Genomic DNA, 72,089 nt, shown 5'->3' with positions numbered 1-72,089 from the left:
AAAATCTTTCAGGCAGTAATCCCAAGCAAGAACCAAAATTTGTCCTCAGCCCTGGAAGAGCTGTGATTTACAAAATACCAGCTTCTTTGTAAGATGAGACCTTGATGCCAAAAAGAATTAGTGTTCCTTAAGTTTTGTAGCTCTCTAATTAAAGAGGAGTTTTAGACTTACCCCCCAGAGGTTTTAATATTGTTACTTTAATTTATAGCTGTTCTTTAATTTTAATAGTCAAATGAAAGTTTTAATTATAGTCAACCAGGTCTTCATATGGAAAGATAGCACTGCTGGCTCACCTTCAAGAGACCACGTGTTTTCAGTTATTTTCTGGGGGTGGAGGTGACCACACTGAATATTTACCCATCCTGATTCAAACAGTGTACATTTGCCCAAGATCTCTCTAGACAAAGCTAGGACTGAGACCACATCTACAGAAATACACAGAATTAAGCTGCCATGTCAAATCAAGAGGCTTGATTTTAGCTGCTTCATACACCAAGCAGCCTGCCGTAAGCTGTTACAAACAGAACACTTCATTATGTTAACAGATGGTCTGTGTACTAACAAGATATGAGGAGTATTGAAATATTAAAAACAAATCTAGGGCTTCCCTGGTGGCGTAGTGGTTAAGAATCTGCCTGCCAAGGCAGGGGACAAGGGTTCGAGCCCGGGAAGATCCCACATGCCGCGGAGAAACTAAGCCCGTGCGCCACAACTACTGCGCCTGTGCTCTAGAGCCCACGAGCCACAACTACTGAGCCCACACGCCACATCTACTGAAGCCCCCACACTCTCAAGCCCGTGCTAGCAACAAGAGAAGCCACCGCAATGAGAAGCCCGCGCTGCAACGAAGAGTAGCCCCCGCTCGCCGCAACTAGAGAAAGCCCGCGCGCAGCAACAAAGACCCAACACAGCCAAAAATAAAAAATAAATAAAAATAAATTTAAAAAAAAATCTAGGTTGAATACTTGGTACCCAATTAAAAGATGTTATCTTTTGTTGTTTTTGTTCACTTTCTTTCAATAAACTTTATATTGTTTGTCACAACTAAGAAACTAACAAGGCTACGTTACTGTTAACTAAACGCAAGACTTCATTCCAATTTCACCTGTTTTTCCATTCAATGTCCTCTTTCTGTTTGAGAATTCAATCCAGGATTCCACACTGCGTTTAATCATCATGTATTCTTAGTCTCCTCTGGGCTGACAGTTTCTGCATCTTTCCATATTTTTTCATGAACTTGACAATTTCCAGTAGTGTCAGCCAGGAATTTTATACAATGTCCCTTCATTTGGGTTTGCGTGATGTTTTTCTCATTAGACTGGGGTTATGGTATGCATTTTGGGAAAGTGCCAAAGTTCCCTTCTCTTCATAACATGTCGGAAGGTACCTGATATCTACATGACATCACTGGCGATGTTACCCTTCATCACTTGGTTAAGGTGCTGTCTGCCAGGTTTCTCCACTATAATATTGTTGTTTTTCCCTTCCCTGTCCATACTCTATTCTTTGGAAGGAGTCACTAAATCTAGCCCAGTGTGGGTGGGAGCTGGGGAGGGATTAATCTTGCCCTCTTGGATGGAGAGTATCTAGATACATCACTTGGAATTATTCTGTAAGGAAGATGTGTCTCTTCTCCCCTACGATGTTATCTCTTCATGCCCAAAGCATGGTGACCAGGCAAATTTTCATTCAGAGAAAACTTCTTTTGAAACTCAACAGTTCATTAGAGAGCCATTATAACGAAAGTCAATTATTGCCAGACACTGAATGCTCTGTTTTCAGGAAAATTTCACCTCGCCATCTAGGAGAAATGAGACATTTCACTGTCTAACAGTGAACTTGAGGTAGAATAAGAAACAAAAGAGTAGGGCAAAAAGGAGGGAAGAGGGTGGAAAGGAGAAGAAAAAGGGTCAGGTCAGCTGAAGTGCCCACCCACTGGTGTAATGAGTTATTCCCTGCCACATCTGCCCACTCAGCGGGAGGGAATTCCTCCCAGGTCACTAGCTGTTCAGGTCAACTTACCTAGAGACAGGTTTTTGTCTGGTTATTAGTCCACTAACCAATAGCCATTATGCCTTATGCATTTGATGCAAATGTATGCACCTCTGACTTGTAACAAAAACAGTTTTACTTGGGCATCAATCTAACACTATGGATAAACTCTACCTGAAATGATTAAGTGGTTTAAATAATTATAATCAACTACACGTATTACCATGGATGCACAATTTTAGCTTTGTTCACCAAGCCCTTTCATTGATTGGGAAAATGTTTTCTGATATATGACAGGTCAACATCTTGGTTCTCTTGTCTAGATTCCTTTTTTTTCCTCTTTCTCATTTTGTTGGTTTTGCTGTTCTCCCTTTCTTATGTATTTTTCCAGGGGATTTTACAGATTTCTTAATAGATTTTTCGCCAGAGCTTTACTATCCTGGGGAATCTCTCTGCAAATCCTGTTTTCTTTTACCCCTTTGTACCCCCATGGAAGACATGGGTCACTTGCCTTTAGAACTCTTCTGACTTTTGGCACCTGCAGAGTTACACACACACCCCCAGCCTCCAGCCCCTCCCCCGTGTGGGAAGTGGTTCTAGACGTCTCTTTTAAACTAGTAGATGCCGTGGTCAGAGGAAATCCTGTCATCTGGTGAGGGAAAGACTAGTGACTTGGCTGCATCCCACCTGGTGAACCATCTGGCTGAAAAGGAAACAAATCAGTCTCTGGGAGGATGCCTGGTTCTGTCCCTTTAAAGCATCCCTACGTGGCCCACGTTAGATGATCCAAGGAGCCACAACACCCAACGTTTATGGTCAGCAATGTGATAATTATGAAGACTTTGATTCTATTAGATCAGAATACATCTCCATCCTCCCAACATGGAAAGTGGCAAAGAAGTTGATTGACTATTCACAGTCAGGGCAAAGTAAGTAGAGAGAGAAACAAACAGGGAGATAGAGCAAGGTAGAGGATGCAGAGATAAGCTGCTGCCAATGGATTATATTTGCAATTGAAAACAATGTTTTAATTAATGAACAAGTTGTGGATCTAGATGCCAAAGTACAGGAAGTGCAGACCACATGATGAGCTGCACAATTCAGTAAGCAAATCCAGACTGTGAGAAAATTTACAAGTCAAATACCCAGGTACTTCAACCAAAAAAAATTGCAGGGAAAGGGAAGCGCCGGAGGGGGGACCTGCAGATGAAAGACACAAGTTTTAAAAAATGACTCAGACTCAATTTGCGTTAAGTTAGAGTATAGAACCTAGGGGTGCACACCTAAATGATAAAACCATAAGAAAATGAAAGCAAATTATTAGTATAAATGTAGAGAAGGGGTTCATTTGGGGGTGTTGAGACTGGAATGCAGCCCAGGTAGGTTCCTGGGGTAGGTGGCCAAGTTCTATTTCTTGACCTGAGTTTCCATTAGAAGAGTTGGATGTTTGCCTCATAATAACGCATTAAACTATATGTTTGTGGGTTTTTGTAGTTTCCTTTTTTCAATTTTACAATAAAAGGTTAAAATGTCTCTAATTAGTTACCAATAATTATAACTTGGGAGATTGCACATTTAAAAATCCCTATTTCTGCCTTCTCTTGAATAATTGGAAGACTTGGCAGCACTGGATCCGTGTTTCCTTATGGTAATTGGCTGGAGCTGAGAAGGGGCTGCTTCCTCTCTCGACAGAGCTTGACCTCTCCAGTCATTTATGTGACCTGTGCTGGGCACCTGTAAACACATGAATTTGTGACCCCTGGGGTGGGGAAAACTAGCTCTTTCCTACACATTTCACTGGCAAGATTCCTATACGTTGTGCATAAATTCAATAGAAAACCATTCAACTCACATTTCTCAAGCACGTACTCCACAGAGCTCCATGCTAGGATCTCTTCTGTCCCTCTCCAGCCCAGGAGCCTCCAATCTGGGGGAGGAAATCGAGATTTAGGTAATTACCCTACTCCAGAGAGGTGTAGATTCTAAGTCTTCATAGAAAGTACCAGCAGAATGCAGTGGGGATTGCAGGAAGGCAGAATCAATCTGAGCGAGGATCTAGGGAGACTTCTTGGAGGATGTGAAAGGACTTGGGCCTTGGAAGATCACTGGGATGAGGCTGGGGCATGTAGGGAAGAAAGAGTCTGATGGAAGGGAAAATCTGAACCCAGGGACATGGCTGGAGGTTGTAGAGCAATGTTTGGATTAGATTCCCAGTGCTGGTGAGTGATGGATGTGACTGGTGAGTCACAAGATACAGCTGACTTGTCAAGTTACTTGAACGATAATGATGCCATTGACCAAGTGGGGAGGACAAGTTTTGTAGACAGGATGACTTTAAGCAATGATCATGTGGCGATGTCTAGCCAGATGGAGCCCGAGAGAGAGTCAGATGGAATCCAAAGGAATCCTAGAGTCATCAGGTTAAAGAAACTTACTAGGTAAAGCCATGGGGAAAGGAAGAGCATAGACAAGGAAGAATGCAGATGAGGAAGAGTGTAAGGTCAAGGTTGGCTCCTTGCACAAACCAATAATTAAGGGATAGTAGAAGAAGTATAGCCAGAGAAAAAAATGAGTGAAGAGAAGCAGGAGAATTTAGGACCAGGGAAGACACTGGAATGACCACCCAAATAGTGACAGGTGGATGAGAGATGAAATTTTCCAGGAGGAGGGAGGACAGATCTTGTCTACTTGGCCATTTAGATTAAAAAAAAGGGAAAGGCTATTTGGACATCCATGAGAAGTAGCCATTTATTTTTCCTAACTAAGCAATGTCATTTATTCTCATGCCGATTTTCTTTAAACTTAAAAATAACTGTGTTGACAGGTTTGTTGCATCTTTACATTTCCTAAGTTGATATTTTTGATTCATTTCAATGAATCATCTTCTACATTCTATGTCAATAGAGGTGTAAAGCCCTCAAGAAGAGTTGAGAAGAGATGACCAGTAGCCATCATTTTCTTTTTTCTTTTTTTAATTGAAGTATAGTTGACTTACAATGTTGTATATGCCATCATTTTATAATATTTCCACCATAAAGATGGTACCTGTAACATAATCAACCTCGAGAGCATAGATTGTAGTAAAATGTAGTAAAATAATTAGGCAGTGATGAGTTACGAGTATCTATGACCTTTACTTTTAATATCATTTATTTTGTTGTAAGTTTATATCATTTAATTTTTAATAGTGGCTGTGTTTAGCAAGCAGCTCTCAAGTTTCTAAAAAATTTGTAACATCTGGAATGGCTCACAAAAAACTGGTAACAGTAGCTACCTCTGGAACATGGGCTGGAGGTTAGGAGAACTTTTTCATTCACTCTATTCTATACTGTGTGATTTATTTTAAATAAACAGATGTGTATTACTCTATACTAATTTTTAAAGTTTAAGAATACCATATTAAATACCAGTTGTGTAAAGAGAGGAGAGTTAAAAATATATATTTGCTTTCACGTATACATTGGAGGCTAAACAAGAAACTAGTAAAGAGAGCAAGGGGAATCTGTTGACGGGGAATATACTTCTCATATTGTTTTAATATTTGAACCAGATAAATGTGTTCTGTGTTCAAACAATTTTAATCATTAAAAATACTTTTAGCAGCGGGGGAGGGATGGATTGGGAGTTTGGGATTAGCAGATGCAAACTATTACATAGAGAATGGATAAACAACAAGGACGAACTGTATAGCACAGGGAACTGTATTCAATATCCTGTGATAAACCATAATGGAAAAGAATAAGAAACAGAATGTATACATATGTATAACTGACTCACTTTGCTGTACAGCGGAAATTAACACAACACTGTAAATCAACTATACTTCAATAAAATAAATTTTAAAAATAAAAATGACAAATAAAAATACTTTTAAAAGTATTGTAGACAGGATGAGTGTCTACTCAACTTCGATCCCCCATGTCCCCAAAATGGGAGAAAATTTGTACTATTTATGATTACATACTGGAGACTCTGCCTCTCTTGAGGATATGCTCCCACTGAAATCAGAGACTTTGTCCCGGTTTCCATGACAAACATGTGGCCAAGGCATCTTGAAAAAGAACCTGGGAGTGAGTCACCATCCAGGTAGGCAGCTGCATCAGCACCGGCCTCAAGACTCAGACAGGTAGGGCGCCACGGTTATAAGCAAACAGCAGTATTCAGGTGAAGACATTTTTTTCCAGGTAGAAAGTGGAAGAGGGCCAGACATTCTTGAAGCTCTATCCATCCATTATTCCTCTCATACTAGTGTTGGAAATGTGTGCTTGACTAATCAACAGGTGATGTTTGTTCGAGGCTTGCTGAAAGGCAGGCGCCTGACCCAATTCAAAGCCAAAATTCTGAAGCCACTTCCTGGTTCTCAAAGAGCAGAAACCTTCTTCCTGCGGTGCAGAAGCAGAAGTGACAGTGCTGAAGGCCGCGCCCAATGATTCCAGCGGTGCACAGTTTTATCACACCAACGTCTGTTGTCCATCAGGAACCCGAAAAGCATCTGCCTCTCCCGTCCCTCTACAAGCCTTTGCTGGAGCCACTAATGACGAGCAATTTCTCTGCCAATCATGGGAACTCCATGAGATTTGCGGTTGATCAAAATTAATGTTAAAGATCTAGTTTGAATTGAATGGGAATGCGATTTACACATATGCCTCTGTATTCTTTTGAAAAAGCACAGCCGTGACACGTGAGAGTGTTGATTGCAAACAAGCCCTAAGATGACTCTTAAAGATGAAATGACAGCACAGGCCTGCATCAGCCGTATCTTTTTTTTTTTTTAAGATTATTTTACTTTTTAAAATTAATTAATTAATTTATTTTTGGCCACTCCTGCGGCATGTGGGGTCTTAGTTCCCCGACCAGGGATCAAATCCACGTCCTCTGCATTGGAATCGCGGAGCCCGAGCCACTGGACCGCCAGGGAAGTCCAGCTGTATCTTTTTTTCTTTTTTTTTTTTAATTTTTATTTTAAGGAGTTCCCTGATGGTCTAGTGGTTAGGATTCGGTGCTTTCACTGCAGAGGCCCGGGTTCAATCCCTGGTCGGGGAACTGAGATTCCACAAGCCGCGCGGTGCAGCCCCCAAAAAATATCTTATTGGAGTATAGTTGATTTACATGCGTCAGCCGTATGTTGACAGGGCCTTTGAAAAGATTCCGTATAACATGGCATCTCTACAATGTTGAGTCTCGTCAAGCAGAACAAGCCCACAGGCCTACATAAATAAGTTGCTTTTATCTTCCATATTGTTGGCATATAAATTTCGAAATGGCATTCATTGGTTTAGACGTCTAAGGTGGAACACGTAAAAATCATGTTCACGTTAGAAGGAATGACAGAGTTAGAAATTCGCCTTTTTGCTGACATCATAGATAGCATTGATTCAGGCAAGCATCGCCCATAAATGCTGAAACCACGTGGTAAAAGTTTGATGAGATACCGGAGACCTGAGTCTCAAAGTATCTCCCCACAGGTTATTAATGACAAAGGGAAGACGCTAGTTTCACAGTAGAGAAAGCTGGTGGCAACCCTGGAAACAAGCGGTCCTCCTCACCATCAGCGATGGCACAACTGGACATCACGTGCCTCTTCTGTGAAAAACCGAGAAGGACATGACATCCCTCACCGGGCCCTCCTACCAAAATGATCTGATTCTACCCATGAAAAAAACAGGAGGCAAACCCAACTGAGAGAAAGTTGCCAAACCAGCTGGTCTGTATTCTTCCGAAATGTGACAGACAAAGAACAGCTGAAGGACGGTTTCAGATTAAAGAGGCACGAGAACTAAACATCTAAGCATCTCGTGAGCCTGTATTGGATCCCGGTGAGGAGGAAGAAAAAGGCTGTCAAAGACATTAATGGAGCAACTGGCAAAATTCAAATCCGGACTTTAGCTTCGATGATAAGAGCAGTACACTGGATGGTCCATTTCCTGAATTCAATCTTGGTACTGTGGTTCTGTAGGAGAACGTCCTTATTATAAAAGCCACCATCTATTGAACACCTTTAACGTACGAGGTGCACGTATTTCTTGCAACCCTCAGGAGAAGCCCGCACGTTGGGACCATTCCCCTTCCCCACTTTGCAGAGGAGAAAAGCGAGGGTCAGAGCAGTTATGAAGCATATGCGAGGCTGCACAGCTAACAGGGAGCTGACCAGGAACAAGAGACAAGTTCAGTGGTGATGGCGTGGAAAAGTGTATCTTGTGTCTATCAGCACCTGGGAGCCTGGACAAAGGAACGGAAAACAGAGGCTCTTGGAGGAGGTCAGGACTGGGGTGTACAGGGCGACTTGGGAAGGGCCTGGGGAGGTGAGGGTTTTAAATCAATGCCAAGTGATTGACTAGGAGTGGGAGCTAGAGTGAGAAAAGACAGGAGGCTGGGGGATGGATGTCTTGATAAATGTGCCTCTGACTCACACTGAGAAAACATCTTACGTCACAGACTGGTTAAACACACACACACACTCTCACATAAATAACTGAAACAAAGTTTGATTAAACAGTAACCTACCTTTACCACGCAGGAGAGCCTGGTCCTTCCCGTGCTGTTTCTCTTTAGTGATTTGTTTTGGCTTGTTCATTTTTTTTTTCTTTGCTTTGTTTTTCATGCTGGCAAGGATCAACTAAACTGATTTCCTGAAATTGGAAGGGGACGGGGCGGCCTGTGGTTTGAAAACCAGGCTCTAGGGTGTGGCCCAAGCTTGGGGGGGCGCTGGGTTGGGGGAGTCAAGGTTAGAATGGCAGTCAGCTCTCTAGTTTGGAGACCTCCCTTTCGGCTTTCTTTCCGCAGCTAAGCCTAAGCCCCTCACAGCTCTGTTTGCCTGATCCCGTGATCCAAAGCCTTAACCACGCCTGCACCCTAATGAAGCCCTAATTGGAAACACCTGTAGTACCAAGCATGGCAGCAGGGGCCCAAGTCACAACTGGCCTTGGTCAAGCCAAATATCTGAGAAATTCTAAACATACATAGACATCAACATACATAGGCGTCAGCTTCCAGGAGAAGAGGAAAGAAAATACATCATAGCTGTTTCAAGGGGATACGCTCAAAAGTGTTGCCTTCCTTGGGGCAGGCAGTCCTTAATGTCTGCGTTAGCGTCAATTGACCTCACCTCTTTCTAATCTGAAGAATTAATTCTTTGCTACTTGGGTTGAGGACCTAAACAGACGGACTTTTTCGTATCCATCTCTCCTGATGGGAAACTTCATAAACTATTTCAGAAAAGCAGGCCTGAGTAGATGAAAGTTCAAAACATTAGTTGCCAGAATGTTTGTTCTTGGTACATGTATGTATTCATGCATCTCTGTGATAACATGGGGCTTTTAAAGAGAAAGTCAGTGGAATCTTTGAGGAATACTTTAGGCATATCTGTATGGCTTCAAGAATTTATGTTTGGATATAAGAACTCACGGTGCTTTTGTCTTCCTAGCTCAAGTTAAACAATAATTTTTGAAATGACAACGTCACGGTTATATATTACAATCCTTTCTTCAAATAACCCAGTTTATATTCTTTTTCCTTTGTTGTTTTCTTTTTACTTTTCATGACTGGCCTCTCCAATTACTTCTACTACTATATTTACTTATTTTCCCAGATGGCATTTTGCATTTGCCTGGTGGGCATTTCCAATTACTGTACGAGAACAATTGTTTTCTCCTATGACCACCTGTGTTCCTCATCTCTGTCATCAGAGTAAACATACAACCAATCCCACACCTTTGATGTTCCTTCCATACCATTCCCCTTGGTCCCCACTCACTCACAGCTCCTAGAAGTTTCTTCTTAGGACTCCTTATATCATGGAGTAAGTTTCTGATGAATACGAAAAAACTGCAATTATCCTCTCTCCTCCCACAAACCCACTTCTTCAGTAAAATGTCTCTGCCCACAGAGCTGATCACCAGTTTACCACTTCAACCATTGTGGTGTAACTAGATCTATGGGTCATGATTTCTAGTGGGTTAGATGGTGGCCCCCCCAAGAGCTCTATCCACGTCAAATCCCTGGAACTTGTGAATATTGACTTATTTGGAAAAGGAGTTTTTGCAGATTTAAGGATCTTGTGATGAGACCATCCCGGATTGCCTGGGTGGGCCCTAAATCCAATGGCAAGTGTCCTTAGAAGAGAAAAGAAGAGGAGAAGACACGGAGAAACTCATACATGATTGAAGACTAGCTTTTAATGTACAAACTCTAGGATAAGGCACTGCAAACCTCAGAGATCCCACCAAAAAAAAAAAAAAGTCATTTTAACCATTTCAAATATATTAACCCCCTGTCCACACCAGTATAAAAATTGGAAGCAAATCAACATGAAAAGCGTTTCCAATATGGAGGTGTGACAGCCTGTCTTGTTGAAATGTAGACTGGGAAGTACCAATCAAAGTCTGATTTATTACTTTCTCGTACTCAGTTAATGTCACACTGATAATCTGCTTTGTCGATGACAAGTACGGGTAGCCACTTCTTTGCCCTACCCTCCATGTAGCTTCATTCCGAACAGGAAGAATCTACAAACTGTCTTAAGTGCGCTAAGGGATTTTACTTCTGATAGCTCCTAGTTGCCAAAGGGCAGTTAATAAACTCCTTAGCCAAGCAGGAGGGCCCTTTACAATCTGCTTGCTGTGGATCTCCCAGCCCAAAGTATTACCTGGCAAACATGGAGCTCGGTGAATTTTTTGGGTAAACGAACCGATCTATGATTCATGCTGTATATGGCTGTTCGCTCACACGGGTCTGCCTCTCCCATCAGGCCCGGCTCTGATTCAGATTCCTATCCCCAGCAGCTAGGAAAGAGCTGGGTACACAGGAGGTGCTCAATACATGTTTGCTGAATAAATAATGATTTTTTTCCACCCTCCATGCAAGCCATGACATTTGGTTGAAATAAATGGATGACAGTCGATATATATAATATTATGTATATATAAATAGTATATATATTTAATCTTATGAAATATTTTTGTTTCTAGATTGGGAAAACACTATCACAAAGTCTCTGTGTAGCCAAAGGGTATCCAAAGGGTATCAGCCACTTACAGAGCTCAGTATGGTAATGAGGAAAGGCATAATTTCCTGTGGCTTGACAATAATGGGACAGGAATAGCTCCAACTGCTTTGAATAGATCATGAACGTAACTTGTCCCTCTCTGTTGAGGCTCAAAGCTCTGGAGTCCTACTAAACAGAAGTGACCCAGCCGTCCGTCAGCCAGGTGCTAGGCTTACAGATAGCCTCACGTGGTCGCCATTTTGCTACATTCTCTGAGGATTTCAAAATTTGAATGACTGTTTTTGCCCCTGACAATCTTAGTCAAATTGGAGAAGGAAGGTTGACAGAGGAAGGGTAAGGATTTAGCAATAAGAAATGTTTCTCTGGACAGACGTAAAAAACAAACTATGGTTACCAAAGGAGAAAGCTGGGGGGAAGGGAGGGGATAAATTAGGAGTTTGGGATGAACAGATACACACTACTATATATAAAACAGATAACCAACAAGGACCTACTGTAGAGCACAGGGAACTCTACTCAATGTTTTGTAATAACCTATAAGGGAAAAAAATCTGAAAAAGAATAGATATATATGTATATATAACTGAATCGCTTTGCTGTACACCTGAAACTAACACAACATTGTAAATCAACTATACTTCAATAAAATAAAGTTCAAAAAAAAGAGAAGTGTTTCTCTGGAAATTCAGCATCTAAAAGATAAAATCCTAGAAAAAGATAGATTTTAAAATAATACCCAGTCAGTCCATTCCTAAGTCTTGGGCATTCCTCATAAAGGATTGTCAAAAGATAAGAGGCAGGAGTTATTATGCCCAATCTTTCTATGCTGATAAAATTTTTGATTGTGATGCAAAGAATCAGGTGGTTTCCAGCAAATGTCACTCACCGTTGAGCTTTCGAAGAGATTTGAATGGAGTCATTATAGAGACATTTGGAAAAAAGTCCACACCCAAGCAGAGCAGAGATCTTCACACTCATTTGAAAATACAAAGCCCTTAGGTTCGACATTCACCCTAAAAATGGAAAAGAATAACTTCTTAGCATTTTCCACTCAAGTTTAGATGAAAAGGGCATCTTGAGCCAAGGGAAGACATGCAAGGGCAGGGACTACATTTTATTTACGACTCTCTCTGTGGCAAACGACTCTCTCTCTGGCATGTACCGGGCAGGCAATAAACACCCGTGGAGTGAACGAATGACCCAGTGCTCTGGCTTATTAATATGTAGTTGACTATAAGCATTGATTCAAAATCAGCACATCAAGGATGGTGGCAAATTAGCATTCAAAGCTATTTAAATACATTTGTAAAAGAATTCTTAAATTTCACAAATGGAGATTCCACATTACCTGTGAATTTCCTTTCATTATATTTAGGTGGGTATTAGCAATAAGTATGGAGAAGAATGTCCCTGTATAGCCTCCTTGATTAAAAAATATATATATATTAAATATATATATTTTAAAAATTGTGCTATCGAGCATGATATTCACATACTCAAAAGTATGTTCAAAAACATGTTAAATGAGGTCCCCATCAATTAGGAGGGGAAGAGGGTCTGTTGAAGCCCTAATATTTGTCCACTACTAGGCAAGGCATACTATTGGATGTAGAAGAAAAAATACACAAATGTGAACACAGACTGCAGGGACCCTGCCCACAGAAGCCTCAGAAGCTAAGAGCTGGGCTGGTACCAGCACGAGAATATGATTAGAAAGATCAAAAACTATACAAGTATCCAAGAAAAAAATAAGCCAGGTAAATATCGGTCTTAGAAACGTATCTTCTTCTTAGCTTACTTCATGGCACATCTGTGTCTTAAATTTCTAATTTAGGCCCTTCTCCTTACATGCAAATAAAATATAGTTGAACTTCAAATTGATGTATTTCATTTTCTTAGATTGGTGTGTAAGCCACTCTCAAAGTGTGAAGCGCTTTCGATGCTATGAAACAATGTTTTCAGTTTGCATTATTGAACTAAAAAAAGGCTCAAGATTTTTTTTTTTGGCCATAACGTTGTTTCCAAAACGTGCTGTTCTTTCTAGTAAGCACAAAATTGGCCCCATATGTTTAGAAAGAATAGAAAATTCTTTCATTTTGGTGTCTTGAGGTGTTAAGATGCTTCTTTAGGGAAATAAAGAGATCCTCCCGGTGCATTTCAAGGAGATATTATCTAACTCACAGGACTGTGGGAGAGGTATCAGGGGTGGAAGAGACCCTGCACAGGGGAGAGTTTGTTAAGACTTCGCATGCCTCCCCCCACCTCCCCCGTATGCACAATCCTCGGAGATACAGCCCCAAAGCTATGCTGCTCTCCTGGAAGAATAAAGTAGCTTGAAAATTCCATCCATCGGAAGACTGAAAAGTGTGGCTGTGATGGTTGAGGAATTTGCGAGATTTAGAAATGAAAAGACTGTCCCAAACAAGCCTCTTTTACTTCCTCTCTTTTTGCTTTATTCTTCCTGCTCAATTCAAAGTTTGCGTAAGTCCCAGCCCAGACCGGACTGTATGACCTTTGGCTTGTACATAAGCTCCCTTGGCCTGTTTCCTCCTGGGGGTTTGCAGGGGGAGAGGGTCGAAGATGCGGTGGCTAGGGTCTCCTACAATTGGAAGGATCCCTCATTCTAACGGTGACCCTCAGGTCCCCTTCATGTTTGTGAAAAATTGTCCACTCTAAGCTCCTCAATAGCAGGGGTATAAATTCCCATACTGATTCATAAATACCCCAGCCATCTGGGAAGACCCTCTCTTGGGAAGAAAACAGAACTCTCTTCCCCCATCAAAAAAAAAAAAAAAAGCAGCCTCTCCTCCCCACTCCCACCCTGCACCCGTCTCCATGTGCAGCAGCTAAGTGTACAGTGGGATACATGCAGAAGCTTGTCAATTTCCCCATCCCACACACCAAGCAGCCAATCCTTACCAGATTTTTCATTTTACTTTTTTTTTTTCGGGGGGGGGGAAAGCTACGTTTGAGCTTTGTCCTCCCAGGAGAGAAAGGTCTTCTCTCCCATCACTTGATTTCATGATTCACCCTTTTCCCCTTAATGCTCATTTTTATTGAAAAACTGAGGAACACTTGAGTTGTGTGCATTCCTTACAATCTGATTTCATCTCGGCGTTGTTTGAAAAACGCACAGAGCAAACAGCTACGTGGGCTTGGTTTATCTTTGTGCCATGGACATTTTCATTTTGCCCACACCCTTCCTTACAGGCAGGAAGAGAAAATGCAGGGCTGGAGGGCCAGACTCCAGCTTGAGAAGGCTCCCAGACCTCTGCGTGCTCACCGCTCTTCTCGATGGATCCAGCAGGCTGAGGCCTCTCAGGTTTGGCAGTTGCCTGCACACATCCCTTCCCTTGCGATGCAGATAGTCTTCTAGGTGATTGTCTGGTTGATGGTCTAAACCACAGATAAATGGTTTCCTGCGCATTTCTCAAAATAAGTGTCGAGCCAAGGAAATGAAATCAACCGGCTTAATAATCATCAGCAATTCGCCCTCCACCCCCTCTCCTTAAAAATGGGTATTTTTGTAAGTCAGTTGTGTGGGGGGGGGGGCAGCGAGTTGTTTAACGTCTTGGACATTTGCATTGTAAATCTTAGCTAGCTTTGCTGAGCTATTAGATCAACTATCACTAAGTGCTGTCTCCACTTAAAATTAACTTATTCTTGAAAAATTTGCACCCTTCCTTATATAAGGCAAGAATCCATTAAAGACATTAAGACATCCCTTTTACTTTAAAAACTTGGTACCCTTATTTCCCTCTTTCTGCACATTAAACGCCCCCCCAAGCAAGGGCTTGGCTTTTACCCACCGGTTAAAATAATAATTTCAAATGATTGAGAAGTTATCAAGGACTCAACAAAGGTAAGGCCTGGAGGTGAGCCAATTAAATCCTATCAGATTTAAACAGCACAAATTCCATCCTTGTCCGGCTGGTGTCCTTTAAATCCAAAGACTTTTTTCATTATCCAAGTTGAGAATTAAGTCATATTCATTAACCATTAAGTGCACTTATAAAAGCAATTTTAAATATTGAATTTGAATTGGAACCAGCCGTTAGACAAAGAGGAAGCACATTATCTTCAATCCTTTTATAAAGCAGCTGTTAAAAATGTCATTTTTTCCTTATCTGACAGGACTGATAATTGTCTAAATAACTCAGGTTTGACACCTGAAACAGTGTGCTGTGAATTACCACCACCTTCATTTTCTTGATCAGATGCAATAAATTCAGTGTCGGCTTAACAAACCCTTCAACAGTTAAGCACTGCAAATATGTTTCTATCAAAGTTTTCGTTCAACGCTAGATACTAGGAATTCAATGAGCCTAAGAAAATGATCTCCTAATTACCTAGTGTAGACAAGGTAATTTCACATACCTGGATGAAACCCATTTGTGTCGTTTTACCCAAATGACCAGATGTTTGTCATCTATCGTCCCCAGGGCACCCACCTTTGACCCTTCTGCAAAGGTTTCATCTGAATAAGCCGCTCCTCTCAGAGACCATACCGTCACACCAGCCAGATTTTAAAACTTTTTATTTGCATATTAAAAAAATTGTGCATTCCAATAATTAAAGTCATTTGAACAACAACAACAAAAAAAAATGGCACTCTGATTAAACTGCATTTTACAGCCCACAGGACACCTTGGACCAGCTTGCTCTTTAACTCTAGATTTCACTGTCGTCCCACCCAGCCTCCTTCCTTCACCAACATGCAAGTTCTTTTCCTTCCCTGCCAGCCAGACAGGCGGATGGGAGGCAGGCGCGGCCTTCGTTGTCAGTAGTTCTCCATTCTTTGATGTGAAAAGGGACAGCACAGTCATTTAAACTTGATCCAACCTCTTTGCATCTTACAAAGTTAAACAGCTAAAAGAAGTAAAATAAGAAGGCAATGCTCGTGGAATGTACAGTGCGTACCGGCGGCGCGCGCCGCATTACGACTCGCCTGCTTGCTTCTCCTGTTCAATCGCTGCGACCGGAAAAGAAAAAGACAAAAAGAAAAAAGATGGAGGGGACTGGAGATGCGAATTCAGTATAGCCGAGCCTAGGATTTCAGTACTTTCGTTTAAAGACATCTCTCCTCCCTCATCAGACAAATTTCTACAAGCACAAATAGGCATTCCATCATGAAATATTTATGTGAAATACAACATTCGAACACAGAAAAGGATAAAGGTATTTGCATATTAATATGGTATATTAAACATTCAACTGTTAAATTATTAAAGCCCTGTGTTTCTTGGCTGCAAGGCAATTTTCAATTAACCTTTCCATGCCGCATGAATCAAAAAAACTGTCAGCTCCTCCCCCGCACTCCCTGCACCCACCCAATTCTTCTCCCAGCCCCTCCCATCCTCTCCCACCCACCCCGCCACTCCCGCTCGGCCTTTTCTAAAGAAGGGGGCTGGGAGGGAGGCTTACTTTCTTGTGAAGGCAGTGGATTTTTCTCTCTCGTTTCTGTTTTCTTCAGTTTCGACTTATCGAATTTCTCAATCTCAGCCATATCGGGTTTGTCAGACATGGCTGCAGAGGAAGCTGCAGGTACAAAGCCAAGAGGGAGATTGAGGGCGGGCCACCTACCCTCGTCTCTCCCGACTCAGAAATGCGCCTCTGCCCTGCTGTCTCCTGCCGGAAAACCCACTTTGCCCCCTTCCGTTTTCAATCCGGGCTAAAGATCATCCTCTTTCTACAGGAGAAAAAGAGAGCCCCTCTCCCCGCCTTTAGTATTTCAAAACGCGGGGGGTCAAATTGGGAAGATCGCCCACACTAGGGAGGCCGAATCTTTCGGAACAGTGAAATTAACCACTGTGGGTTCGTTACTTGCAGCGTTTCAACATTAGAGAAAAGTGAAACCATTTCAAGTTTAAGGAGAAGAAAATCGAGTTAGATTTCTTAAAATGAAGCCAAGGCTGCACAAAATGTTTCCGTTTTCTATACGTGGCCTCTCCCCCAAAGATGCGAGCCGTCCTGCTTTCTTCTCTGCTCACAAAGGCAGCAGCTGCTGCCGGGCGCCACCGACCACCGCCCTACCCGCTTCCTTCCTTTTGCTCAACAATGCAGCCAGCCGCACACATAGCTGCCCCCCACACCCTCTAGATCAACCCTGATCTGCATTTAGGAGCAATTCCGCAGCTCTGCACACATTCCCCTGCAAAAAGGGCGTTTTAAACATTTCATAATATAGCCCAGCCGCCTTAAACCTGAACAGATACAGCCCACGAAGCCATCGGAGGCGAGAGAAAAAATGTGATTGTGAAGCTCCGGGCTTGGGTGGGTGTGAGCTGGAACAAAGGATCTTTCTGTTCCTGATTCATCACCACCTGAGGCGATGCAGAATGGTTTTTTTTTTTTTTGGAGGGGGGAGAGGAAATAAAAAAAATTTTCCCTTCGAAGCTGCCATAGCAAAACGCGAAATTTTTAAGTAGTTAAAAAACAAACAAAAAAAATCACCGAGTTCCCGACCCCGTTACCCAGCATCTGGAAGGGCCTAGCATCCCCAAGCTCCCCAGGAGCAGCCTTTCCCGGGAGGACCACTCGCGCTCGGCTTCAGGGATGCGGGCGCGGGGCGGGAAGGGGAGCAAAGACCAGGAGGCAGGGGCCCCGGGGCTCACCGGAGCGAGTTGCGAGCCAGCAAAGTAAGGTCTGCTCAGTGGTCGCCGCCGAGTGCCGGGCGGGGCGCGGCGGGCGCCGCTATATGCGCGCTCCTATGCAAATGAGCTGACGTCACCGCCGGCGCGCTTAACTCCTTCGCGCCGCGTCTCCGGAACGGCATCCGGGACCTGCCCGGCGTTGGGGGTCCACCCCCCGCGTCCACCCACGCACCTAGCCGCAGCGAGGGCGGAAAAACAAAACGCGCAAAGCCCAGCCTGCAACACTTCCTTCATAATGCATCCCCCCAGCCCTTTATGTCTGTTCTGTCATCATGGATTTTTGCAGCAGCCGCGCAAAGCTGTTCTTGGGGACCGGAGCGTGATAACTAAGGGCCTGGGTGGTACCTAGGGGGACTGGCATTCCTTTACTGCGAAGCTGCCTTTGTCCGTTGCAGACATCCCCAGGCCAGGGTGCGGTGTCCCTCGCCCAAGGGCCTCGCCCACTGCAGCGGTGCGATTCCCGTGATTTCAGCTTTCAGGCCAGTGGAAGCCCTACGCCCCACCCCGGCCCTCTTTGTCTCCTCGCTGGCATTCTCCTAGACTTGGGTGGGAAGTAAAGCACCCTTAAGTGATTAAAAAAAAAAAAAAAAAAAGTTTTCTCACTGTAACATGCATATTTTTTTAAATGCTGTAAGTTTGGTTAGCACCCAAATCAAATAACCGGAATATTTGCGGGTTGGCGGTGAATTTATCGGGAGTTTATAGAGTACATCGCCTGCCTCTTAGGAAAATAAGTCAAGTTCAAGGTCTGCTATTGATTTGCTGCCGGACAAGGAGGAAGTTCTTTTACTTTCCTGTTCCTGATTTTCCTAAATTACAAAAGTGATTGCTAAGGAGGCTCAGGTGGAAGGCCAGAGACTGCAATCCCATTATCTCTAAAATCTGAAGATTCAATTTAAAGATCGAACTCCGTATTTTGAAGGGAGTCTTTTTGAGCAGGATTCCATTTTGAAGTGCGTTTCTGAGTTACATCCGGAAATATGGGAGCTCTAGGTAGAGAGGAGCAGTTTTCAAAATGGCACCTGACTCTGTGAATAGTAGGGACCCCTCCCCTTGCGGCTGAAATTAGTCACAAATACCATGGGGGGAGGGGAGGGGAGCTGCACATGGCCTGTGAAGGGAAAAAGAGCCAGGTCGTGCGAGTTTTCAGATAAAGCAGTACACACAAAACTCCTTCCCCCTCCCTGCGTCCTCAGAAAATGTTTCCAGAAACCCCTTGCTAATCTTGTTTATGGCCGAGGCTTTTGTCTCACTGGGGATTAGAGTCAATTGTTATATAGACCCATGAAAGCCACTGCAGGAGCACCTCCGACTTGCCCATTTCTGCGTCCACTAGACTTCCTTCTTCCTGGGGAGGGAGGGGGACACGGTGGGCAGGGGCAGGTGACCGTCTGGTTCCCCAGTTCACGCTCTGCTGGGCGGCTGTCATTCTGCTCCCGAATGAGGGCACTGGACTTTTTCATGCAGGCACAGTATGTCATCTCTCTGGTGACATGTCCCCCTGACCCTCCCCTAGTCGACTGGCCCGAGAGTCCACTTCATCGTGGCAACTCAGGACGGAGCGTACAGGGTGGATTTTTTGGCCCTTTTCAGCCGGCAGGTGCTTCGTGCTGACACCATTTCTGTCGGGTTCTGGGAGTCCATTTCCCCTCACCCAGCTGCTGTCAAAAATCACTCCTTTCCTCCCCGAGTCTCCGGATGACAAAGGTACGACACTAAGGCTCCCTGCTTCTCCCCAAGGCCTTCTCCTCAGGCCTTGCAGAGCAATGTCTCCGAAGGCAATGGAGAAGTAGAAATTTGTAAACCCTGGAGCATTTTTCTAGTTAGGTAACAAGCAGCCTTCCTTCTGCCTGTCTCTGTAGAAATGGATAGAGAGGAAGGGAAAGAGATGGAGGCAACTCCCTGAAAGGAAGAGTGGCTGCCATGTTAGGCTTGACTTGCTGACTTCCCGGGGGTTCTAGGAAGAATGGAACGGGCAGCGGGAGGCAGATGGAAGCATATGCGAACTCAAGGAATATTCCCGAGCGTTGTGTGACCCTGGCCTGTGAATTAATTTTTCTGTGTATTTTCTCATCTGTGAAATGGGATCATTCAGTATTTAACCTTCCAGGATTGCTGGGAGGCTGAAATGCTTCGGTGTGTGACAGTGTTGTTATTGTTTTGCTTTGTATTATTATTATTATTATTATTTAGGATGGAGGGTTGAGAAAAAAATCCTCAGTGTTTGGAATTAATTGCACATTTTAGATGTTTTTATATTAGCTCTTTCTCTTTTAAAGTACCAGTTTACTGAGATTTTCATGAGATCTTTTGCTAATTTTTCAGCCAATAAAATTTCAGTCAGGCATTGTAATAGGGGCTTTATGTTTGTTTTCGCCTTTCATGCCCAGGGCCTTTCCATGAGGAGAGGTTTACAGATGCGGAAACTGAGGCTTAGAGATCCAGCGTTGTGATAACTCGGCCAGTAGCCACTCTGTATTATTGACGCTGAGAAAATTCTTCACCCCTGGGGCCCCGGGTCTGCGCCTGAGACTCACCAGGAAGAGCGGGAGGCAGGCTGCCTTGTGTCTCACAATGCCTGGTACATAGTAGTTGCTCAGTTAGCAGTGAAGGATGGCATGGAACTGACTGGCTTCGGTGAGGAAGGTCCTTGCACCTGGCTCAGCCCCACTCTGCACCTGTGACTCCAGCCACCTTGCTTTCTTCTCTTCAGTCCTTCCAGTATTGATGCTTCAGACGTCAGGGATAATTCCTGCCTCCTGGAAGCTACCGTCTATAATGGGTTAGCATGTGCTGGGTCACCAGTAGAGGTGGGAGTTCTCAATCCGAAGAAAAGACAGAGGCTTGGAGGGACAAAAGAACGGCAGCGTGTGCCCGGGGCTCAGGACTCTCCAGCGAAAGCTGACTAGACAGCCCACCTGAGCCAGGCCCTGCCTTCCTCTCCTCGGGAGGCCACGGACCCCCTGAAAACCGTGCCAAGAGATCCTGCGCTGGAAGGTGGCCACGTCGAAGCCCGTGCCCAGTGGAACCAGGAAGCGGTGTCAGGGCACACTGTGTTTTAGGTTGCTTTCCAGGGCGGGCCGGGGACAGATTTGTAGCTATTTCCAAAGCTGGGGAAACAGCCCTTGAAATCCGAGTTCAGGAAAATTCATCCTATTATTTTTAACCTATTACATTTTACACAGAGCACTGACCAGAGAAGGGGAGGGGGAACGGGGACTAAGCAAGGCTCCCGACTCTTTGCTTTCTCGGGCCCAGGTCCCTTTGTCCACTTTTCAGGGCCTCCTGCCATCTGCCCCCACCTGCCTCAAGCCACTTTCCCCTGGGACCCCACAAGCTCCATCTGTTCATCTAAATCTCCTTAAAGACCCAGCCCGAGTCCCCCCTTGATGACAGGGAGGTGATATTTAGTGGCCTAGCTGTACGTCAGACCCTCTGTTAAAGCCCTTTGTGTACAACATCTGATTCAGTTCTCACCCTGTGCAGTGGCTACTAATACCCCCATTTTACTGCTGAAGAAACTGAGGCTCAGAGAATTGAAGCAACTTGCTCAACATCTAATTACCAAGTCTATGTGCTCACGGAGGCCCATTTCTACCAGGATTCCCAGCTCGGGGGGCTCCACGTTGTACACCATACAATGGAACAGAAAGCTCCCTCAGCTAGGGGGCTGAAAAGGAGGGGGCAGTACCAGGAGAGCAGGGAGGGTCAAAGAACAATCTCGACAATGTCAGACCCTGGGCTGCTAACTTTCCTGTGCACTTTGTTGATTTGATGGAATCTTAGAGCGAAGGGGGTGAGGAGTAGCTTCGTTTCCCCCCGGGGCTTGCATCCAATGAGAGAAACTGACACGAAATAATGAGGAGAGGCAGGAAGGGGCCAGATGGTGTAATAACAATAATAGCACCAAGAACCACCACAACAAAAGCAACAGCAGCAGCAATCGTGACCATAATAACAGCAAACATTTTCTGAGGGCTTACCATAAAGGGGGGAGCTGTCATCTCCCCAAATCCTTGCACGCATCTCTGACAGAGGCACCCTAAGGTCCCCCATTTTGCAGATGAGGGAGTCTTGGAGAATCAGGTAACTTACCCAAACCACATAATGAAAGCCTGAGGCAGTGTCTGAACCCAGACTGGCCGGCCTAGAAGCTGCCTCATTTAAACACTACACTTTTCTAGAATCCTACCCTAAGGCCTTTAGACTTTTGTTCTGTAGGCCACATCAGGGTAAAGTTATATTCCATCTCAAGAAACCATCCAAGGTTTCCATCATTAAAACTTTTAAGCGTAGATATCATAGTAATAGATCGTATCAGTTAAAAATTTGCCATGGGCTTTCCTGGTGGCGCAGTGGTTGAGAATCTGCCTGCCAATGCAGGGGACACGGGTTCGAGCCCTGGTCTGGGAAGATCCCACATGCCGCAGAGCAACTGGGCCCGTGAGCCACAACTACTGAGCCTGCGTGTCTGGAGCCTGTGCTCCGCAACAAGAGAGGCCACGACAGTGAGAGGCCCGCGCACTGCGATGAAGAGTGGCCCCCGCTCGCCGCAACCAGAGAAAGCCCTCGCACAGAAACGAAGACTCAACACAGCCAAAAATAAATAAATAAATTTAAAAACAAAAACAAAAAAAAAACATGTTTAAAAAATTTGCCTGCTCCGATTTTCAAATGATTTCATTACAGAAACCCAATCTGCTCGTTGCCTTTTCCTACATAGCCTGGCACGCTCGCAATAAAGGGGATTCTTTATCTTGAACACTGGCAGTTTCACACAGCTTTTCACTACTTTAATATTCTTCCCAGCAGTCGTTCATATTACAGTGGTGAAAACAAAATTAGTAGGTCAAACAATGTATCGGAAAGGGAGGCATTACATACGCCCAACAGCCTCCTGGGTTAAAAATGAAACTTTTTATTCCACTGTGAAGCAGAATTATCATTAGCAAGTAATAAGTGTTCATATATTGTAATGTGCTTCTTCGGTGGACGTCAAAGCTTTTTTGTAGCATATAGTTCCCAGGTCATCAGCAGACGGTGGTTAATGGCTTTACGGGGAGAAAAATGAAGCTCAGGTGGGCAATGGACAAGTGGCCCAAATTTGGGGGGGACACCTCACGTGGGCCCTGATCAGCCTTCTTGGCTGACCCTGACCATTTCCCCTCCCCGAGGCTGGTTTCTTGGGCCTGTGACCCGTGTTGTCACACAAGGCCCCACCCTCATAGAGGCCTTGTGCTTGGCTTAATGCTCTGCTGCTGCCGTCTTGAAATTCTTCATAATTCTCAACAAAAGCCCCCATGTTTTCATTTTGCCCTGTGTCCCCAAGTTATGAAGCCAGTCCTGCCCCTTTCATTCTCATTCCCTCTGTGCCCCCAGTGCCCCTGGCTCTTCCTAGGACCCAGGAATGGGTCCATCGACTCATCCGTCTCTTCCTCTGCCTAGCACGCCCTCTCTCGTCATTCCCACCCAGCTGCCCAAGTGTGGAAAGTTTGAGCGTGTGCACGGGACAGTTCAGCCTCTCCACCCTCTGCTAAGCTTCAATTTGAGCCTAGTTGTCCTTGGAGCTGGTGACCCGGGGCGGTCACCATCTTTTCCTAGGTGGGTGCACAGACCAGCTCTCTTCCTTTCCTTTCTGCCACGTTATTTTTTCCTGTCTGACGGATGTCTGCAGTGATCAGCTTACTTGCACATCAGAACTGACTGGCACGTACCGAGGCCAATGAAGGAGCAAGCCTTTACCAGCGTGTCCACCCACTTCCCCAATTCTCTCTGATGCCCACCCTCCCTGGAGCCTTCCCAGGGAAAGAATCCCATAGACATAATTTCCATCAAAGCAAGAAGAAGAGGAGGATGTCATCTTTTCACACAAAGGCCAAACATGGGGCAAATGAAAGCACCAGGAAAAAGAGAGTTGAGTTCTAGGTTTATACTGTGCAATTTATAGCCAGGAATGAATTGTCTGAGTTGGTCAAGACGATATGGACAACTGGGATTCACAGACACTACAATGACCAAATCTCACTTTAGCAAATAGATTTAACTAAAGATGTAAAAGCTGATCATATTCTTCACAAAGTTAAACATTGAATATCCATACGACCCAGCAATTCCACTCCTAGGTGTATGCCCAAAAGAATCGAAAGCATGTACTCAAATACTTGTACTCTTGTTCATAGCAGCACTGTTCCAATACCCAAAAAGTGAGAATGATCCAAATGTCCCTCAATGGACGAATGGATAAATGAAATGTGGTCTAACCATACGATGGAATATTATTTAGCCATCAAAAGGAATGAAGCACTGAAGCATGCTGCCACGTGGAAGGACCTTGAAAACCTGCTAAGTAAAGAAGTCAGATACGAAAGACCACATATTCTGGATTCGATTCATGTGAATCATCCAGAATAGGCAAATCCATAGAGACAGAAAGGAGATTAGAGGCTGCCAAGGAATTGGGGAGGGAGGAAAAGGGAGTGAGGCCTTAATAGGTCCAAGGTTTCTTTTACGGTGATGAAAATGTTTGGGAACTAGTTAGAGGTGGTGATTGCACCAGACTGTGAATGTACTAAATGCCACTGGATCGTTCACATTAAAATGGTTAACTTTATGTTATATGAATCTTAACTCAATTTTTTAAATGAAAAAAAAAAGGAAAAGAAAAGAAAAGAAAAGTGAATCAGAGTCCTGTTTCCTCACAACCCAGGGTCTGGTTATGAGGAAATGGGAGGCGAGTCAGGGTGGAGTGAGCTTTGGGGTTCTTAACTCTTTTTGTGCCAGGGCGATCTGAGGAAGCCTCTAGACCCTTTCTCAGAATCACATAAATGCAGAAAATAAAAAACCTGGGATCACGAATGAAAGCAATTCTATTTCCATACAGTTACCAAAAGAGTTGTAAACATTGTGATGCAGTAATATACATGCTTCCTTATGCATTAAATAACACAATCTACGAGGAGGTCTCATACCCAGCATAAATTCAAAATAGTGGTGAGTGTGTAGTGCAAAACGTGAACAGATATAAAAATATCTGTGATTTCTGTTGTTGATACAGTCACAGGAACTGCTAATAACAGAGGTTCCTTGCTGTTACAGACTGAACATTTGTCTGAATGAAGGCGAGTGTCTACGAGCCAGGAAGTGGGCCCTCACCAGACACTGAATCTGCCAGCACCTTGGACTCCCCAGCTTCCAAAATTGTGAGAAATAAATGTCTGTTGTTGAAGCCACCCAATCTACGGTACTTTGTTACAGCAGCCCGTGCTGACTAAGAGATGCGCCTACGTGCATACTTGAAGGAAATGCTTACACTCAGGTAGAGGTTAATGAAAATAAAGATGTAATTTTTGTCTAAGTACATGGATTCTCTCCAAAGACCACTTGGATGACTGTGGACCCCAGTCTGTCTAAAAGAGAGGTCTCTTGAACTACAGGAAGTCACCAACAGGGTTTCTAAGAGAGAATGGAAGAGATGGTATGCCTACCAATAAACCGGATAAACCACTGAAGAACTCTGCTTTGGAAATTTAATTTACTGTTTACTATTTCCCCCGCACACTCTCTGCCTGGCCTAAATTCCACAGTCGAGAGCAGCAGATTACCTAAAAAGGTTTAGGCACCAGCTCAGGGGAACCAGCAAATTGGACAACAGTTGGGAAAAAAATTAAATTAAATTAAAAAGACCAGCTTACAGCTTACAGGTGTCCCCTTACATTCCGGGCTTCAGTAATTCTTCTGTAATACATCTCACATGTATCTGGTGTTTCTCAACTTTATCAATGCATTTTCTCATTTTGGGTGTCATTTTATCCCTCAAGCATCCTTATGCAGATAAAGGGGCTAGGTGCTGGTATCAATCTTTCGCAGAGGATGAAACTCAGCACAGAGAGGTTTGGTGACCTGCCCAAGGGTATTCAGCTGGTTAGCAGAGCCATGACCACAAACCCAAACTCCTCACTTGCAACTGTGGGCCCCTAGTCCTTTAGGCATGATTTTAGGTGCTAGAGCTCAGATAACGCATACTTCAGGAGAAAGATTCTAGATCTAGGATGAGAAGGAGCCAAATTCAGTCATGGATGAAACTCAGTCATCTAAGGGCAGTATTTTAACTAACTGTGGGATGATTGATTGGTAATGGAATTGTTCCCAACGCTAAGCAAACGAAAGCACACCGGCTTTTGTTGCGGTGGTGTGTTTTGTTTGTTCGTTTTTGTCCTCCAAGAATCATTTCTCAGATTTGAACCTGCATGTGCATGCTTGGCTTCCAAAGACCTAAAATTCCTCATTCATGAAAATGGCTTGCCCGACATATTTACACACACGCTCTCCCCCCTTATTTTTACTACTTATGGTCCTTGGCACAAACAGTAAGCATACATTTGGACTTCAGTCTTTCTATTTTTCTATCTACATCCAGACAGGGACATAATATTAGTTTGGGCCAGGAGGAGGTATTTTAATGTCTGAATTTTCTATTTTGTACTCTATGGCTATGTTTGCAGAAATGCCTTACTTTTTTAGCTAGAATACTTGATCTGGTTTTGCATAAGAAAGAATGTGGCTGGCCTTGGTCCCCCGTTCCTGGGAGGGAGCCTCTAAACTTTTGGAATTTCCCAAGTTTTTGGAGTGTCTTTGTTATTCCTGATGGGCCCCTTGGACCACACCTGATTGTTTATGATAACAAGATGACTTTCAGAAAAGCTGCAAAAACACAATGAAGATTCATCAATTGGTAATATTTTGCCAAATTTGCTTTATCATTCTCTCTCACTCTTTATCTATCTATCTATCTATCTATCATCTATCTTGTAAACGCTTTGCAAATCTGACAGCTTTTACCTCCAAATAGTTGGTGCGCATTTACTAAGAGCAAGAACCTTTTCCAGCATAGCCACTGCACATTTATCCGTGCTAAGAAATTTCACATTGCTCCAACACTGCTACCTTAGCTACAGACCTAATTCACATTTTGCCTATTAGCCTGATAATATCCTTATAACAATTTCTCTTTTTCTGATTCAGGTTTCAGTCCAGGAGCGTGTATCACACTGAGTTGTCATGTCCCATTAGTGTATTTTCATTTAGAACTTCCTCAGCCTCTCTCGGTGTTCCATGACACGAATATTTTTGAAGACGACAAGCCAGTTGTTCTGTGGAATTTCCCTTGAATTAGGTTTGCCTGATGTTTCCTCGTGATTAGATTGGGGCTTTGCCTTTTTGGCAGGAATACTACACAAGGGATGCTGTGACCTTCTCGGTGTCTCGCATCAGGAGGCACGTGGTCTTGGTTTGTTCCATTGTTGGGGATGTTAACTTTGATCACTTGACTAAGGTGTTCTCTGGCAGGTTCCTCCACAGTGAAGCCATTATGCTTTGAGATGTGCTTTTGATTGTATCTCTGTTCCTTACATGGTGTGGCTCTTTCAGCGGTCTTTGAAAAGAACTCTTAGCTCAGTAATACCACAGAGTGGGTGGCTTACAAACAACAGATATTCCTCACAGTTCTGCAGGCTGGATGTTGAGATCAGAGTGCCAGCATGGTCGGGTGAAGGCCCTCTTCAGGGCCACAGACTTCTCACTGTATCCTCACATGGCAGAAGGGCTAGGGAGCTCTGTGGGGTCTCTTTTATAAGGGCACTAATCCCATTTGTGAAGGCCCCACCTCCTGATACCATCACATTGAGGGGTAGGATTTCAACACATGAATTTTGGAGAGGACGCAAACATTCAGACCACAGCACTCACTCATGGTGGGATTAATTGTAACCTCAAAGCAGGCGAATTACTCTCCCCACCATGCACAAACCCAGGTGAGATTCTGTACAGCATTGAAGGACATGGAGAAACCTGTCTCAAAGGGCAGACCAGAAAGTTGGAGGATTCCCTTCCACCAGTGCCCTATGCAGTGCTTAGAGTCTCACAGGGTCTTCAAGTAGCCTGGTATCTAATAGGTGTTTGTGAATCGTCTATTAGTTGAGGGGAATTTACTCTCCACCTGTCCTGCTGGGGGACGTGGGCTGAGCCCCTGGAGGGATTCGTGGCTGACAGTAGCAATAGTGAGGCTCATCCGTGGGGGGCTTGCCAGAGCCAGGCGCTTCTGCATTCCCCATACGACCTGGTTGGGTAGGTAGAGTGAACACCTGTTTTACAGAGGAAGAAACCAAGGCTCAGAGATGTAACACGCCCAAGGTTGCTCAGCGAGGGAGACCAACCATTTAATGTGACAGTTTAAGTTTTCTTTTTCAGCATTTGATTTGCATTTTCCACCCTCAAGCAGGGGTGGCGAGTAAGGAGAAGGTGAGATTTCAGATACCGCAAAAATTGTTAAATGGCCTTTGACTAGGTCAGTCGAAATCGGTTTTTTATTTTGGGGTGTGTTTGTTTTTTGTTTTTTTGCTTTGATGGGAAACACACTAACATTTGTAACACTAGATACTCTGTATTGCTCTGTTGGATCCTCTCAATAACCCCATGAACTTGGTCTAAGGATGGATGCTCATTTTACAGATGGAAAAACCGAGGCTGTAGAGTTTGGCAAGTGGCTCATCTGGTTCCAGAGTCTGGTCTCTAAGCCCCTCTCACTGAGCCTAAATTGATGTAGGGAGAGATTCCCCCCCCCAGATGCAAATCAAACAAGGAACCCTAGTCTGTCCCTTTCAGACTGACAAACTGAGAAGGTTGGATGATGCCTCAGGTTGGTGAGAAAGCAGGGGAAGGAGAGCGAAAGCAGCTCTCACAGGCCCTGGTGGGAAGTATAAATCCAACTTTTCAGAGGTACCAATGGCTCTCCCAGCATTTCCAGCATGATCCAGCGATTCTACTGTTAGAATTGTTTTCAACCGCCGTATTTGGACACACTCAAAGATAGATATCTACATCTGCATCCACATACATATATATATAATACATACCTAAGTATATATTAATTAGATCAGTTAAATGTAGGATAGAATACCCAAACAATGGAAAATGATGCAGCCATTAGAAAAAGATTGGGGCAGGTTTATTCATGATGCCATGGAGGGATGTCCAAAGTATACTCTTAAGCGGAAAAAAGAGAACCTCAGAAAGAGTGTACGATCTCCTCTGTGCAATAAAAAAGTGAGGGGTATCGAGACAATTTCCAGAGGGGAGTTTTAAGAACTATGAATAGAGGTTACCTCTGGGGAAGGGAAATGGACAGTCCTCTATTATTTACGTTTTTCCCCGAAGCATGTACTACTTTTATATTTTAAATATCATTTTATGTTTTACTTTCATCTTTTGTACATTTAAAAAAACATTACTTATGTTGACGGTGGCGAAGGCTATGTACGTGGGGGGCAGGGGGCATATGGGAAACCTCCATACCTTTCACCCAGTTATGCTGTGAACCTAAAACCACTCTCAAAAATAAAGTCTATTAAAAAATATAAAACAAAAAACTATATATTATTTGTATCCTTTCCTGCCAAAAAAACTTCATAAAACCAACACAAGGGGAGTTGAGCATGCATTTGAAAGAAATCAAATGTGACCTTGGACTTGGGGTTTCTTCAGTAAGAAAACACCTTTGAAAGGAAGTGAAACAGGCAGTCAGGACTGAGTAGGGGCCCTTCCTGCTTATCTGCACTTGAAGGAACTTGTGTTCTTAAAGGGGCAGGAGGACAGTTATTGTCAAGACTATGGTTCTTATAATCCGAAATCAAATTGGCTGTAGACAGGTCCCCAGCAGACCTCTGTTCTAGAAGGCAACTCAAGTACAGTTTAGTCAGCCAGCCCACCACAGGCCCAGTTCAGAGGCATCCTTCATGAGAGCAGCTGTGCCTTGGAGGCTTTCCTGTAAAATGGGAGCAAAACATTACATTTTGGTGAACTGAACTATATATTGAGGTTGGGAAGCTGCTCCTGGGATCATATAATGATGTATGTGTGTGTCTGAATATCCACGGATTGGATTTCTTTAAGTGGAGGCACCTGTGGCCAGATTGGACCACTATAAAAGCATACATTTGTACAGAGCCTTCATTTTTAGATGTTGCCGTTATTTTGCTAGCTCATTCTTGCCTCCTGACAGCCCAGTGAGGGTGTGATAGGGAAGCTGGCTTCCCATTTAGAAGGGAAGAAATGGGACATGTGGTAAATGACATGCCCAAGGTCTCTGGGTGTGTAGCAAGGCCAGAAGCGGGTCCCAAGCCAGAAGGTTGGCTTCTGGCCTGGCGCCCCTGCAGGGGAGGAGCCGTGGTTTCCTGGGGTTTCATCATCCATCCGTCCGTTTATGTGCAAGTAACTTTCCACTGACTTCTCCTGTGCCTACCTCGAGGGTTAAGTGCCCAAGGGGCACTGCGGTGGGAGTTCTGACCAGGGAGGGATCCACATGAGTAGTGGACGGGGGAAGCCTGGAAAAACAGGCGAGGCTGGTGGGGATGGGAGTGGCATCTTGCCACCTCTCGAATCCATGCCCGTAATCCCCAGGGACTCCCACTTGGCTACCTTGGGGGCTCCAGATCCTGGGAGACGAAAAAGAGTGGCACAGAGGAGGTGGGGCCTGGGAGATGGAATGCAGCATCTTCACAGCCCCTGTTCCTTCTCACATCTGCCAACTGCCGCTTTCCCACGTGAATTATAGGACAATCGCCTCCAAGGAAGCCGAGCAGAGAGGCTGCACACACCCGCCCTGCAATCGCCGTTATTACTGCCGTTATTGACATGATTCTGATGCCCTGGTGAAGACTGTGTAGCTGGGCCGTGCTCGTTCCCTGGAGAGTTCCCTGTGCAGGCTTAAAGGAAGGCTGTCTTCTCCCTCTTCCCACCGTTTCCCATCACACCCCAGCAGGGATGCTAGATTTAGCTGGTAGAAAAGCAGAACGGCGCAAGATTGGAATTTCAGATAAATAACAAATAGCTTTTGAGTATAAGTTATCCTATGCAATAGTTTAAATGATTAGTTATTTATCTGAAAGTCCAGTTTAACTGGGCATCCTAGAGTTGATCTGGCAATCGTACCTTGAGGGGGGAAACTTAGACCCGTTCACAGGTTGATGCCTACTTCAGTTGTCTGTCCATCCAGATGCACCCAAACACAGACAGACAGACAGACAGACACACACACACACACACACACACACACAGACAGAACAGCCCTTAGTAAGTTTCAGGCCTCTCAGTTCTCCCTCTAGGGCCTCCTGCCAGCCCTGCCCCGCTGGGTCCTGTGAAAGAGGAGAGAGGGGGAGGGGAAGGAGAGGGAGGAGAAGGGAGGGGGAGGGAGGGGGAGGGGAGAGAGAGCTTCAGCACCAGGAGAGGTAGCTGAGAGCTCAGACAGCCGAGCAGATGGGAGCCACCCACAGGATAAACAGGCCTGCGAGGCTTGGAGCCGATCCACCAATCACGCCCGTGTTCAGACCCAGAGAGCCTGTGTGTGAAGACAAACGAGCCAAAAGACTTCCCCGCGCTCCCTAAGGCCTGGATAGGCCTGGCTGGATCCGTGCGGTTAGCCGAGGCCCCTCCCCCGCAGAGGCTGGCTTCTGCCGGGGCTTCTGGTGGCCACACAAAGGCGGGATTCAGAACCAGCCGCCAGGGAGAGGCGGCTCCTGGGCACACAGAAAGTTTCAGTACTCTCGCCCCTCTGTGCCTTCCTGGTCTCACTGGGCAGAGAACGCCTGGAGTCCACCAAGGGCCAGGCAGTGTGCTAACGGGACAAGAGGACGCCTGCCCTTGCATTCTCTCTTTCTAATCAACTCGATCCATGTTTAATTTACATCAAATAAAATGCACTCATGTTAAGTTACCGTCCATGAATGTGGACGACCATGTATGCCAGTGTCACCATCATCTTGGTCGAGATACAAAACATTTCCATCACCCTAGACAGTTCCTTGTCTCTCAGCCATTTTAGAGACTTGGCCTTAAATGGCACCCTACTGGGTGAAGCTTTGACTTCCTGAAGCAGAGCGCAGTCCACGCACCCCTGCCCCGGAAAGTCTTCTGTTGTGACAGTTGTTCCCCTTGCTGCCATTTGTTTGTTCCCTGTCAGGCTGGCTGGGTCTCGTCGGTGGGCCTAGGTTTCATTTCTCTTTGTATCTCCGGCACACAGACACGTCAGCCCTGAAGGAATAATGCTTGCTGAACGCTTCCTGGGGCAGAGAAGTCCAACCCTGCAAGCAGGGAGTTAGTGTCATTAATGCGAGAGCTCTTCTTCCAAGACAGGTACTGATGGGGTCTGCTTCCCCTCTCTCCTGTGGCCTGGCTCAACACAGGCTTCTGATATTCTGTTCATGAGCCTACGGACAAAGATTGTCACCTGCCATATCGATAAACAAAGGAAGTTGCAGCCATCAAGCCCTCAGCCACTGCAGCCGCCCTGACTGTGCACCCTGAGGGGATTCAGGACGGAGAAAAGCAGGATATTGACCCTTGATAGCTACGGTACATATCAAAGGAATGATCTCAATGAGCCCAGATTCTTGCATCGTCCCATATAAAGAAAACTGCTAAATTCGTTACCCTGAGATGTCCGGTTTTCTTTAACAGTGATCTTTTAATGTTCTGACTACCTGGTATTTTTGCAAAAACTCCTATATATCCTGGCTACCCCCTTAACTTTTTGGAGCAGTCCCTCAGAGCTTTCTGAGAGGTTGTCTCCTGGGTTCAAGTCCTCAGTTTGTGTGCCGAATGAAACATAATTCTCAACTTTTAGGTTGTGCTTTTTCTTTTTTCAGTCGACAAGGCTATGTGGGAGGACCAGCCCACAAGTCCTTCTTTCCAGGCCTCCAGGGCAGGCGGAAGGCTTAACCCAACCTCATGACCATAGTGTCAGCTGACGGTACTTTCATTCCCATTGGCGATAGAGAAGTAATAATAAAGATAATATGATAACTTATACAGATGCTTCTGATCTTCAGTGTCATTCAGGATCATCATAGAAAATCTGGAGACTATGATGATGACTGACATTTATGGCCTGCTTATCAGGCATGCCAGGGACCAGTCTAAGCATTGCTCATTTAATCTTCAGAACAAGGTAATATGGTAGGAATGAGGTAAGAACTAGTATTGTTACCCCCCTTTACAGAGGGAACCAGGTTACCTAACTTGTCCAAAGTCCCATCGCTAATAAGTGGGAGTTGCGATTTGAACCCAGGCAGTCGGGCTTGAGGTGGGTCACTCCTCGGGCCCCTACCCAGTGTAAAAGAAGAATCTGGGAGAGAGTTGGAAGAGGATTTCTTTTTCTCTTTTTCTGTTTTTGTTTTATTCTAATTGCATAGTTTGTTTCCTCTGAAATTTACAATTATTGTTACATAATTATACGCAAGGAACACAATCAAAGAACTGATAATGCCTCTGAAAACTGGACTGGAATATTTGGGGGGAAAATCCAAACTGAGAAATGACTGAATGTATGGCCAGTTGACAGCTGCTCTTTTTAGGAAGTGAAATCAATTTTTGTCTTCTCAAAAATTTCTTCTTCCTGAAGAAATGTATCCTGTTTGCTGCATGCTCAGAAGCAAAGTTGGTGTAGGTGACGGCACCCCAAGACAGGCCTCATGTCCCCCAAACGAAAGGCCAGCTCATCAGGCATCAGAGGCTTTTCCTTTTCCCCCCATATCCGGATTGTAACCCAAACGCGTCATTTTGACTTATGTCGAAATTGTCCATTTCTCCCCATTTCCCGGCCTCTGCTCCAGGAGCCCCTCATCATTGTGCCCCTGGCGTGTCATCAAAACAACCTCCTCTAGGCTGTGCTCCTGCCCCGGCCCTCCCTGCTCCACACTGCCCCCTAGGGTTAGCACCCGGACCTGTGTCCACATCACCTCCTGCTTCTAAGCCTTCCAGCAAGCACTTCCTATCACCAGCAGCCTAGAGGGCAAGGGCCCCTGGTTGGCCTGCAGAGCACATCTGGAACGTGTACTATCTACCAGCACGCTTCTGCTGCCTCCAAGTCACCAAAGCTGTAGCCACAAGGGTTTATCACCCTTTATGTGCATTCCTCTCCATGCCTCTACTTCCAGACCACTGTGCACACCGTTCCTGCTGCTAAGAATGCATGAGCCTCACTTCCAACCTCACGACAACCTGAGGAGACAGCCATCATGGCACAGACGTTAAGATAGAAGGCTCTGGAGTCAGACTGCCCAGGGTCACAGAGGAGCCTGGCGCTTAGAAGGGCCCTGTGCTTGGTCTAACGTTCTGCTGCTGCCATCTTGAAATTCTTAGCCATTTTGAAGAAAGTCACTGGGCTCACAAATTACGTAATTGTCCTGACTCTGACACTGACAAGCTGTGTAACCATAAAATAAAGATAACGGCGAAGGGCTTAGAACAGGGTGCACGATACTGGGAGTGATCAATAAATAAGACGCTTTGTTATCCGCATGTCACACACACGAGGAAATAGGCTTAGTGAGTTCATCAGCGCCGCAAGGCTGTCACGTGATAGAAAGTGACACAATTCACTTTCACTTCTCTGCGACTTTGAACTTTCCTATGTAGCCCTGGCTCTTCTTAGCACGTGATCACATCTGCTCTCAGCGTATTAACTATGTGACAGTAGTCAAGGCCTGTCCATAACTCTTCTACTCTTTTTTCTAAAGCCTTGAAAGTTAGCTGAACACAGAACTGGTAATGCTCACATTTGATAAACGAGGACAGAGTAAATAAGTGACTGGCCTAAAAGCTCAAATCCAATTACCAGCTTTGCTGAAACAAAGATGGTGGCATCAGAGTCTGGGGCTCCTGGAACCCGTTCATCAGGCTGTCTTGAGCCAGAACCCTGCTTCCTCTGCAAACAGGCTAACAAACACACGATGGTCCCGGGGGGAAAGGCTACTTCTGGGGCCAATGGGAAGACAGGGAGTCTTGATCTTTCTTGCAGCTCCCAGATTGCACTGCGGGAAGTGGGGTGGGTAGCTCCAGATGCTACCAAGAGATGCTTTTAATTGTCCTGCAGCCGTGAGAGCTCAGCACCACGATTTCTGGCAATGGTGAGGTGCAGTACTGTTGCTAATGTCAGCATTCATTCCCACATTCATACGTTCTGAATCTAGTTGTTACACTCTGGTCTCGGGGAAGGTACCACGCTGGCAGAAAGTGACACAAAAGTGAGGAGAAAACTATCTTGCCTTTAGGGATTAGAGAAAAGGCGGACAGGGATGCCAAGAATTACAACCATATGGTAAACGCTAAAAGCCAGGTATTACGGGAACTCAGGGACGAAAGCAAAGGCCTACAAAGGGCAAGGAAAAAAAGACTCCCTCAGCAGGTGGAATGTGACCTGCGACTTGAGGGGTGAGGAGGCCTAATGGCCAGTCCACTGTACTCCTTTCCTACGGCTGCTGTAACAAATGACCACAAACTTAGCAGCTTAAACAACACAAATGTATCATCTTACAGCTCTGGAGATCAGAAGTCCCTCACAGGTCTCACGGGGCCAAAATCAAGGTGCTGGAGGGCTGTGTCTCTTTCTGGAGGCTCTAGGGAAGAAGCTGCTTTCTTGCCTTTTGCAGCCTCTAGAAGCCGTCCACATTCCTTGGCTTGTGGCCCCTTCTTCCATCTTCAAATACAGCAACATTGTATCTCTTTGACTCTTCCCCTGTAGCTACATTTCCTCTGGTTCTGCCTCCCTCTTCCCCTTGTAAGGACCCTTGGGATTACATGGGCCCCCACCTGGATAATTCAGGACTCTCTCCCTGTTTTCAGGTCAGCTGACTAGCAACCTTCGCTCCAGCTGCAACTAAATTCCCTTCTGCCATGTGACCTTCATATTCATAGGTCTCAGACAGTAGGATGCAAACATCTTTGGGGGCCATGATTCTGCCTACTGCCCCCATTTTATAGATTACTTACTGTGTGGCCTTGAGCAATTTGTTCTAGACTCTCTGAGCCTGAGGCTTCTAATCTGTAAAATGTAGAAATAACACCTGCTCTTCCCGTCTCACAATGTTGCCCTGAGAATTTAATGAGATAGTGTATGTGAAAGGGCTTTAAAAATAGTAAAGCCCTATGTTGGCATATATGTTCCTATGGGGGGATGGGACGCCAAGGATGTAACCTCTCGTGAGCATCTGCTACATTCTAGGCAGGTGCTACAAGATGGTTTATCCAAGATGGTACACATCTCTTCCCAGTTCCACATTCAGTGACGTCACACTGGTATCTTGAAATCAGCCATGGTGGGAGCATTTACACTACGGAAATAGGCAAACACTACAAATCGGGGTGCTTCCCATGCCCCTCCCTGCCCCGAACCAGTTGTTAAACATTCCCAGCACATCACAGCTTTATCCCATTTATTTAAGACAAACCATCTGACATGGTTATGATTGCCTTAGAGTACAGATGAGCAAGGTGAAGCCTGAAGCCAGTGATAAACCTGCGTAAGATCACGCTCATGGCGAGACGCGGGTGAGGCCAGCTTGTCACATGCTCCAAGGCTCCGGTCCCTCCACCACACCCCATGACCATGCTACACCTACCCCCCCAACTCTGCCTGCCCTTGAGAGGGCAGTTAGTCTAACTGTCCAAGAGGATCATGGGACTTAACAGCATGTTTAAAAATGTAACCATCGGGCTTCCCTGGTGGCGCAGTGGTTAAGAATCCACCTGCCAATGCAGGGAACATGGGTTCGAGCCCTGGTCCGGGAAGATCCCACATGCTGCGGAGCAACTAAGCCCGTGTGCCACAACTACTGAGCCTGCGCTCTAGAGAACCCGTGAGCCACAACTACTGAAGCCCATGCGCCTAGAGTCCGTGCTCTGCAACGAGAAGCCACCGCAGTGAGAAGCCCGCGCACCGCAACGAAGAGTAGCCCCCGCTCGCCGCAACTAGAGAAAGCCCGCCCAGCAACAAAGACCCAACGCAGCCAAAAATAAATAAATTTATTAAAAAAAAAATGTAACCATCAACCTAAGGTGGTAGGCTTCACCGTCCAATGCAAAGGTTCAAAGGGATGTGATGCAAAAAAAACTGCCAGATCACTCAAAAGTCGAAGTGCAACATGGCTTCCTCTTAGACAACCTGGAAGCGTTTGAAGGTCAGCAAATACAATCCCTTCATTCAGAGATGGATAAAGTAAATAGCAGGCTGGTATTTGTTGGGAGCAGTTAATGGAGGCGATTTGAGAGAGAAAAAAACTGACTTTGCTTTATGCTCCATTTAAATCAGGTTCCCATTTCTCTGACCCTGTGCTAACTGTTCCTTCCTAAGGTTGGGGTTTTATTTTAAACGTGCTCAAGGCAGTAGGAATCTAGTTCGTGGACGTGAGGATTTAATTAACACAGGAGCCAAGGCTCCCATCTAACAATGGCTCCCAGTCTTGGCTGAACACTAGAATCACCTGGGGATCTTTGAAAACTCCCAACTACCCACGTTGCATTCAGACCAGCTGATCAGAAGCTCTGGGGTGGGAAACTCCCAGCTGATCCCCATGTGCAGCCCAGGAGAGACCCGCTGCAGCCCAGTTTATTTTCCTCGCTCCCACTTTACATTTCTATTTCTGGGGTTTCCTGCTGTTTATAAAGTGTCTGTTTGAGAAAAGCTTAGCATCCAGTTACAGTTGGAGGCCCTGGCTGGGCAGCAGGTGAAAGGCCTCAGAACATTTTCTAGAACATGTTTCAGGGAATAAAGAAGCCCCACACTTAGAAAACCAGTTCTCCCAGCCTCGTGTGACTTCACCAGGAGCCAATAAAAAACTGGCACTTGAGTTTACCGATTCCCGTCTAGATTGATGAAACCTAGAAATTGCTGGACAAACCATGTACGGTTTTACGAGAGAGAGCCCATTCTCTGATGTGCACTGATCCAGACTTTTATCAGCTCTCTTAGTCTCAACACATTTGCTCTGAGGCTGTGGTAGTATTGGTTGGAGGAGGATTTGAGTCCTCAGGCAGGTGAGAAGCTAGGTCTCAGAGTAAACAGTAAGGATTCCACACCCTGAGATCCTTGTGAAGCGAAAACCAAAACTTTAGGCAGACCGCGGCTGCCACCTGTCGGCGGCGATTGGTGTTGACTCCTGTGGCAGAGCGAGTCGCACGCCCCCTGGTGGAGGTCAGTCCCAGCTGGACCCAGCTCACGCTGTCGCTCCGTATTCACCAGCAATGTTGCAGGCAGAAAGGACTTTTCCTTAAACGTATCAGACGGGGTAATGCGAATAGGGAGACACACGCATCTAGTAGTTTACATTATCTTTGGACCACGTTCACTTGCCACTGAAATGAGCCTTCCTTTTGTAATGTTTCATGTTCTGTGATCAGAAAATCGTGATCATGTGTCCAGATTAGGGCCTAACTTGAAACTTCTAGCCATTGGAGGCTGGGAAGGTATGCAAAGCCATCCTGATGAGTTGGAGGAGCAGGGAGACCAGAAAAAGCCAATCTGTCACAGTAGCTGTTTGCTCAAACTATATCCCTTCAACATTGTTCAAAGGGACGTCATTAGAAATGCATTCGTTTGGTTTTAAGATACTGCCGTCCGTTAACAAACCATGGAAATCTCTGGAAAGGTTAACGTGTGCATCATTTATATAACAAACATATTCATCAGATTACTTTCCAGAATTTCACTCCGCATGAATTAAACAACTGCTCTAAGACGCCCTGTGCTTGGCACTCAGGTGTGAGGAAACTGTGGTCCCGACCTTCAAGTACCTTACAGTCTTGTCGGGGAGGGAGATGAAGCGACTAAGTGACCAAGACAGAACAAGGAGGTGCCATGTTACCGGAGCAAATTGCCGTCGAACGTGGAGGCAGAGCTGGTTGAGTCTGAGTGCAGTTCTTGGGTGATGCTTGGACCAGTGCTTCTCAAAGTGCGGTTCCCAATCAGCAGCATCAGAAGCACCTGGGAACGTGTTAGAGAAGCGAATTCTTGGGCTTGCCCCAGACTGTGTTTTCACAACTCCTCCGGGTGATGCCTGCCAAAGCTTAAGAACCACTGCTTCAAAGAGAAGGTGACGTGGGCTGGAAAGAGGCCTCAAAAGACACATAGGACTTTTATAATTAAGGTAAGAGGACATTTATCATCCTCATCTCTTACGTTTGTATCACGATTTACACCCTATTATCTCAGCTGACCTTTACAACAACAGGACTGGAGACAGAGAAGGAAGCAGAGAAAGCTTAGGTTTCAAAGTAAATATCAATAAAATTGGGTATGTCATCACTCTGACATGTGACCTGGATCAAGTCCCTTATCCTTTCAGAAACTGCTTTCTCATCTGTAAACGGTTACAGGAATATTCTCTTTGGAGACTTTTGGCGAGGATTAGATATAATAGATACAATACAGAGAGTTGTTACTCACTAAAAAGGCTATTTCTATATATTGTTTTTATAAGCCCCTATTGCTGGTGAGAAAACCCAAGCTTGATGGTGGATGTGAACCTGCCCCTTAGGTTCCTGACTCACTTCTGGGCTGGTTTCCTTACCCCATAGTTTTCACGACAGTTGGGGCCTCTACAAAGGCCTTCTCACTATTTATAGATTTGTCAGCATTTCTGGGTTTATCGTATGTGGAACTATGGAGGGCTCCACTGCTTCAGTGAAAATGGCAGCCACTGAGGCAGGGCTGGAAGAGAAGTAATGGAATATCAAGAAGTATCGAGAAGGCTGAGTCGCACATAAAGTGAACGTATCACTTTCTCCACCAAACTAGCCACTTTTAGGCCATGTGCATCATTTATACAATAAACATATTTATCAGTTCACTTTCCAGAATTTTATTCCACATTTATTAAACAAATGCTCTAAACTGTGCTTGGCACTTGGGAGGATACAGGTGTGAGTACATTGTGGTATAAATGTGGAATAAACCCTCTCCTGTTTTTTCCAAGTTCAATGACAAAAGTGGGCAACTTTTTATAATCCAATGGATAGAGACTTGGACTCTAAGAATTTAGTAAGTTTTTTTCTTGATAGGTGTAGCATATAAACTGTGGGAGGGGGTGCTACTGGCATGTAGAGGGTAGAGGCCAGGAATGCTGCTAAACATCCTACAATGTACAGGAGACCCCTCCCCCAACAAAGAATAATCTAGTCCAAAATGCCAGCAGTGCCAAGGTTGAGAAGCCCTGCCCTAAAGGTTCCCACCATCACCCAAAGTCAACAAGTCAAAACTGAAAACCAGTTCTCCCCAAAGTGGCCAGATTCTACAACTGATTTCTCATTCTCCGCCCAAATCTGTCAGCCTAAAGCCTGGAAACCTTCCTGGGCTTCACTCCATAAATCCATTTAGTCTCCAAGGTGTGTGGATTTTTGCCTTAGAACCTGTTTCTGACTCATGTCTTCCCATACTCCTGAGTCTAGTCAAGTATTACTCTGCAGTATCATTTGTCCAGGATCATCTCTACTGGATTTGTACTCCTGGAGTTCAGGAATCCTGTACTTGCATCTTTAAGTTCTCCGTGTCCAGCACCATGCCCAGTGGGTGGAATATTTAGGGAGAAATATATAGGAATATATAAGGAGAAAGATTTCTGGATCAATAAAAACAAATTTCTAACAATTAAAGAAAAATGTATACATAAAAGTTAAATGCATCTTTGAATGTGTATGTTATGATGGCAAATTAAATGTGCTTTATAAAGGAATGATCAATATTCGGACATAAATTTTAAACTTTCTTTGGGAAGCTCCACTCAATCATCGTTGTTACGTGCTCCTTATCTCTTAATTTGCTTATATACGTGTCAAACAGGAAGTTCTAGAGATCATAGGTAATATGTGGGTTATTACAGCCTGTGAAGCAGTTTATTTTCTGCTCCTTCCCTCAAATGCCTCTGAACTGTGGCTTTTCCCACTCACCCCATCCTTCCTGTTCTTTCTCTTTTCCCCTCCACCACTGAACACAGCTAATACCTGTTCACCTTTAGCTACCTTTTAGCCTATGTGCTGAACCAGGAGAAGGAACTCCCTCTGAGGAAATCTTCAGGATTTTGTCTTTTTTGTGTTTTTTTTATGAGGTGACGCTTTTCAGTGGCCCTGCCATTATAAAATGGAGAGTAGGAAAAAACATTTAAACAGAAATAGAGAAATTGCTGTGTCATGCTCTCATTTTCCTCACAATTTCCTTGTTTTAAATTTTATTAACTAAATTTCTTAATATCTACTAAACAGTCAGTAATGACCATCTTTATGTATAGATACTTCTCCACATATACTCTATGTATACATTTTACATACATGTACACATTTCATATTGGTTTCCAATGTAAGCAATATTGCTAGAGTGTCCAACCTTGGTTAGATCTGGTTGGCTGATTCAAAGGTGGAAATTCTTCCAAGATTAGAGACTAACTGCTTTAGTCATTCCCACTGGATCTGACATCTTTGAAAGCACAATATTCCTTAATAAGTCCCTAGAGAGCTCGTTCAGCCACAGCAAAGTTTAGCCCAATCAATGGAAGTATCATGTCTGTTTTCAGTTTATGTCAAGTACTAAAATTATCCTTTACATGGCCAATGATGCTATACCAAAGAAGATTCTGTCATTTTTACAGTTTCATTATTTATTACTTCTCAATTATAATCTGCTTTGTTGTCACTTCTCTCTTTAGAAGCCATAATGTCCCCTGTGGAGACCCGGTAGGGCCAGTTCAAAGAGGCAGTCAGCTGGATATAAAGGCCTCAAGGCACGTGGCCTAGACTATTATTTCGGGGGCTTTTAAAACAGAACAATCCATGTCAGAATAGTGACTGTCGCCATGTACCTGGGAACATTTCCAGGGGCTCACTACGTTGGATGACTCTCTAGCAGGCCTTCAAATCCCTCTTGGAGATGGAAATGCCTATTAGGAATACTCTGATAGCCATCACATGATCTCTATACTGTTGCACTCAACTGACTTCTTCCATTTCGTGACATCTCCCCTTGCCTTCTTCTTCGTCTATGCCGCACTTGCTCTGAACCACAGCCCAACAGTCAGAGAAGAATGCAAATGATTCTTGCACAACCTCATGGACTCAGCGTCACGGCATCTAAGATGGTTGGCGCTATATAGGACCCAATTGACAACCAGCATGCTTGCTACTGGGAGTCGGAAAGGGGGAAATGGAGGGTTAAGAAGCTCCCCCCACCCCCCGCCACAGGCACTGCAGTGTGCTATGTGACAGTGTGACCTCCTGCTCATACCACATCTGTCCTGGCGTGCAGCTGGAGAAGTCTATCTGAACCTTCATTCATGCATTCATTCATTCACTTGAAAAGTATTTATTGAGAATTTTATTGTGTATCAAGCACGGTAATGAATACTGGGGACAGAACGATGGACCAAAAGCCACCTTCCCTCGTCCCTGGAAGCCACAGTCTAATGGAAGGCCCATGTGTTAATAGCACTCTATCCATTTCTCTATCATCTACACAATAAAACTAGTGATCAATGCTAAGATGATAGTATAAGTGAGATTTGGAGGTTAGGGAATAGCCTCTCTAAGTGATGTCTAACCTCTCCCTGTAGGATGAGGAGGAGTTAGGTAAGTGAAGCCTGGAGGAAGAGGTGCCTCAGGGCAATAGCATGTGTGGAGGCCCTGACGCAAGAGGGTTTGGTGCGTTCTCAGCATGAACCAAGGCTAGTGATGGAGATACTTAGAGAGGAGGCTGGTGGGGCAGGCGAATGGGAGGTTACAGAGAGCGTTGTGTGCCTTGTTTAGGAATTAAGATTTTAAAGTTAATTCAGTACTCACACCATTTACACGAATCACTGGCTATTACTGAATTGGAGGGACCAGAGTGGATACCAGGAAGCCAATGAGAGATGCTCGTAGCTTGGATAAGGCATGTTGATGATGGAGATGAAGACGGAGGATGGATGGGAGAGAAATTTAAGAGGTGAAGTCAAGACTGCTAGATGAATGGTTGGGTGTGTGAGTGAGATGGAGGGGTCGACAGTGAGCCTCGGGTTTCTGGCTTTGGCACCTGCATCTGAGCTTTTCCTGCAAATCCAGACATCGCTCTTGGTCATCTCTGAGCTTCTGGTGTCATCATTACTGAGATAACTAGAGACTTATCCCTAAAATAGTCCAGGTATAATGTCAAAGGAGAGGAAGACTGGGAAGATAAGACAGAGGGGTCTTTTTTCTCTACTAGAAGTGCATTTCTCACTAGAAATTAAAAGGCTCAAAAAATAAACAGCTTCCCAATGGCAATATTCTACTATCATAAGCGGGGTTTTTGTTTTTCTGTTGGAACCTCTAGTCTGTTCCCTTTGCACACTGAAGGGACATTTATAAAGACCATTTTCCATTTTGAGTCTTTGGCAGAGGAAGTCCTGAGATGCCTCCTGCAGGTTCAAAATACAGTTATCCCTTGCCTTGTTCCTCTAAGACTACAATGTGATTGCTGAGTAAGACATGGGGCTTTACCAATTTCCCCATTCCCTGAAAGCACTAAAGGGCAGAAAGGAAGAGAACACAATTGTGCAAACTTCTTTTGTACTCACGGGAAATAATGGATACTATTATGGTTTTAAGTTCAAGGATAATGACGGTGGAAACCTGGCCATATCAGTATAATAGCTCTATTAATAGCTGAGAGGGAAATTGCCTTTATTCTTCCAATATTCATAGATGACTTTCCCTTTCACAAGGGCGTTTTCAACTTTTGTGGAGTTCTGAGTGATTTCTGAAGAAGAAAAGCCATGGTTGTTGTTATGAGTTGAACTGTGTCCCCCCGCCCCCAATTTTATGTTGAAGTCCTTCGTAACTCCCAGTACCTCAGAATGTGACCTCGTGGGGCTTCCCTGGTGGCGCAGTGGTTGAGAATCTGCCTGCCAATGCAGGGGTCACGGGTTCGAGCCCTGGTCCGGGAAGATCCCACATGCCACGGAGTAACTAAGCCCATGCACCAGAACTACTGAGCCTGCGCTCTAGAGCCTGCGTGACACAACTACTGAGCCCACGTGCCGCAGCTACCAAAGCCCGCGTGCCTAGAGCCCGTGCTCTGCAACAAGAGAAGCCACCGCAGGCTTCCCTGGTGGCACAGTGGTTAAGAATCCGCCTGCCAATGCAAGAGACACGGGTTCGAGCCCTGGTCTGGGAAGATCCCACATGCCGTGGAGCAGCCAAGTCCATGCGCCACAGCTACTGAGCCTGCGCTCTCAAGCCCGCAAGCTACAACTACTGAAGCCCGTGAGCCACAATTGCTGAGCCCGCAAGCCACAACTACTGAAGCCCGCGCGCCTAGAGCCTGTGCTCCGCAACAAGAGAAGCGACTGCAATGAGAAGCCCGCGCACCGCAGTGAAGAGTAGCCCCCGCTCGCTGCAACTAGAGAAAGCCCGTGTGCAGCAACGAAGACCCAACGCAGCCAAAAATAAATAAATTAAAAAAAAAAGAATGTGACCTCGTTTGGCAATAGGGCTGTTGCAGATCACATTAGTTAAAATGAAGCCATGCTGGAGTAGGGGTGGACCCTTAATCCAACATGACTGACGTCCTTATAAGAAGAGGAGCGACACATAGAGGGAAGGCAGCCATGTAACAATGGAGGCAGAGATTGAAGTGATGCGTCTACAGCCAAGAAACGCCAAGGACTGCCAGCAAGTACCAGGAGCTAGAAGAGGCAAGGAAGGATCCTCCCCTACACGTTCCAGAGGGATCATGGCCCGGTAGACACCTTGATTTCAGACTTCTAGCCTCTGGAACTGTGAGACAATAAACTTGTTTTTAAGCCACCCAGTTTGTGGTACTTTGTTATGGTGACCCTAGGAAACTAATACAGTTGTAATGTTAGAAAATAACGTAGAGATCATGTAGTCCATTCTACAAATGAGGAATCATGCTCAGAAAGGTGGAATGATTTGCTATGACCAGACCTGGGCATTTTACAGAGGCCAACAATCAGAGATCAGTGCCAAAGAGGGATCTGGCAAATCTTGACCAGCTCCAACAAAAAAGCAGAGGACCAAAGTGAGCTGAAAGAGAGGACTTCAAGAGTGAAGAGTAGAAATGCCAGGCGCTTCAGACATGGTGGGGCGATGCTAGAAAAGCCACCCAAAAAAGGGCAAAGCAGAGAAATAAGGCTGTCAGTAGATCTACAGAGTTGTGCAACCATCACTATAATGAATTTTAGAACATTTGCCTCACTCCAACAAGAAATCCTGTTACCATTTGCAGCCACTTCCCATCTTTTTACAATCCCCCAGCCCCCAGGGAACCACTCACCTAATTTCTGTCTCTATGGATTTGCCTATTCTGGACATTGCCTATAAATGGCATCACACAATATGTGGTCTCCTGTGACTGGCTTCCCTCACTGAGCATCAGGTTCCCAAGGCACATCCATGTCATAGTGTGTGTCAGTACTTCCTTCCTTTTTAAGGCTGAATAATATTCCATTGTACGGCTATATCCCATTTTATTTATCCATTGATTAGCTGATAGATTTGGGCCATTTTGGAACACGTATAAGTTGTTCAAAAAGCATTTGTCCATTAAGTAGAAATTGTGAATTGAAGAAGATAGATGAGATAAAAGGTGAGCTATCCCAGGCCCGATACTTTTGTATTCTCACCACCAAAGATGATAATAGGGGAGGATGGAGCGTTGAAAAAGATAGAAGAGGTTTGGAATGTGTGAGGCCTATTCTATCTCAGTAGAAGGGGGTCTGAGGATCTAATTATAGCTAAAGTGTTAATGCTTGAACGCTTGGCTCCTATAACATGTAGCAATGAGCATCGTGTGGATGGTTTCCAGTACCATGGCAGGACCAGCTGGAGCATGGAGGCCTGGTAGACCTCCCAGAGAGTCCTTCACACACACAGATGTTGACTGCTGGAACACAGCTGCTCCTTCCCACGGCCCTCTCTTCCTTCCCCTCTTTCACCCCGAGGAAACATGCTCACCTGAGGCCCGGACTTGGAGAGGGGAGGGCAGGCCAGTCACCATTGGTCCAACGACTCCCCACAAGTGCGCTCTGACACAGTGACATCCGGTGCACACAGTAGGTGCTCACTCAATTTTTGTTGCATGAACAGTGTAGAATATTTGAGTAGGAACCAGCTGCATCCAAAGAATGGAGACTGCCCTCTGGGACGGAGTCTCCACGTGGCAGGCAATGGTACTGAGAGTACGGAGGAGGTTCTGTCTGGGTGTGGCTCCCCAGGGCGCAACTCAGCATCAGTCTGCAGACCACTCTGAGTACCACTGTACTAAACTTATTTCGTCTATAAAGATAGGTATACGTGAACACGAAGACGTAAGTACTTTAGAATTATTTGTAATACCAAAAGACTGGAAGCAATCTAAATGTTCAGCAATAAAGGATGGGGAAAATACCTTCTGGTACATTCGTATAAGTCAGTACCATGCAGCCGTTAAAAAGAAAAATATACACGCTGAGAAATTTTAAGTGAAAAGAGCAAAATGTAGAAGACTAGTATAGAGTCTGCTCCTTTATAGTAAAAGAGCAATTAAAGGCTTAGATATGCAAACTGAAAGCTTCTAGAAGTTGTGGCAGAGACTGCTAGCTGTCTCCCAAATCCCTTCTCTTGCTTCCATAGTTATATTTGAAATATACATATTTCCCAACATACCTTGCAGTTATGTGGCGTCAAATAGGTCCTCACTAATGGAAGGGGAGCAGATGTTTGCCGCTGTTGAGTCTAGGCCTTAAGACACTGGTCTGAGTATTCTTCCTTGTTACTTTTCCCCCTGCCCACAGTTGGAACCCACCCTTACCGGTGACCCTGCCTGGACCATGCAGCTGATGCCAATTCCCTGGGGGACAGCAGAGCAACAAGAGAAAGGAACATAGGATCTTGAATGGCCATGTAGAGCAGAGCTGCCCTGCCAACCCAAACTATTCTCATTGGAACTGTTATGGGTGTCTCAGTCCATCCAGGGTGCTATCGCAAAATACCAGAGATCGGGTGGCTTATAAACAACAAACATTTATTTCTCAAAATTCTGGAGGCAGGGAAGTCCAAGATCATGGCACTGGCAGATTCGGTGTCTGGTGAGAGCACACTTCCTAGGTAGCTATCTTTTTGCTGTACCGTCACATGGTGGAAGGGGCAAGGGAGGGTTCTTGGGCCACTTTTTTTTTTTTTTAAGTGTAAGCTTTTTTTTTTTTTTTTAAACTTTGGGTTTGTTTGTTTATTTATTTATTTATTTATTTATTTATTTATTTATTTATTTATGGCTGTGTTGGGTCTTCGTTTCTGTGCGAGGGCTTTCTCCAGTTGCGGCAAGCGGGGGCCACTCTTCATCGCGGTGCGCGGGCCTCTCACTATCGCGGCCTCTCTTGTTGCGGAGCACAGGCTCCAGACGCGCAGGCTCAGTAATTGTGGCTCACGGGCCCAGCCGCTCTGCGGCATGTGGGATCCTCCCAGACCAGGGCTCGAACCCGTGTCCTCTGCATTGGCAGGCAGATTCTCAACCACTGCGCCACCAGGGAAGCCCTCTTGGGCCACTTTTATAAGGGCACTAATCACATTCATGACGGATCTGCTCTCATGACCTAATCGCCTCCCAAAGGTCCAACCTCCTAACACCATCACCTTGGGGGTTAGGTTTCAACATGTGATTTTTGGGAGGACACAAACATTCAGGCCATAGCGTATGGGATAAAGAAATAAACTTCAGTATTGTTGGATCTCTTGGTTACAGCAACTGAGCCTTTACACTTATAATACAAAATAATACATAAGAACTTTTAACAGTGATTGTCTCTAGGAAGCGAAGTTGTGTTGGGAGGGAGACTGAAATTTAATCATACATCCCTTTGTAAAATTTGAATTTTTAAAAGCTTGTATATGGGTATTATCATATATTCATTTTAAAATAACAGAAAACAAAACAATGCTTTCTCTTTAACAAATCAGAGGTCTGGGAGACACCGCTTCGGCAAATATCCCTGGTGTTCTCCTTACTTGCTGCAAGTAATAATCCTTCCTTCTCCCGCAAACACATAACAAAACCAACCAACCAACCAACAAAATTACAGTTCTGATTTTTCCATAATGGTATCTTAAATGAGGAATGAGTGAGTTTCAAGAACAAATGTTTTTATTAACCATTGATTTCACTACCTTCACTTTATGAAGATATTTGCTAAGGAAAAGGTAAAATTGTTTGTGACTTTCATTAACTTGTCATTCTGTCAACCGGACACTGCCAAAGTATGTGAGCTTAACATAGACCTCTAATCACTACCACTGAAAAAATGTACATTTTTATTTTACCCAAACAATCAGAGAACACAGGAATGAGCTTCTACCAGACAACAAGTTAATGTGGCATCCACAGGAATGAGCTGTAACTGTACCCCACCATGAATGGTCCTGCTTTTAGATATTTGTCTTCATGCCTCAACAAATGCAAGCATAAATACCTTTCTATTAACATCATGGTCACAGAACAGGGTTCAACGTGACAAAGCTAAAATTGTCCTTGACTGATTTCCACTTTGTCCATGTTACACTAAGACACATCATTTCGTTCAGTTCCTTAGAAACTCATATTTAAAGATAACTCATGCTGCAAGATTAATTAAGAGACTGTACTTAAGGAAGTATGGTGCACTGGAGATTTTTCTTCTTTTCATTCTAAAGGGACTTTACTTTCTTATGCTCGAATAATTTCCAGTTATTTTCAGGTCAAGTTCATACTACACTGGATAGAAGATGCTATGGACAGACGCAGAGGAACCAAGGGGTAGCAGAGGTGGTAGGGAATGCCAACATTGTTACATTTGGCAGAACTGCATAAAGGGTACCGACAGGTAGGCATTCTGACATTACATCTTCTGCGTAGGAACTAAAGATAGAATTAATTTCTCTGTTAATAATTATCTTAATGTACAAACTTTATGAAAACTGTTCCCCCTTTGACTTCTACCAAAGCTTTTTCTTCCTAAGTATTCTCCGAAAACCCAGTGTTGATGGTATTTTATTTTATTTTTTAATCCCCCGGGCTTTTATTTATTTTTTAAATTATAGTTGATTTGCAATGTTGTGTTAATTTCTGCTGTACAGCAAAGTGACAGTTATATATACATTCTTTTTTAATATTCTTTTCCATTATGGTTTATCCCAGGACACTGAATATAGTTCTCTGTGCTCTACAGTGGGACCTTGTGGTCCATCTATTCTCTATGTAATAGTTTGCATCTACTAACCCCAAACTCCCAATTCACCCCCTTCCCCCTTGGCAACCAAGTCTGTTCTCTGTCCATGAGTCTGTCTCTGCTTCGTAGATAGGTTCCTTTGTGTCATATTTTAGATTCCACATATAAGTGATATCATATGGTATTTATCTTTCTCTTTCTGACTTACTTCACTTAGTATGATAATCTCCAGGTGCGTCCATGTTGCTGCAAATGGCGTTATTTCGTTCTTTTTTATGGCTGAGTAATACTCCATTGTATATATGTACCACATCTTCTTTATCCATTCATCTGGCGATGGACATTTAGGTAACTTATTTTATATTATAGATCTGTTTCCCTACTGTGTATTTATTATATGCTCATGATGTGAAATGAAGCATTTTAATCATTAATTTCATGATTTACAGCAATGGCAATTGACAGATACTCCAAATGCTTCTAATTTAGCTGCACACTTTTAAAAAATGGTTAAGAAGTAAAAAAAAAAAAAAACAAAAAACAAAAGCAAAACACTTTAAATACCATCCACCTTAGCCTTTAAATGGCATCTAAACCTTAGAAGTGAAATATTATAGCCAGTATTTATAAAAGTAATTGTAAAAGAAGGACTAATGCAAACACAGCATAATATAACCACATAGCCATGGATATATGATAAATCTACATAGCAACTTAACATCAGAAGTATCATAGTTGCAAAAGTTCTGAGATATTGAAATGAAGGTATAGTAGGCCAACTGCTAAGATGGCCACAATGGTCCCCTCTCCTGGTATTCACCATTTATGACCAAGATGGCAGGCTGAGTGAGGCTATCACAACCGCCCATCTCGGTCACGGACTACTTTTCCAGGACTGAGGTGATCACTCCCATGGAGCTGGCAGGGCCAGTGATTTAATTCTAACAAGCAGAATATGGCCAAAGTGATGGGTTATCACTTCCCTGATTAGACTACAAAGATGGCGACTTCCACTGTGTCAGCAATCTCTCTCTCTTGTTGGCTTTGATGAAGCAAGCTGCCACAGCAAGGGGTCCACGTGGCTGGGAACTGAGGGCAGCCTTGGGCCAACAGCCCAGGAAGAACTCAACCCTGAAAACCACCACATGAGTGTGAGCTCAGAAGTGGATGCTAGCCCTAGCAGATGCCTGTGGCCCTGGCTGACCCGGAGATCACAGCCTTTGAGAGGCCCTGAGCAGAGGACCAAGAGATAAGCCACGCCTGGACTCCTGATCCACAGAGACTATGAGATAACAAATTGTATCATTTTAAGCCATTAAGTTTGGGGGTAATTTGTTACACACCAAGTGATAGCTAAGACAGAAGGGTCATTGCTGTGCATTCTTAGTATGTTGGTGAACCCCGACTTAACAACAGTTAGTACTGCTTAATGGAATTGACATACAAATTGTTATACCGTGAATCATTCGCAGTTAAGACGACATTTTTCAGACTCTGCCAAAACAAGCCTTCCGCCTTGGGGTTGTCAGGCCACTGGAGGATGGAGCTCTTGCAGATCCTCTGCCGCAGCCTCAAATACTGCGAGTGCTGCAACACTGGCTCCAGCAGAATAAAGACAATCACATCCATATTCTCATCTATTAGCCTCTGCAAGGCCAAGTAGAATGCTGTTTTAAAGTTCCAGTTTTTGGCATACTTTTTGGTTAGAACAAATATTGTTTTCTTGCTTTGGTTGATGCTCTGCATGAGGTTGTCGATGATGGCGAGTCCCGGGTCCCAATCCCTTTCCTCTAAACAGAGGAGCACATTTTTGTCCTCACTCTCTTCCAGGTGGAAGCGCAGCTCATTAATCACCCAGTCTGTGACAGAGGCATCTTTGGTGTCATAAGAAACGTAAGCATCGTAGAAAGTCTGGGATGTGGAAAGAGACCTGTAGCCTTTTACCTTAGCTAAGCACACATGATAGAGAAACCAAGCATCCCAATAAAACCAGTGATGAGCCAGGGCAGCCAGCATAACTGAGATGGTGACAAAAAAGGTGAAGAAACAGAATACTGCCGCAATGGTATCTGAAACACAAGTTGTGAGCTCTAGACTCACAATGCTCTTGCCTTGTTGATCCCCAGGACTGGCGCAAATGACATCTGTCAATCTGGGAATTGTGACGTTCAGATTTTCATCCATCCATTCTCGAAAATCTCCAATGTCACAGGTACAGTCAAAAGGGTTTCTACCTAGTTCCAAAATGGCTAACTTGGTGGCGGTCTTAGTTGCAAACGTGGATTTGTTGATCATCTTGAGCTGGTTGGCACTTAAATCGAGGTGTGTCAGACTGCTGGCTTCGGAAAGAAAGCCGGACGGCAGGTGGGAAATCCTATTTTGACCCAGTAGCAGTGTCTCAAGAGAAGATGTGAATTTCGATAGGCTATCAGTTAAAAAGGACAGCTCGTTTCCACTTAAGTCAAGCAAGCAGAGATGAGGAAACTGCTGTAGTAATGACCAGTTAAAGAAATTTAACCTATTATCGTTTATATATAGTTCGGTGAGACTCCGGGGCAAGTTAAGGAAGGCTTCATTGGGGATATGCTGAAGGTTATTAGAGGCTAAATGAAGCCGTGTCAGATTGCTGAGATATTTAAAAATTTGCCAGTACCTGACATCTTGAGCATTCCACAAAAGGTCAAGGCGGTTTCCACTGAAAACTAATTCTTCCAGGGACATGCTTTTCAGGTATGGTTCTGTTAAAGTAAAAATACTATTGTAGCTCAAGTTTAAAACTTTCAGCTGAGTTAAATTTTGAATAAATCCTAGACGGTGTGTTACCCCTGCTATTCGGAAGTAGTGCGCATTGTGGCTCAGATCTAGAACTTCTAACAATGGCAATTCGCTGAAAGCGGCATCGTCATCAAAGTCTAGTCTATTGTTTGTCAAATCCAAATACTTGATACCACGCAAAAGTGAAAATTCAGTTCCATTTAACGCTTGACCGTTGCCATTTGAAGACAGATTTAAACAGGAAATGTTCCTAAAACCTTCAAATTGCTTTATCCCAATAAAGAAAATACTGTTCAAGCTTAAATCTAAGGCTTTGCCGTAACTGGAACATTGTGGCTTTATCAAAGGGTTGGTGTTATGATAAAAATTCGAATGTGGGTCAAACTCAGTATCTGCTGAGCGTGGCTTAAGGATATGCCTTTGGAAAGAGGGGCCATTTGCGTCATGTTTCTCGGTATCACTGACCAAGGGTGATATTCTGTTTTCGGACAAGTAAATGATTTTCAGGTTGGAGAACGACTGGAAAACGGTAAAATCAATTTGCTTAATAAAATTAACGCCCAAGTTGATAGCCATTAAATTTGAGAGGTTCCTCAGGGGCTGGAAATCTTCGTTTCTGAGTTCCTGGAACACATAACCTCTTAAATGCAATATCTGGAGAGATGTAAGCTTAGAAAATTTTTGAGAAATATTAATGTACTGTGGATATTTTTTCAGCTCGTAGTTGTAAGATAAGTCAAGTATTTCTAAGGAGGGCAGTTTTGCCAAAAATTCCCCAGAGGCTATTTCGTCCATTAAATAGTTGAATTCGAGATGCAGCACCTTCAGATGACGCATGTTGTCAAACCAGGTTGCAGGAACCTTCCGGAGCGAAGTGCTAGAGAGGTTTAGGTAGTGAAGTTGGGTCAGGTTTCGAAAAGCAAGAGGATGTATCTGAATTGAAGCACCTCCATCGCAAGGTTTGCAGGGAAATGGCGCGTTAAAACATCTCGGGCAGTTCCCACTTAAATCTAGTACTTTTAAATTTCTCAGTCCCCTGAAGTCTTCTTGACTGATGTTTCTGATCTTGGTGTTGCTAAGATAGAGCTCTGTGAGGGAGCTTGGCAGTTTGGGTGGCACGTGGAAAAGGGGATTAAAAGATAATGACAGCACCTTCAACTTGGTAAGGTTTTCAAATGTTCCATCTTCTATGGCAAAGGTTTCATTACAAGCAAAATAACAGTTCCAGCCCAAATAGAGACTTTCCAGATTCCTAAGTCCAGAAGTGTTCTTTTTCATTAACACAGTTATTCTATTTTGAATTAGACTAAGTTCTTTCAAAGATCTTGGCAAACCAGCCGGTATTTCTTGTAACTGGTTGTCTTCAAGCAGTAACTCCCTTAGCTTTTTTAGGTTGAGAAATGCCCCGTCTGTAATAGTCATACCGTTCTTTACAGCAGGATTTTCATTCTGGGGCTGTAGCTTGACGTTATGGTTTAGATTGATCTTAGTCAGATTTTGCAGCCCTTGAAATGATTCATTTGTTATGCGTCTGATGAAATTATCAGACAGGTCTAGTTCTGTCACACTTTTGTCCACTGTTTGGGGTACCTCGTGTAATTGACGATTGTTACATTCTGCAATAACAGAGCCATTTTGTTTTGTCTCATCGCAAGGATAGCTTCTAGAATAATTTGCTTCAGCGAAGAACTCACAGGAATCAGAGATTAGCAGGAAAAGGCAGGTCAGAAGCAAAAAGTGAAGAGTCATGTTTTCCTAAGGAAAATCAAAGTGGAGTCACAATATGAGAGTGGCAATATTTGCCGGGCATTTCATGATGAAATTCACAGTGCTTCAACCATACTTGGCCTGAGTTTCGAAGTGGGAGTTCTCTTAACCGTTAAATACACTGCATTAAATTAGGTTCCAAACGATTTTAGTTTTTGACCGTGTTCACCTTCGTGGTGCTCAAAGAAGCGAAAGATGAAGCTATCTGAGATGTGATGACAAGAAAACCTGAAAAGCTTTTGCAGAAGCACTCATCAAGATGCCTCACCACCATAACGGGCCTGATGCTGGACCCTGCCTATGGTTCACGCCAGATCTATAGCACAGCAAGCTATATATCTGTCGCTTCGACCTATTAGCATAGCTCGATGAAACTTTGGCCAGTCCCAAGGAGAGTCCTGATCCAGAGATGACTCTTACCTTTTACCTACACAGCATATATTTTATTGGTATTTCCCACAATTTTTCTATACCTCTATGATGGGATGTATCAAATTCTCTTATGTCCTAGCATGAAAGTGGACATTTTCTGTCGATAATAATAGCAAACAAAGTGTCACACGTTTTACGCCAAACATAAACATTTTCTCACCCATGTTTATGTTCCCAGCAACAAACGAGATAGGTTCTATTATTATCCGTATTTTGTAAGTGAAGAAACAAACTCAGAGCCTTAACTAACTTTCAGAAGGATAACACACTGTAGAGGGGAGACGAGTCCATCTGATTCCAACATGGCATTTTTAATCACTAACCGTCATGCTACACAATCTCATTTTGAAATCTTTATGCCAGAACAGTTCCTCAAATGTAGACAGCACTCAAAAAATGTTTTCTAAGGAGGCTACTATTTATATGTCCCTTATCATACAAACACTGGCACGAATAGCCATTCTTTTGCTTTCGTAAACTTTTGTGGGGAAGACATGACGTTTTATATTTTTATGCATCCTTTGTAACATTTAGTAGAGTGCCTCACTCTCTGCGACTCTTTCGGGGGGCTGAGTATATTATTTTGGTAATCATACGAAGCAATGAACAGATTAATGTGATTGGTATGATCAAGGGTTATAGTCAAAAAAACTCTCAAAATCTTATTTCACCGGGTGTGGAGACCAATCTTTATTAAACTATTTTTCACTAAAGCCCAACTCACGTCCTTATTGTGAGTTAAACCAAGTACGTGCTTTCTTTTTAAATTCTCCTGGAATTTAGGGTTAGTGAACTAACAGTCACTGCCATACCCTTCCTATATTAGAACAGATTTTTACATGGATGTTGAGTATTCTGAGGATCGATAATTATTGCCATTTGTAACAGCTAAGGAAAAGCCAGCTCCTTATGAGATGAAAATTAAAGTGGAACAGAACTTCCAGGCATTTTCAGTCTCTTGTAGTTATTTCCAACTACAGCACCATCAAGGTGCCGCTGCTTAATGTTTAACTTTTACTAAAAGAAAGCCCTGCTTTACCTGGTGTGCTAGGCGGAACTTTAAGATGATCCCTATGACTTTTGCCCCTTGGAATGACTCCTGTAATCACGTTACATTATGTGACAAAAAGGAGATTATCTAGATGCCCCTAATCTAATCATATATGCCTTTAAAAGCGGAGAGTTTTCTCTGGCTAGTAGCAGAAGGAAGAGTCAGAGAGATGGGAAGCAGGAGAAGAATTGGACACATCACTGCAGACTTGAAGATGGAGGGGGTGGGCCCCTGACAAGGAATGCAGGCAGCGTGTAGAAGCTGACAGTGGCTCCCTGTCGACAGTTAGCAAGGAAATGGGGGCCCTGATCTTACAACCACAAAGAACTAAAGCTGACTGACAGCCCAGATGAGTTTGGAAATGGATCCTCAGCCAGAGCCTTGAGACAAGAGTCCAGCTGGCCAACACCTTGATTTTAGCCTTATGAGACCTAAAGCAGAGAACCCAGGCAAGCCCACCCAGACTCTAACCCACAGAAATTTAAGCTAATAAATGTGTACTGTTTGAAGTGTTTAAATTTGGGGGTTATTTGTTACGCAGCAATAGAAGACTAATACATCTAGGTGGACTTCCCTGGTGGTGCAGTGGTTAAGAATCCGCCTGCCAATGCAGGGGACGTGGCTTCAATCCCTGGTCCGGGAAGATCCCACATGCCGTGGAGCAATTGAGCCTGGGCGCCACAACTACTGAAGCCCGCGCACCTAGAGCCCGTGCTTCACAACAAGAGAAGCCACCGCAATGAGAAGCCCGCGCACCACAACAAAAAGTAGCCCCTGCTCGCTGCAACTAGAGAAAGCCTGCGCGCAGCAACGAAGACCCAACGCAGCCAAAAATAAATTAATTAATTTTAAAAAAACACTTAAAAAAAAAAAAAAAAGAAAACTAATACATCTAGAAAATGTGTGTTAAAAGATGATTCACAGCTTGAAAATATGCAGCTTTTGCAGAGGCCACCCCAGGTCTCAAAGTTCAACATCTCCACTGGGAGACACAGGTGTGCCAAGGAAGTAACGAAGCTCGGGGATGCGAGGAACTTTGGCAAGTAACCCAGGCAATATTATGTTTGCTCAGCACCTAAGCAGATCTAAGCCTATGTGATTTCCAAGTGTGAACATTTTGGAAGTTACTTCCTGACTCTTCCTTGTCCTCTCCTAGCTAGTGGGTGGCCTTGGGGGGGGGGTCTATTTGATGACACGCACAGCTTATTAGTTAGCTCTACAGTCTAGTGGGTTAAACAGACGTGAGTGAAACACAACATTACGAGATTTCAACGGTGACACAAAGAAGTAAGTGACACTAGAAGAGCCTAAAAAGAGGAGGATTTGACCTCTTCATGGAGGCTGCGAAAGGTTTCCCTGAGGAAATGGAACTTGAACTGTGATTTTAAGGTTGATTTGGCATGTATAAAACAGAAAGAGGTCAAAAGAATGTCCCAGCATATGCAAAGGCCCTGCGTGTATTCCTTTGATTTTCCCGTGCTGTGCCTTCAGAGGAGCCCTGAACAGGAGTCAAGAGGGGCATGGTGGGGGCCTGAGACAAAGCACACCAGGTTTCAAGTCCTCAAAGGCGACTGAAACCTGCAGAGAACTGCTTGCAACAGTAGGACTCAGAATAAGAAGCAGGGCCAAGAGGATTGGAATGGCACGTGAGAGATGACGAATAGAGAAGTTGCAGAGGTCCTCAGTAGCTCCATGTCACTACGGTCAACAGACATTTTTCAGTCCTCGTCTGAACGAGCACGTGAATGTAAGGGACTGAAAGAAAGTCAGGGATGTTAAGAAAAGATGAGAGTGGATTTTGATCTTGATCTGAGGAGCAACGCAAGCCTTTGAAGGTGGTACCATGCTCATTATTCTACAGTCATCACTGGCAAGAGGGCACAGACCTTCAGGAGCAAGATGATGGTAGCGTGAACCAAGTTGGTGGCAATGGAGATAAAGAGAAATGGATTCAAGAGATACTTAGGAGGTAACACTGAGAGACATGGCAATAGATTATAATGGGGAGGTTGGATTATGAGGGAGAGGGAAGAATTCGTGGTGACTTCCAGGTTTCTGGTCTGTGCAACTGGATGAATGAGAGAGAGTGCCATTCACTGAGGGAAAAAGATCATTTGGGGCTGGGGAAGCGGGGAGTGAATAGTATTAATTAAATCTGACATGTTGACCTTGAGCTGAGTTTGTGATCTTCCAGTGGAGACATCCAGTAGGCAGTTACATATGTGCATCTTAGACTCAGAGGAGAGTTCTGGTACAGGGATGAATTTGGGAGTCATGACAAGTACAGCCATGAGTGTGAATGAGATCATCCAGGGCAGTGTAAGCCATAAAGGATCTTCCACGTTTCAGCTCTACAACAACAATTTTAGCATCTGTTTTTCTAGTACTTTTATGATTTAATTTTCTTCTATTGAAATATCTTATCCCACTGCAATTGTCTTGGCATAAAATGTGAGGTGGGGACCCACATTATTTTTTCCTAAATGGAGACCTGGTTGCCCCGCCATCATTTATTGAATAATCTTTTGCTCACCGATCTGATTGCTCCCTTTATCATATGCTAGCTTTCCTATGTATTTTGATCTATTTCTAGACTCTTACTCAATTTTGTCAATCTCTTCATCATTCACATGCTGGTACCACGTGTCTTAATAATTACAGTTTTTAGGTATGCTAGCATCTGATAGGGCAAGTCCTGTTCATCACTCTTCTTTTGTGAATGGATCACTCCTATCTTACCTTCTAACAGGTTCTCACGGGTGTACACTAAGACTGTAGATTTCTATATATTAATTTTATACCAAATCGCTATACTAAATCCTCTGATTATTTGGAATAGTTGCCTCTCCATGTGATTTTCTTGGCTAAGCAATTAAACCATCTACAAATAATGATGATCTTCTTATCACCCTTTATGCAATCTATTTTTATTGTCTAACTGCATTGCCTAGTTACTCCAGAATCATGAAAAAATAATAGAGCAGAGGTCAAAAAAAAAAAAGCAAAGACTGACCAGTTAAACCACACACAGATGAAAATTCTGCCTCACAAAAAGCACAGTAAACAATGCCAAAAGTGAAATAAAGGAGGAGAAAGTATTTGCAGTTCATATCACAGATAAGGGGGTGATATATTTGATATGTAAAGACTTTTTAAGCATAATTGAAAAGACAAATTATTCAATAAAAAATGAACAAAAACATATTAACAGACAGTTCACAGAAAGGAAACACAAATGGCTCTTAAACATAGGAAAATAGGGCTTCCCTGGTGGCGCAGTGGTTGAGAGTCCGCCTGCCAATGCAGGGGACACGGGTTCGAGCCCTGGTCTGGGAAGATCCCACATGCCGCGGAGCTGCTTGGCCCGTGAGCCACAACTGCTGAGCCTGTGCGTCTGGAGCCTGTGCTCCGCAACGAGAGGCCGCGATAGTGAGAGGCCCGCACACCGCGATGAAGAGTGGCCCCCACTTGCCGCAGCTAGAGAAAGCCCTCGCACAGAAACGAAGACCCAACACAGCCAGAAATAAATAAATAAAAATTAAAAAAAAAACCAAAACCCTTCTCCTCAATCTCAACTTGAAGACTTCCTAGAACACCTGTTCTCACGGCTGGCCACTTTAAAAAAAAAAAAAAAAAAAAACATAGGAAAATATACTCAACTTCACTCAAAAAATTACACTGAGATACAATTTTTCACTGATTCTACTGTGTAGGTGAGGCTGTGGAGAACAGGTGTTCCCATATCTTACCTGTAGGGGTCTAAATTAGGGCCACCTCTAAGATGGAGAGAAATCTGTAATATCTGCCAAAATTGGAGAGATAGACTCAACAATTTCAATTCTAGAAGCAGATTGTAAGAGAGACCCTCACATATACAAATGCCTATATACAAGGATGTTCCATGCAGGGCTGTTAGCAATAGCAAAAGACTGGAAATAATCTAAATGCCTACGAGTAGTGGTCTGGTTAAATAAACCAGGATGTTATATTCATACAATGGAATACTATGCAGCAATTAAAAAGGAAAAGGTAGCTCTATATTCATTTATTCATTCATTCAAAAATATTTATTAAGCATGTACTTTATTTTGGGGACTGTTTTCAAGCTGGGAATATAGCAATGAACAAAACAGATGAAAATACCTGCCCATTTGGAGCTTACATTACAAGATGTTAGATGGTGGAAAGTACTAGGGAGCAAAATAAGGATGGGAAAGGGGATGGTCATGTAGACTGTCCCTCAGTTGGGATGTGTCTGACGTCTCTGTCATGATTAGACTGGGGTAATGGGTTTGGGGGAGGACAACCTGAGAGGTCAAGTGCCACTCGAGTCACAGCTCACCTAGGGCACGTACACGACTTTCGCTGTTGATGTGGACCTTGATCGCCTGGCTGAGGTAGTGCTTGTCAGCTTCCTATTATACTTTTGAATTATAGCTTAATAAAAAAATTTTAAAATTAATTTTTAAAAAGTCCCCTGGGGAACAGATGGCCAGGTGGTGGCAGACTCTTCCCTTAGCGTGGTAAACAGAGTCCAAACGCGACTCTCACACAACACTGAGCAATAGAGGAGAAAAGCCTCTAGGAGGCGCTGGAGACCAGAAGAAGAGCCTTCTGACACTTCAGGATGAATATGGCCTCCCAGAGAACCTGAGGCAACTTAAAATAAAGCTTGGAGCATGGAAATGAGCAGAACGTTGCAGAAAGGATTTCTGAGTGAAAAGCTTGAGGTTCCTAACTCCACCCTCCCGGAAATGTGTCCTGAGGTAAGAACAAGAGTTGACAAGTTCCAAATAAGTTCAGTTTGAAGAGAAGTACATAGATGGGAAGAGTGGGAGGCGGGGAGCAGGCAGTTGGCCAAGATGTTGAAGAGAAAACCCTGATTGTTCAAGCCTCTCCACCCGCCTCAGGGCCTCACAGACGCAAAAGCAAAACGGACTGCAAAGGCTCACCACCCACAGAGTGAACCCTAGCTCAACATTCAACGGGCTCTGAGGTGGGAGAGCAGAGCCCAAAGCCCTGGAAAGCAAGAGCCACGCCTTCCCAGCCAAGTTCCTCCTCTTGGCCACACCCATGCCTCTGGCTTCCAAAAGTCTTGGCTCCAAAAGGACACCAAAGGGAACCAGGTCCCAGAGAACTAAGAAGGATACTGGAGAGAATTTACCCCCATCAAGGTGTAACCAATGAATAAAAACCATCCAGCCTGGCAGAAGAAAAATGGCAACTCTGCAAATAAAATAGAGAAATGGCAACTATGTGGAAGAGAAAAAAGAGAAATGGCAACTCTGTAAATAGAGGGAAAAGGGGCAATTATGCAAATAAGATAGAAAGTAAAACTATGCAAATAAAAGAGAGAGAGACAGAGAGAGAGAGAGAGAGAGAGGAAGGGAGGAAGGGAGGGAGGGAGGAAGGGAGGAAGGGAGGGAGGGAAGAAGGGAGGAAGGGAGGAAGGGAGGAAGGGAGGAAGGGAGGAAGGAAGAAAAGAGATTTCTGTTGCTTGAGGCTGACAGCTGAAGGCGCCCATTAAAGTGAGAGCAAAGGGCTAGGAGCCTACAAGGTGAGAAAGGGCATGAGAGGAGACCACAGCAGACAAGGAATGTGTATGAAGTTGAGGAAGATGGAAAGCAGGTAGATGAGTGGTAGGTGGCACGGCAGAGCAGAGAAGGCTAAAGCCAACCAGAGCGAGGTCAATTCACAGCATACAAGCCCGGAAAGACTCCGGAGCTGGCGGGCAACAGTCAGGGCAGCGGTATGCCAGGCAGGGCTGCACAGGGGATGGGTTGAAAGTCTGCATGAGAAGTTAGACCCCTCCTGATTCCCTCCCTGAGACTTACTACCTCGAAAGGTTGAATCCAGAGCCTTCGGTTCAGGAATTCAGGCACAGGTGAAGGCAGGGGCAAACTGTCAAAAAGCAAACAGGAGGGTTAAAGCACAGTGTGTATCTGGAGCGCAGAAGCCCATCCTCTTCCCTCCTCCGGCTCTGGGGCCTCTGACATCCACCTGGTTTATAAACGCCCCACTCCAGCACCCCAGGCAGCAGACTGGAGCATCTCATTGGGAAAATGGATAGGCACAGCAGCAGGGCCACGAGTGTAAAATTTAAGTGGACCCCCAAAAATGTAGTCATCAAGATGAATATAGTTTTAAAAAAGTAAAGTCCCTGATGGACTATATATCAGTATTAAATAACGACAGAATCGGACCCTGCACTTGCAAAGCAGTGTTTCACCTGCCTCACCCCATCCCGGCTCTGGTTCCAAGAAAACTTGATTTACCGAAATAGGCAACCAGCCTGAGGACCAGAGTTTGCCTATTTGATTTTTTTAAAATACAACATTAAAATATTATGTATGTTGATTGCTGAGCTTTTGGGGACCCTCTCTCCCAGAAATTCTCCATCAAAGCCAGTGCCTCACTCTCCTCACCCTAGCCCTGGCCCGGCACCACAACAAAGCTCTCCAATCACACTGGCACACGCTAACCAGAAGCTGGCTCCCATCCTAGGCTGGGACCTATCGTTGGGAAGGCCAGTCCTTGCAGCTGAAGCTTTTCATCAGCTGTTTGGTGTCCCACTCTTGAGTATGAAATAACCGTCAGCGCCAGTCACCTGGAATTCACCCAGCATCAAAGAAAGATGGACACAAGCAAAAAGAAAAGAAAAATCACAGACACAGCAATTGATAGAATCAGGTCTTCTGGCACCCAGGACAGTGGTTGATGGTTTATTTTCTTAATGCAGATCCTGTCTTGTACAGATGCTCAATCCCCCCCTCTGCAATTCTGAAATCCTTAAAAATCTGAGCACCAGAAGATTTTCGGGTTTTATCGTAACTTACTTGGCAGCAAAACCTGATCCAAACTGACCTAAGGCTAGTATGATCTTTATTTATCCACTTAGCAGGAGCCCTGTGGTTTCACGGCAGAAGTAACCATTGTGCGTAATCATCAGGGCTGCCGTTGGCCCGTCGGAAGTGTTTTGTAATAAATCCTGTACGTACCATCTTCTCTTGCTAAAATACAAATTCTGAACTTTGACACAATTCTGGCCTACAGGTTTCAGGTAAGGGATTGTGAATTGATATTTAAATCTCCTTCACTGGAAGCACATTAGCGATTCCTGAATTGTCCTCGGCATATGTTAAATCAGAAAAGAGAACGTGATTGTCAATGGGACCAAGTTATGACTTTCATGGGCCTGAGATACTTTGGCCCTCATGGGCCCCCATAAAAAAAAATAGTAAAAGTTATATTTTATGACCACGTTGGTATAAAGACAAATATAATCCAGGCTGGAATATATTCATTCTTTTGCTGATTTTAAAAGAAATTAAAATCTTTGCTTGAAGCATCATGGGCCCAAGGTCCTGTGTCTTCTGTGCCCAAAGTGAGGTTGGCCCTGGTTGTCAATGATGGCATCTTGGGGCTCAGATCAGGTCCCCAGAAACTAGACAAGATAAGTAGGAGATACTTACTGAAAAGCAAGGTAAATATTAGATTGGGAGAGGCTGAAGAGAAGGCCGAGGGTTGAGTGGAAGTGGCAGGAAAGAGGACCAGAAAAGGAGAGTGTTGCAGGTTGAATCATGTCCCCCCAAAATGACATGTTGACGTTTTAGCCTCTACACGTGAACGTGATCTTATTTGGAAATAGGGTGTTTGCAGATGGAATCAAGTTAAGATGAGGTCATACCAGACTAGGATGGGCCCTAATTCAATGACTGATGTCCTTATAAGAAGAGGGAAGTTTGGACACAGACACACTTCGGAAAGAAGACCATGGGAAGATAGAGGCGGAGATGGGAAGGACGCAGTTACAAGCCAAGTAACGTCAAGGCTTGCCGGCCACCCCCAGAAGCTGGGAGAAAGGCATGGCCCAGATTTTCCCTCTCAGCCTCCAAGAAGGAACCCACCTTGTTGATAACACCTGGATTTCAGACTTCTGGTCTCCAGAATTGGGAGAGGATAAATTTCTGTTGTTTTGAGTCACCAGATTGGTGGTACTCTGCAACAGCAGCCCCAGGAAACAGATAGGAAAAGCAGAGAGCAGGGGAATAAGAGCTGACCGGTGGAACCCACTGCTGAGACAAGTTCAAGCTGCCAGAAAAAGCCCTTTGGTCAGGCCAGAGAGCTCAGTGCATAGCACACCCTGCTGAGGATGACTGAGTCTACACGGTCTCAATCTTTCACTGGGTGTTGCCTTGGAACACCCAGGAAAAAAAAACCAAGACCCATTTCTTTAAAGAAAGCATATGAATCACACACAAAAAAGAAATTTGCTTCACTTCCTGCACCCTGCCGAGTATAGCATTGCACGCTACTGAGGAAGTAATTTCACAACCGTTTTTCTGGTTTCCACGGCAAATCAGGTCTTTGGTTGGGTCCATGCTATACGATAAGCCAATCCTCTCCTTCGGGCTCTGAGGGAACCAAACGGCACAACGAAAACAACCTATCTCAGTCCCCACCCAAATCTTCCTTTTCACCTTGGGCCCCAGTGGACACCAAAAACATAACTGTGAAAGGCCAGTGCAGTTGGAGGACAGCTCAGTAAAGCCTGCCTTAGCTGAGTGCACCCTGGGAGTCAGAGTGAGCCCAGGAGCCACGCTCAGAACCCAGCCCATGGGGCGAGAGCTGTAGGCAGGGCAGAGACCGGAAGTGCAGGGTGCAAAGGCAGCGAACCCCACCAGGCAAGGCTAAAATAAACCCTGCAGGTTTTACCATAACACAATCTAGGGTGAAGGTGGTCTGTGAGGCACCTAAAGCTGCCTTCCTGGAACAGACAGCTTTTTATCTTTCCACACCCCTTTCCGAGGCTGCAAGCAGCGATGTTGCAAAGATGCCCCCTCCCTCCTCCCTCTCTGAAAGCTTCCTTTGTTAAGAGGTGATTTGCCTCAGACCATCTCCCCATTTGCACCCCTTTCTCAGAATAGATCCTGCTCATGACCCCCTGACATGAAAGGATCAAGGGCACCTACTGATTATAAAATGTGATGAATCCGCCCAACTGAATGACTTAGCTGTTTGAGCATGATGCAGGATTCCACCAGAACTAAATGTTTGCCAAACTGGAAATAATTCTAATTTTTCATGGGTTCTGATGTGTTTGCAGTTGACTATGTTGACCACTGATATATTGATATTATGAAAGTAAATTAATAAAGAAATGGCTGGGCAGACAGAATTTGTCACCTCAGATGAAATTTACAGTGAATAATAGATACTTGACTTGATCCATTCCACGTTTGATGGATTCACTAACAGCTTTGGAAGACAAAAGAAACCACTACCACATGAAATGCACGTATCGATGAAGAGATGGAGCCTGATTTCATACACATAAAAATATGAAAAATTATGCTATTTGAATTCCAGGAAATACGGTAGCACGCATTTGTTGAGTGCTTTATCATGAAGCAAACACTGGGAGCACAAGTCATGCATTTTCTTGTCTGGGCTTCATAAAAATCAGTGAGGTGGGTGCTATCATAGGCCCCCATTTTACAGACATGGAAGCTGAGGCTCAGAGGCTCATTTACCCAAGGTCACTTAGATGGTAGGTGGCAGACTGGAAACTGAGCCTAGAGGTACCCACGTAGTTAACAAATTGGTACCAAGTGGCTGGTTGGCAGTGATCTGGTTTCAATTTTCAGCAGAAACACCAAAGCCATACCTGGAACCCTCTGGACTTAAATGCTGGGGGTATTACCCACCTTGCCTTTCCACTGATCAGTCTAACAGAGAGCACTTCCAGATGCTCTGTAATTCCACAGAACAACTGGAAAGCCACTGATTCTAGACATATTCACCAGCTGGTGGCTCTTCGTAACCACCTGAAAAGTCAACACAGCCTGTATCGCTAATGCCGATCTAGAACCATGGGTTATGCATTTAAATGTACTGTGTCTGCATAGCCCTGAATAGTTCTAAATTGGGGATAATACTTTAAAAAATAACAAATCCCTCAACTCCATTTAGTAACTCAGTTGAACTCAAATGAGATTTCACTGGAATGACATCCCCCTCAGTAGACCCCAGAGGTGACGCTGAGACACACAAATAATATCCAACTGAGTTTCCAAGACTGACCCTGGGTCATGACATCCTCCCCTGCGAGATATACCCCGATACTGTCAGTCTGGGTTTCCACGGGACTGCCTTCTCTCTCATCAACTCCCGTGCAGTTTGTAGGACTATCACATGAAAGAATGAGAAGCAGAATGAAGAATGGACTTCATCAAGTGCCCTCGCCGTGATCCACTGCCTCGGCTTTTCAGATAAGGCATACATGGAACTTTTATTTTGCTTTCTGGAATCAAGCTAAGGGGCTAATGAATAAGCTTTGGGTCTTCCTGGAGGCCTTGTCACCCCCTAAGAAAGTCTGTGCTCCTTAAGGAAAGGACCAAAAGAGCTGTTCAGATGCTGCCCTAAGACAGTGGCCCTCAACTTCAGCTGCCCATTGAGATACGAGGGAAGTTGAAAAGCTACGAATGCCCCAGCCCACTCCAGAGATGCTGATTCCATTATTCTGTGGTTCAGCCTGGACAGCGGGATTTTTTAAAGCTCACTCTGTGATTCTAATATACAGTCAAGGCTAAGAAGCTCTCCTTGAGGCCAGGAGACAGCTAGGTCCTTGCCTTCCACCCTCCACCAATGACAGGGAGCGGGGGCATTTTCTCAAGTTTAGTTTTATTTTATCTTATTTCCACTTTCTTATAATACAATTATATTGGCTATCACAGCAGTTTACAAATATCAAGTCAAAATTGGATACGTTCAAATGCAATTCCATCTATGTCATTGGCCCTGCTGGCCTAATTCCTTATGAGCCCTTGCAGTCATTTTGTAAAGCATCAGACAATTTCAGGGTAGACTTAATTTACTTTCAAGATCTATAATGCACATTCACTGGATACAAAAAATGAACTTCAAGAACTTATATATACATTAAATACTGGTAAAAAAAATAACTCCAAGAGCTTTAATAAGCACTAAATGAGCGTGGAAAAAAAGATACTACGGTAAATGTGGGATGAGAGTCTCTCGAAATCAGTCTTTGCAATGGCTCTTAAATCTCATTCAATTTTCTAGAAAACATACCATTTTTTTAAAATCGTAAAGGTTTTCAATCTGACAGTTCCTGACAGTAACAAAAGCTGACCACCTGCTATGTCTAAACACTATAGAATATGATTATGGAAATAGTAACATCTTCACTTAAAAACTCTGAACAAGAAAAGTAGCAATTATGAATGCACATTCAGCTCCTGGTAGTAGATGAAGTGTGGGCTTTGCCCAGGCACTAGCAAGCGACCCGGAGTGAGCCAAGAGAGGTTGTCCTTTTCTGTGGAAAGGGCAAAGGACAAACGCCTCCCCACCTGCTTTACCCCCAGCCCTTTCACTCTAGATGAGAATACCGTTTCTGGCAGGACCAGAAAGTCATACCCCAGTTCAATTCCTAACTTGGAATTTGCTTCTTTTCCTCTTGAAAACGATAAGACCACTGCATTTGAATTTTGAAATTTCCTGCACACTGGACCACTCTGTCTACATTTAGAGTTGCCCCAAGACTTTGCCTTTTTATACTGATTTGCACATTCATCACTTTCTTTGGTCACACCATTTGCCACCAAACCCTATTTCGGGGTCAGAAATCCTCTATTTTCTTGGAAAGCTTTGTTAAAAGAATAGAAGTGGCTTACCACTCTTCTGGGGTCGTCCTTTCTAACTGCTCATTCTAGAACCTGCAGTGCTGCGGAGTGGCACCCGCTGGGCTACGGGCGCACATGGACAAAGAAACTAACCAACTTCCTAAAACTGGCCGCTTTACCATCAGCAGAACCTCGCCTGTGGTTTGCAAAAGCTTATGTGGGAAGAAGGGAACTTGTGATTTCTTAACTGTTGCCAAATCATTTATTGACTATGCTGTAAAATTTCAAAACTGAAATGGGGTGGGGGTAGGAAAAAGTCATTTATAAAATGATTTAAATATAACCCGAGCCAGATCGATCCGGTGCATTTTTGTTAGTTTGGCTTTATCTGTGTGTACGTGAGGGCGGGTGAGGGGTGGCTAAAATGATCCTCAGCAAAATGTTAAGAGCAGTGAGCTCTGGGGAGCAGGACTGGGGGGAAATGAGGGAGAAATGGGGAAATTTTTCCTTTTCCTTGAAAAATTTTAGTGCCTTTGCTTCAACTTTACCACAAATGTGTACTTGATTTAGGATTGCACAAACTCATTTTTTCTCATAGAATTCATGGATGTAGTTAAATAACATTTGCACCGCTTCGTCTTCGTTCCACACATTTCCAGGACAGCACATGGTGAGGTGGGCATGGGTCCCTCACCAGGCTGTGGCTACAGAGTGGGCATCTCCCTCCTGGGTGTTCCTGCACCTCGGCCAGTACCTGGCACGTGTTATAAGCTCAATAAATGTTCATCGAATGAGTGAGTGAATGGATGAGCAGAAGCATGAGGCAGCAAAATTTAATTTCCTGATTTGCTCTGATAAGTGAATTGGATTTTAAGCTCTCAGAGAGAAGGCCCTAGAAGGTTTAGCCACAAGCAGGAGTCAGCAAACTCCAGCATGTGGGCCAAATCTGCCCAGGGAGTAGAGAATGATTTTCACAGATGAACATTTGCCATCGATCTGATGAGACAGAACACTAACTGTAAACTCCAGTGAGGCAAAAATGTTAGCGTCCCCCCACCAAAGAATCCCATTCTTCTCATTATTAGACCTACATTACAAAAAAACTGCATTTGATGATTATATTTTGAATGTTACCAATTAAATAATTGTGTAATGCGCTTTTCTCTTGTTCTATAAGTACCTACATAATGCCTTCAACTGGCCTCTTGGCCTGCAAAGCCTAAAATATTTACTTTACAGAAAATATTTGCTGACCCCTGGCCAAAAGAATAGTCTAGAATGGGATATAATGTGCTTCTTATTGCCTTACTCTCCTTGAACTGGAGGAAACCACACTGGGGGCAGGGTGGTGGGGACTGACATTTTCTCTCTCTCTCTCTCTCTCACACACACACACACACACACACTTTATTGTTATTTTTCCCTCAGGCCCTTGGTCTGCCTCTCTTGCATAACCTCTGGATGACAACTTATGGGCTTTGGAAACCTTGTTACAAAGGAATGCCTTTCGGAACTCACAGGCTTGGCGGCCACTCCTAAATTGCCCTCTAACCGCTGGTCCCTCAGGTGATTCAAGGCCCGACACATGGCGTGGGAAGGGATTCCCATGACGTCAGAGAACACGGCCCGTGGCTTCGTGGGCTCACCAAAAACCTGGGTAATAGTCACCTCAAAGACCTCATCTGGCCGCCAAGCCAGCCTCTTGCTTTCTCTTGAAACATTTGCTTAGAAATAAAGTTTAAGAAAGTATGTCAAAATGACCACCATTATTGGAGTAGTGCAGAGTGGTCAGCATTTCTAGAAAAGCCAGACACACATGGCCCGGCCTTCAGGCCACAGAATGTTGGCCAATCGTAGACCAGGCAGTTGGGATCACATAAAGCATGGCGCACACTTGGGTTATAATTGCCAACAGTCCAGTGCCCATGCCAGGCAAACAAGAAAAACGAGCTACTTAATTAAAATCAAATGAACCATCACAGGTTTTTCCACACAGCCAGTAACCGTAAAAGATGAAAATGAAAATGGAATTGACACCAGGTCAGGACAGTCACCGCAAAACCAGAAGTTTAGCCCACGTGGAAAGCGGTCCGAGGATCTGGCCCTCTGCCCAAGCCCAGAAACTGGCTATCAGGGGCCAGGTCTGCTCTCCCGGCCCTGCCCTGTGAGGGTACAGGGCTCCGGGCAGCTCTTCCCTTGTTCTTCCCTTTGCCATCCACGCTGACTCAAATCTTTATTTCGAAATGGAGACGATCGGTCATCAAGTGCTCCCACCAAGCAAACCTACCAGACAGCACGCACATCCCAGATGCACAAACCACCCTCTGGGGTGCATGGGCCGCTCTGAGCATCAGTTTTCTCAGCTCTCAAATGGGGAGAAGAATAACAGTATCTTTCTCTTATGGTGGCTTTAAGGATTAAATCATGCTTGCGGAACGCTTAGAACAGTCCCTAACAGAGCGAACGCTCAACTAGCAGAGCTAGGATTATTGTTACTGCTCTCATTGTCATGGACTTCACTCACCTCTGGGCTGTTGCCCGCAGTAGGCCGGGAGGACCACTCAAGGCGCTGGCTGTGACCCTTTCCTGTGGCGTCAATGAGCACCAGCGCACTCGGAGGGCCGCAGATGGCTTCAACCCATCAAGGCTGCAGTGAAATCCCGTGTGGACATACCGTGAAACCCTGGACACGGCTCAAGACCTAGGACAAGACCAGGTGCTGGGAATCAGTTGTTTGTCCAAAAAAAATCAACATGAAATATAAAAAAGGCTAAAGCGGAAGGGGTGTTATAAAAGAAACATTTCTCAAGCAAAGGATTCGGATGAAGAAATACACAAGAGGATTCCTCTACACAAGGCCAGATCTGATATGAGCCTGTCCTGGTTTTAAACTGAGGTGTAGAGCTCCTGAGGGGACAGCAAGCTGCCTTTTCTGATCAGTGCAGACACAGGTGACATGGGCCGCAGGAAGCAGGTATCGTCGGTCTCCTGGTCCTCCTGCTCTGGTTCGCTAAATCCTGAGCCCCGTAACCCACTTGCCCTGACTTACTCCTACCCCACTGTGCGCATCCCCACCGCAGAAGTTCTTGTCCATCTGTGCTATCATTTCTCGTTTCAAACAAAAGCTTAACGTGCTAGTCTATACAATGCCTCAGTACCCATTAGAAAATGGCAGCCTTCTGGATGAAAAAGTTTGCTGAAAGCACTCTTCCTGTGGGCTGATGCAGCCCCAAATCAGGGCACAGAGCTAGATAAGAGGAGGTTGGGCTGGATTCCAGGCTCACTTGGCCATATGGCCAACTACCCTTGAGCAGTGGACAACCTGTGCAACTGTACATGGTGGCCCAGCTAAACCAAACTGAAACTCATTTCATCATGATGAATGGGACCATCTCCTTTCAACAGCACCCCTGACTACCCAGAAACAGGGACAAGGCAAGGTCCCTGAAGTCCTCTGCAAATTCCCTTCTTGAGTCAGTCACAGGTTGCAGACCAGTTATCTGAAAACCTCAGTCCTTCCCTCAGTTGAAACATCTTCTTGTGTTTCCTGAAGTCAGTGTCCCCCAGATGATGGGCCAAGACATCAGAAAAACTCAGAGCACTCTACAGCTGGAAGGGCCCCTTATTTCATGGATGAGGGAACCAAAGCCAAAGGTCAAGAGTGCAATGGTGCTGGAGAGGACTCTTGGAATTCTCACTGCTCCACTTCTGCTTTTGTGTTCTTTCAACTTCTCCCTTCGTGAACGCCCTAAGTGAAGAGCCCAGCAGTATCAAGTACTCCATCAACGTTTTGAGAAGAGGATGAGGGTGGGTTTTCTGGTCACATCAACCTTTTGTTCTTACTCCTCACCTCTTTTATTAAAATCTCATCATTATCATCAAGTTTCTCTCTCCAGTGACGGACTGCATATACACCGACATTAATTCTTGCTGCTCCAGGTCTGCCAAAGCACATTTAGGTCTTGACAGATGTCCCTAGATCAGAAGGGACGAGTGAGGCAGAAAAGCCCCTACTCGAGGCACAAACATCCTCCTCCCTAAAGAAAACTGAATCAAGTATGGCGTTTAATTGATAATAATGTATCAATATGGGTTTGTCAATTGTGACAAATGTACCATAATCATATAAGATGCTAACAATAGGGGAAACTAGGTATGGGGTACACAGAAACTCCACGTACTATCTTTGCAACTTTTCTGTAAATCTAAAACTATCCTAAAATTTAAAAGTTTATTTAAATATTAAAAATAAGTGACTATGTAAACTGAGCAAGGTTAAGATTCTCTCCGTATGTGTCTATATATGCAAATATATGTAAAATAAAATGTGAACTTTCTTGCTCAAAACAAGAAGAGGAAAGACAAAGTTTTTTTCAAAGAGGATCAAAAGCAGTCCTGGTTACTTGCACAGGGCCTGGTATACAGTAGGGACTCAATAAAAATTCCTCGTTGAGTGAAGGTGATGGAAGTAGAGCTGTCAAAGAAGCCAGACAAAGAGCAGTCCAAGGAAGAGGCAAACCTGGACCAAACAGTACTGGGAAAGAAAGAGAGAAGAGGATGGTTCTTCTAGAATGCAGCTCTTAGTACCTCAGCCACTGCCCTCCACCCTACCTGCTTACAAAAGCTCTCCAGAGGATTTCCCATTGCCTTCAATGTAAAGTCTAACTTTCTTAGGATCACCAACAGGACCCTTTCTGATGAGCTCTGTCTCCCTTCCCAGGTCTTCAAGAGCCAAGCCGCCCTCTGACCCAGCACTCGTCTTGCAGAGACGCTGGCATTTCCCCTCCCAAGTCCTGCTCATGCACCCCTCTGGGCACACGCTCACACGGCCCCATCTCACCCCTCCACCACAGCTCGCCTACCAGCTGCGAGTCCTCCAGGACCTCACCAACTCGGAGATGCGTGTCTGAATCAGTCCCACTCATGGCTGGGTTGGACCTCCTGCTCTGTGCTCCCAAAGGGCCAAGCCATCCTCTGCTTCCCTCTTCCAAGGCTCTTATCATTTATTAATTGACTAGCCCGTGCCCCACTCTGGATGGGGGCTTCCTGAGGACAGGCATTTTATCATTTTTATCCTTGAGCATCCACCTCAGTGGCTGGGGGATAGTAGAAGCTAAGCTCAGTGTTTTGGGAATAAAGGGAGGGAGGGATGAAGAGACAAGGGAGGAGAGTGGGAGGAGAAGAAAGGATGTGTTTCATAGCCATTGCTGACCCTTAAGCAGAGCTTACTATGTGCCAGGGATTTTTCCTTGATTAATTTCTTTACCTCTCCCAGGAACCCTGTGATGGAGGGACTATTATTCCCAGTTTATTCCCAATTTTCATACGAAGAAACTGAAGTACAAAGAGGTTAAAAAAAGTCATGTTCCTCTGGCTCCAGAACTGTGCTCTTAACCACTATCCAATATTCTAACGATGCACAGGATCGTAGGGACTTATAAAAAGTCACCTAATCTGGCAAAGAGAAGATTATTGGTGACACTCAAGAAGGTAGTTTTGAGTGTGGTAGAATCAAAAGCTGGGTTCTAAGGGGCTGAACAGTAGTGGAGGATGAGACCAAACATGATCACCTCCCAGCACCAACCCCAGCACACCAGATGAACTTTCCAGAAGGAGCGCACTGATTACCATTATCTCGGCTCCAACTCCACCGTAAGCATGGACCCATGAGCAGGGAAGCAGGTTTCTCTGCAGTCTTAATCCAATCTTTCCCAACGTTCCCTCTCAATAGCTTTGGACCTC

At 44.5% G+C, this 72,089-nt stretch overlaps 2 protein-coding genes across 4 annotated transcripts; both read right to left on the bottom strand.

The window, feature by feature from the left end:
- Window positions 1–15,516: 15,516 nt before the first annotated feature.
- TMSB4X (thymosin beta 4 X-linked) lies at window positions 15,517–17,750 on the bottom strand. The gene is made up of 3 exons (XM_082447336.1): window positions 17,611–17,750; window positions 16,421–16,534; window positions 15,517–15,968 (listed from the first exon to the last, which is right to left on the bottom strand). The coding sequence occupies exons 2-3, from the start codon at window positions 16,518–16,520 to the stop codon at window positions 15,934–15,936; spliced, it is 135 nt and encodes a 44-aa protein (XP_082303462.1). The 5' UTR covers window positions 16,521–16,534; window positions 17,611–17,750; the 3' UTR covers window positions 15,517–15,933.
- Window positions 17,751–48,218: 30,468 nt separating this feature from the next.
- Window positions 48,219–71,699, bottom strand: TLR8 (toll like receptor 8). Of its 3 annotated transcripts, none has more exons than XM_082446963.1 (2): window positions 60,540–71,699; window positions 48,219–53,207 (listed from the first exon to the last, which is right to left on the bottom strand). In XM_082446963.1, the coding sequence occupies exon 2, from the start codon at window positions 53,199–53,201 to the stop codon at window positions 50,094–50,096; it is 3,108 nt and encodes a 1,035-aa protein (XP_082303089.1). In that variant the 5' UTR covers window positions 53,202–53,207; window positions 60,540–71,699; the 3' UTR covers window positions 48,219–50,093. The 3 variants fall into 3 exon arrangements, with proteins under 3 accessions (XP_082303089.1, XP_082303088.1, XP_082303090.1); XM_082446962.1 differs by having other exon boundaries at window positions 48,219–60,603; window positions 66,399–71,699; XM_082446964.1 differs by having other exon boundaries at window positions 66,399–71,699.
- Window positions 71,700–72,089: the final 390 nt, after the last annotated feature.

The sequence above is a fragment of the Balaenoptera physalus genome (genome assembly GCF_965194825.1).
Source record: "Balaenoptera physalus genome assembly, chromosome: X".
Lineage (NCBI taxonomy): Eukaryota > Metazoa > Chordata > Mammalia > Artiodactyla > Balaenopteridae > Balaenoptera > Balaenoptera physalus.
This window is presented reverse-complemented; position numbering and strand designations above follow the sequence as displayed.

Coding starts and splice junctions, on each gene's coding strand:
- TMSB4X (XM_082447336.1), bottom strand. CDS start 16,520: ATGTCTGACAAACCCGATATGGCTGAGATTGAGAAATTCGATAAGTCG. Junction 15,969..16,420: donor TCCACTGCCTTCACAAGAAA/GTAAGCCTCCCT, acceptor TTCCGGTCGCAG/CGATTGAACAGGAGAAGCAA.
- TLR8 (XM_082446963.1), bottom strand. CDS start 53,201: ATGACTCTTCACTTTTTGCTTCTGACCTGCCTTTTCCTGCTAATCTCT.